We start from the raw sequence: 72,089 nt of genomic DNA, 5'->3' as shown, positions 1-72,089 counted from the left end.
TGCTTCGTGGGAGAAATTAGATTTAAAATATATAAACTGCCACTTAATGCACTAGAACAGATAATCACTTTATTTCTCTTTATAACTACATTGTTATTAAAGGAAACAGAATATCCATCCAAATACAGTTTAGAAACTGAAATTAAATTCTTTCTAAAACTGAGTACATAAAGACAATTTCTTAAAACCAATTTTCTATTCCTATCAAAAGATAAGTAGATGTCTCCCACTGCAACAGCCGTCACCTTAGTAGCATTGCCCATGTAGACGGTTATTTCTCCTTCATATAGTCGTCGGGTTTCCTAGAACCTTTGCAAAGAATTACAGACATGATCAGTGGCTCCCGTATCTATACACCAGGTGCTGGTAGATAACACCGCTAAACATGTTTCAACAACTAGAGCATGAGATATACCTTTGTTGTTTTGATTCCTACGAGGACAATCGCCTTCCAATGCCCTGACTGCTTGCAGATGAAGCACTTGCCCTTTGGCTTCTTCACTCCAGCATTAGGTCCTGTACTCTGAGATTTATTCACCTTCTTTGCTGAGCTAACTTGTTTCTTCTTCTTTCTTTTCGGTTTAGAAATAGAACCATTTTCAACATAGTGAATATGAGAATTGTGACGAAACAAACCTTCTACTGCCTGAAGTTCTGTCAGTAGTTCCGCCAATGAATATACCCTTTTATTCATATTATAATTCAGGCGGAATTGCTCAAAACTTCTAAGTAGCGTTTGGAGGATCATATCGATCTGGGTTTCCCCATCAATTTCTCCTCCAAGGATTTGTATTTCATTTAGATAAGCCATCATCTTTAGGATATGATCCCTCACAGGAGTACCCTCTTGCATGGTGGCCGTCATTAACTTTCTCATGGCTTCTTGCCTAGAGGCCTGATCCTGGTGACCAAAGAGTTCCTTGAGATTGTTCATAATATCATAAGTTGTTGGTAAATCTTGATGCTGATGTTGCAATACATTTGACATTGAAGCCAAAATGTAACACTGCGCCATCTCATCTGCTTTTACCCATTTCTTATGATACTCAATCTCCTCTTGGGTAGATTCACCATTGGGTGCATCAGGGCAAGGTTCAGTCAGTACAAACTTATAGCTTTCAGCAGTAAGAACAATGTTCAGGTTCCTTTTCCAATCTATGTAGTTAGGCCCAGTAAGTCTGTTCTCTTTTAGTATGATGGCCAGTGGGTTGAAAGTCATCCTAAGAATCACAAAAAACTTTAGTCAGGACTCTAAATTTAGAACAATATTGATTCCTCAAACAATACTATTTTAAATTAACCAACACCTCAAAACACCGTGAATTTTGTATGCCACGATATTGTGGACGTATACAAATTCAACATTTGTAAAAGAAGGGTGTAACCCATTAATTTTATTATCTGGTCAACCTAACTTTTTGACAAATAAAATTAATAGTTGGTTTTCTTTGGTCACACGAATAACAGCAGTGACTCCGATGGGGAGGATACTGTTAGACGTGCCTAAGTGTATACCATTACTTGACACTAAGTCCATTAATAAGATTGTGCCCCTTCCGATGGGGAAGATCACACGCTCTTAATTAATTTCCTATAGTCATCCAAAATGGAAGTTTGATCTAGTGATCCACAAACAAACTCATCCGATATGGAGGAAGGCACTCAGAGCCAACGCGCAAGTTTGTTTGCATCACTTACAAACCAGTAATGGAGACCGTGGAATTTATTTAAAATCCCTCTCACACTTAGTTATTTAAAGTGAGGAATTTTGACTATGCTAGCCTACTTAACATGCATACTAACAAGCACACACAGCACAACATAAAAGCAATAAATAGAAAAATTAATTTTCAACTATTATGGCTTTTATCTATTGTTGTCCTCCGTGTGTTGCCATCCCTAGCTGCTGCCATTTTTGGCCACCGCCACCGGGTCTAGTTGTCGTATTCATCTTGCTCCTTGTTCCGCTGCGCCTCTGGTCCTCAAAATGTTCCACGCCTTGCAAGATTCGATCCGCGACATAAATAGAATTTTATATTTTTCGATCCCTATATTCCTCAAAGGAATGTACATGTATCTAGATCAAAAAAATAAAATCCTAATAAAACTAAATACAGCTCCTGTTGTATTTTATAATACAATCATGCACACACAATAAAATGCCCTTGACATGTCCAAGGGTCCAATCACACACACAATACCTATAAGCCATAATAGTTGGATCATGCATCCACAAAGTTAGCACATCCTACTATTATCCTGCCTAAATTATGTATGACATGTGCATAATTAAACTAATACCAAATACACAGAGGCAAAACCCTAGCTCTGATATCAATTGTTGATTGCTACTCGGAAAACCTAATGGTTCCACTGTACAAAAATTTTGTACAAAGGTCTGAACCTTTTCCTAGCTACCATGTGTTCTTTTAAATTAAACTTGGATCGCCTGCGGAACTTAACACGTTTGATCCTAAGTTTAATTTATTTGTTCTTTTAGGTTTAGACTTGGATCTCCTGCGGAACTTAACACGTTCGATCCAAATCACCTAGGTCACGAAGACAATTAAATATCTATTTCCAAAATCGACTTCCAGTACTGCATAACGAGGCACTAGGCCTTTTTGGATATGGGAGCAACCACCACCGACTAGACAAAGCCTTTTAAGGAAATTAAATATTTAACCTTCCCATAGTAACCCTAGGTTAACCGCTAAGAACAATCAAATCACAAGGAAAAGAAAAAAAATAAAAGAACATAACTTCGAAAACTAATTCGAAAAACTAGAATCACATGCCTCTTGTATTTGGTATTTTTACAAAGAAACAAAACTAACATAATGCGGAAAACAATTATTAGTTATACCTTTCTTTGTGAATAATGACCTCTTGATCTTCTACCATATTCCTCTTCTAATCTCGGACATTGTGTGGGCAACAATCTTCTGAAACGAGAACCACCTAGCACCTTCTTCTCCTTCCTTCAAGTTTCGGCCAAGCACAAAAACTTCCAAAGGATGAAGAACTTTTTCCATCAACCAAGCTCCAAGGGATGCAAGCTTTCTCTCCTACTTCTCCAAGCTAAGATCCGGCCACCACTTAATCTCCAAGAAAGATGAGAGGTTTGGCCACACCAAGGAGAGGAGAGAATTTGAAGAAGCCGGCCACACCAAGGAAGAAAAGAGGGAGAAAATAGAATAGAGGTTGTGTCTCTTGAAGGCACCCAAACCCCCTCTTTTATAATCCTTAGCCTTGGCAAATAAGGAAAATTTAATAAAACCTTCCTTAATTCTTTTGCCATTGAAAAGGAAAATTTTAATTAATTAAAATTAAAATCCTTTTCTTAATGCATATGGCCGGCCACATCAAACAAGCAAACTAGGAAATTTTTCCCTAGACAAATTAAAGCTTCCTAATTTGCTTCCGGAAAAATTTTAAAATAAAATTTCTCTTTAATAATCCCTTCATGATTGATGCTATAAAAGGAAATTTCTATAATTTTAAAATTTATCTTTTCAACATGATGATGATTTATAAACAAGGAAAGTTTTTACCAAAATTAAAATCAACCTTTTAATCTACAAATAAGGAAAGAGATTTAACTCCTCTCTTAATCTTTTGTAGAATCTTATAAAAGGAAATATTTTAATTTTTAAACTCTCTTTTAAATCATGTATTCCACATAAGAAAAAATTTAAAATTAAAATTCCTTTTCTATTTTTAATGGCCTACCACACATAGGTTGAACCCATGCTTGGGCCGACCACAATTAATCCCATCTAAACATGGTTTGGCCGACCCCTTTTAGATGGGTGTGAAGGTGGGTATAGTACTCTATAATTAAGAGGCTACGATAGGGACCGAGAGGAGGAATTGGTTTTGGTCTCCCGATAAAATTAAGCATCCCGTGTTCGCCCCGAATACACAACTTAATTTTATCAATAATAATTCATTCCACTAGAGAATTATTATTGAACTACCGCACCAATCCCAAATTATATTTTTGGGCTCCTTATTATGAGTATGTTAGTCTCTCTGTGTTTAAGATAATGAATGTCCACTAATTAAATGAGTTACTGACAACTCAATTAATATCTCAGTCCAAGAGTAGTATCACTCAACCTTATCATCATGTCGGACTAAGTCCACCTGCAGGGTTTAACATGACAATCCTTATGAGCTCCTCTTGGGGGCATTCTCAACCTAGATTTCTAGGACATAGTTTTCTTTTATAATCAACAACACACACTATAAGTGATATCATTTCCCAACTTATCGGGCTTATTGATTTATCAAACTAAATCTCACTCATTGATAAATTAAAGAAATAAATATCAAATATATGTGCTTGTTATTATATTAGGATTAAGAGCACACACTTCCATAATAACTGAGGTCTTTGTTCCTTTATAAAGTCAGTATAAAAGAAACGACCTCTAATGGTCCTACTCAATACACTCTAAGTGTACTAGTGTAATTATATAGTTAAGATAAACTAATACCTAATTACACTACGACCTTCCAATGGTTTGTTCCTTTCCATCTTGATCATGAGCTACTGTTTATAATCTATAAGGTACTAATAACATTATCTTCTGTATGTGACACCACATACTATGTTATCTATAATATAAATTAATTGAACAACTACAAATAAATATAGATAATTTGACCAAATGTGATTCTTTATTCAAAATAAATGTCTACAAAAGCTTAGGCTTTCAGTATACACTCTAACACTTAGGGCATTGAAGGAGGTTACTGTTTTGATTGATATACTCTTAGTCTTTGCCTCCAAGCTTCCAAAGCCTACACTCTTCTTCCCACACCTAATTCCCAATCTTGTAAAGAAGAAGAGTTTCTTTGTGGAAGGTTTTGCTCCACCGAGAAGGAGCTCATTTAGCCGGAGATTGTTGGGGACTAATCCACTGAAAGATTAAGGGTTCATCCACCTCAAGGATAAGCCGTGGAGTAGAAGCAAGTAATCTCTGAACAACGTAAAAGGAAATGTGTTAGCATTTGTATTCTTATTACTTTCATTGTCTTAGTATTTGTATTTCTACTTGCACAACTAACTACTTGTAGAGAAGTAAAAAATTTGGGGTAACCTAGCTATTCAACGCCCCTTCTAGCCGGCCACCAATCCTCACACACTCCACATTACTGAAGTGTTGAAGAAATAGTGGGGTGGTAGTTGCATGCTATTGCAAATTAACTTCGTCGCCTTGGTTTGAGAGTCCTAGAATCAGTGAAACATCTTTCCTTATGAAGCTAATCTCCTTATTATGAAAGATGAAACATTTGGCTTCAACGTCCCAATTGTCAAACATATTTTGTATAAGGCTTCGAATATTTGCAATTTCAGACATGACTACGACCCAAGCAAATGAGTCTCCATTTATCTGTTGGAATGAATACTAAAATCCTAGCTTTTCGTATAAACATTTATTTAGAAATAAGGATCACATTAGTCAAATATCTATATTTATGCTAAGTGTACTTGTCCATTTAATTTATATTGTAGATAACATGATGTGAGGAGATACACAGAAGTTCATGTTATCAGTTCCTTATAAATTATAAACAGTTGCTCACGACCAAGATGGAATGGGACAAACCATTGGAGTGGTTGTAGTGTAATTAGGTATTAATTTATCTTGACTAATAAATTACACTAGTACACTATGAGTGTATTGAGCATGACCATTTGAGGTAGTATCTTTTTATACTGACTATATAAAAGAAAAATACCTCTGTTATTATGGAAGTGTATACTCTTAATCGTGATATAATAACAAACACATATACCTAATATTTATTTCTTTAATTTATCAAAGGGTGTGATTTAGCTCATTAAATCAATAGGCCCGATAAGTTGGGAAATGATATTATTTATATGGTGTGTTGTTGATTATAGAATGAAACTGTATCCTAGTAATCTAGGTTGATGATGTCCCCTTAAGGAGCTCATAAGGATTGTCATGTAAACTTTACAAGTGGACTTAGTCCGATATGATGATAAGGTTGAGTGGTACTACTCTTAGAGCTAGATATTAATTAAGTGAGTTGTCAGTAACTCATTTAATTAGTGGACATTCAATATCTTAAACGCAGGGAGACTAACACACTCATGATAAAAAGGAGCTCATATAGTAATATGAGATTGGTATGGTAGTGCAATAATAACTCTTTAGTGGAATGAGATATTATTGATAAACTTGAGTTGGGTGTTCGGGGCGAACACGGGAAGCTCAAGCTCATCGGGAGACCAAAACAAATTCTCCCTCTCGGTCCCTATTGTAGCATCTTATTTATAAAGTCTTATATCCACCAAAAACCCAACTTCTTACCCACTTCTTGGTGGTCAGCCAAGCCTAGCTTAGAGCCCAAGCTAGGGTCGGCCAAACCAAACCAAGTTGTGAGCCAAGTTGTGGTCGGCCCTAGCTTGGAGCCCAAGCAAGGGTGGCCGGTCACATATAGATTAAAAGGAGATTTTAAATTTTAAATCTTTCCTTATGTGGAAGTCATGGTTTAAAAGAGAGTTTTAAAATTTTTAAATCTTTCCTTTTATAGCCTTCTACAAAGGATTAAGAGAAATGTTTGATATCTTTCCTTATTTGTAGTTAAAAGGAAGATTTTAATTTTTAATAAAACTTTCCTTTTTAGCAATCATCCACATGTTTTAAAAGAAAGATTTTAATTTATATAATTTTCCTTTTACAACCAACAAGGGATTTAAAGAAAGAAATTTTTTAATTAAAATTTTTTACCGAAAACAAATAAGGAAGTTTTAATTTCATGTTTAAAACTTTCCTCGTTTGGAATTAAAGGAGTGGCTGGCCATGACAAGAAGAAAAGGAAGTTTTAATTTTTTATTTTAAAATTTTCCTTTTTAGTCATTGGCAAGGAATATAAGGAAGTTTTAATTATATTTAAAACTTTCCTTATTTGCCAAGACCAAGGAATATAAAAGATAAGGAGGGGGTGCCTCACCCAATAACACATCTATTATTCTTCCTCTCTTATTCCTTGTGGCCTCGGCCCTTCTTATTCTCCTTTTCTTCCTCTTTGGTGGCCGGCGGCATCATCTCTTGGAGCTTGGTGGTTGGCCGGATTTTGCTTGAAGGAGGAGTAGAGAAAAGAGACATTGTTTCCTAGCATCCCTTGGAGATTGGTTGGTGGCCGAAACTCATCATCCTTTGGAGGTTGTTGGTGGCCGAAACTTGGAAGCAAGAAGAGAAGGCTTGGGTGGATTTCATCTTGGTAGATTGTCGCCCACACGACGTCCAAGAGAAGGAGAGGAATACAATAGAAGATCAAGAGGTTTATAAACTACAAAAGGTATAACTAGTTATTAGTTTCCACATCATAACTAGTTCATCTTTTGTATAGATCTTGAAAAAACAAACACAAGAGGTTATCGGTTTTAAGTTATCATTTTTGTTATCGATTTTATTTTTCGATTTCATGTTTCGATAATGTGTTTCTATTGAGGTATCTATAGTTAAACCTAGTTTACTGTAAGAAGTTAAATATCCAATTTCTCTGTGAGGCTTTGTCTAGGAAGTGGTGGATGATCTCATACCCAAGAAGTCCTAGTACCTCGCCATGTTTAACCTGAAAGCCGATCTTAGAAATAAATATTTGATAGCTTCTGTAATATGATTTAATTTAGGAAGATCACATCGGTTGAACTTGGAGTAAGAATATTAAGTTTCGTTCCCAATCCAAGTTTAACTTCTAAAGGAAAAAATTTGGATTAATAATGTTAAGCATCGTTTGCAATCCAAATTTAACTTTAGTAGAGCACATGGGTAGCTAGGATAGTTCTATGCTGTACAAATTTTTATACAGGGGAACTTGGAGGGTATTCCGAGTAGCAACCAACAATTGGTATTAGAGCTAGGTTTTAACCTCTATGTGTTTGGTTTTAGTTTAATTATGCACATGTCATACATATTTTAGGTAGGATAATAGTAGGATATGCAAATAAATTAACTCTGTGGTTGCAGACTCTAACTATTATGGCCTATTGTGATTGTGTGTGATTGGAACCTTGGACATGTCGAGGTATTTTATGTGTGTGCATGATTGTATGTATTAAATACAGCATGAGCTATATTAGTTTTAGGATTGTACATTATTGTTCGATCTAGACTCTATGTGCATTCCTTTGTGGAATATAGGATCGATATATATAAAATTTTATTTTTATCGCGGATCGTATCCTTGCGAGGCGTGGTACTATTTGAGAACCAGAGGCGCAACTAGACCCGATTGCAGTAGCTAAAGATGGCAGCAGCTAGGGTTGGCATCACACAGAGGACAGTGATGGAAAAATGTCATAATAGTTGGAAAATTGTTTTCCCATATTTATTGCTTTTATTTGCTGTGATGTGTGTGTGTGCATGATAAAATCCTCATCTTAAATAACTAAGTGGGAGAGAGATTTATAAATAAATTTCATTGTCTCCATTACTGGTTTGTAAGTGATGCAACAAACTTGTGCGTTGGCTCTGAGTGCCTCCCTCCACATCGGATGAGTTTGTTTGCGGATCACTAGATCAAACTTCCTTAATGGATGATTATAGGAAATTATTTAGGATGTGTGTGATCTTCTCCAACTGAAGGGGCACAATTCTATTTAGTGGACTTAGTATCAAGTAATGGTATACACTTAGGCACATTTAATAGTAACCTCCTCATCGGAGTCACTGCTATTATCTACGTGACTGAAGAAAAACCAACTATTAATTTGTCATAAAGCTAGGTAAACCCCCCCTCTTACAAATGTTTGAATTTGTATACATCCACACTATCGTGGCATATAAAAATTCATGGTGTTTGATGTAATTTTATTTTTCATAAAGTTAGGTTGACAAAATAAAATTAATGGGGAAAACTTCCTCTTACAAGTAATTGAATTTGTATATGTCCACACTATCGTGACATACAAAATTCATGGTGTTTGAGGTAATTTAAGATTGACAAGGTAATTAATGGGTAAGACCCTCCTCTTACAAATGTTTGAATTTGTATACGTCCACACTAACGTGGCATACAAAATTCACGGTGTTTAAGGTGTTAGTGGATTTAAATGATATTGTTTTGAGGAATCAATATTATTTTAAATTCTAAAGTTTTGACCAAATATTTGATCGAAGATAGACCAAATATTAATTTTATTTGTCATAAAGATAGGTTGACAAGATAATAAAATTAATGGATAAAATCTCCTCTTACAAATGTTTGAATTTGTATACGTGGCATACAAAATTCACGGGGATTTTGAGGTGTTGGTCTTGACCAAATATTTTTGTAATTCTTAGGATTTCAAATATTTTTGAATCCCTTAGATATTAGAGAATACACTTACTAGTCCCAATTATAATGATTGGAAGCAAAACTTGGACACTAAGGTGGACTGTCCTCTCAGAAATGAGAATAATAAAAGTGTATTTTATTCATTAGTTGTTGAAACATGTTTAGTGGTGTTATCTGTTGGATCGAAAAGAATTTAGATATCTCCACAATAGCATGATATTGTCCACTTTGGGCCTAAGCCCTCATGGTTTTGCTCTTGGGCTCTACCCAAAAGGCCTCATGCCAATGGAGATATCTTTTTTCTTATAAACCCATGATCTTTTCCATGTGTTTTCAATATGGGACTATGTTTGCAACCTTGCAACCCCATGATCAAAGGACCATCCGGCTTCCATGTCAGATCCTCGACCCACGGTCTTCCGCCTCGGTCTACTCGACCTACTAGGACTTCCTTGCCTTGTCGCAACTCCTGCCCTCGGTCCACCCGACCTACTAGGACTTCCGCACTGGTGTCCGGTCCTCTTGATCCGAACATAGGCCCCACTTTCTTTGTTCGAGGTCGATATTGTAACATGGTTCAATCGGACCATAGCTCTTGTGCGGTCGGCGGTTAAACCTTGGCGGTCAAGGACTCACGATACCAATTGTTGGATCGAAAAGAATTTAGATATCTCCACAATAGCATGATATTGTCCACTTTGGGCCTAAGCCCTCATGGTTTTGCTCTTGGGCTCTACCCAAAAGGCCTCATGCCAATGGAGATATCTTTTTTCTTATAAACCCATGATCTTTTCCATGTGTTTTCAATATGGGACTATGTTTGCAACCTTGCAACCCCAACATTATCTACCGGTACCTGGTGTGTAGATACGGGAGCCACTGATCATGTCTGCAATTCATTGCAGGGGTTCCAGGAAACCCGACAACTATATGAAGGGAAAAACACCGTCTACATGGGCACTGCTACAAAAGTAGTAGTTTTGCAGTGGGAGATGTTTATCTTCTGATAGAAAACATGGATTTTGAGAAATTGTCTTTACGTACCAAGTTTTAGAAAGAACTTGATTTCAGTTTCTAAACTATACAAAGATAGATATTCTGTCTATTTTGATAACAAAGGTGTTATCAAGGTAAATAGGAAAGTTATCTGTTCTGGTACATTGGTTGGCAATTTATATACTCTAAATCCAATAACTCCCACGATGCAACAAGTAACACATCTTCTAATTCTAATAAGAGAAAGCAACCTTTAGAAATGAACCAATCATATATTTGACATCTAAGGCTAGGTCATATTAACTTGAGTAGGATTCAAAGGATAATAGTCAATGGACTTTTGGGTTCATTGGTGGTGGAAAACTTTCCAACCTGCGAGACTTACTTAGAAGGAAAAATGACCAAGAAACCTTTTAAGACTGGGGTATAGAGCCAAAGATGTGTTCAAATTAGTCTGATTTGTGTGGACCTATTACTATCCAGGCAAGAGGTAGTTTCGAATATTTCATCTCTTTTATAGATGACTATTTGAGATATGGATACATATACTTGATGCACCGCAAGTCTGAGTACTTTGATAAGTTCAAAGAGTACAAGGTTGATGTGGAGAAATGTCATGGTAAAAGTATCAAGACACTACGGTATGATCGTAGTGGCGAGTACCTCTTAGGAGAGTTTAGGAGTTACTTATCAGAAGTTGGGATTCAATCCCAATTGTCTGCACATGGTACACTCCAACAGAATGGTGTGGCAAAACGAAGGTATAGGACTCTTATCAATGATGAGTTATTCAGAATTACCAAATTCGTTTTGGGGATATACTCTGAAGACGACAATGAACATAGTACCTTCTAAAGTCAGAACCCTCTACTCCCATAGAATTGTAGAATGGGCGTAAGCCTAGTCTGAAGCATATTCGGATTTGGGGTAGTCCAACATATGTGCTGAATGGAGACACTGATAAGTTGGATAGAAGTTCACTTGTTTGTGGGTTATCCTAGAGAAACGAAAGGAGGTTTATAGTCCTAAAAATCATAAGGTCATTGTTAGTACCAATGCCCGATTTTTAGAAGAGGACTATGTTATGAACCACAAGCTCATGAGTAAAATTATTCTTAAGGAAATAATAAAGGGCACGTCTAATCTAGTACCAACAGTACAAGATGAGATACCACAAAAAAGGTAGATCCGCTACCTTAGCGGCCCCCTAGTGCTGGCCCCACGGATATGGAGGGAGGTTCATGCAGGTACACAGGTCATAGGCACATGGCGGGGTAAACCCCAGGTTGTCAGTTCCTGAGAATCGACCCCTGGCTATTATGCCAGAGATACCATGCGCCCACCGTCTGTGCTACGCCCTGGGGGCAAGATGAGATACCACAAGAAACTGCAACACGTGCCACAAATGATACACAATTATAGATAGTACCTCGTTGTAGTGGGAGGGTTGTTAGGCAACCTGAAAGATTCATGTTTTGGGAGAGTCTTTGGACTTGATTCCTTGTGAACATGAACCTGATCCCCGGACATATGACGAAGCACTTCAAGATAAAGATGCAGCATCTTGGCAAAGAGCAATGAATACAGAAATAGAATCCATGTAGTCTGAGAGCTTGTAGAACCACCAAATGGTGTAAAAGACATTGGGTGTGAATAGGTCTACAAAAGAAAAGAGGGACAGACGGGAAGGTGGAAACCTTCAAAGCAAGGTTTGTTGCGAAGGGGTATACTCAGAAAGAGGGAATCGATTATGAGGAAACTTTTTCACCGGTAGCTATGCTTAAGTCTATCCGGATACTTTTATCTATTGTTGCTCATATGGATTATGAGGTTTAGCAAATGGATGTCAAGATAGCTTTCCTTAATGGAAGTCTTGAAGAAAGCATCCATATGAAGCAACCAGAGGGTTCATTGCAAAGGGCAAAGAGCATCTTGTATGTAAGCTCAATAAGTCTATTTATGGACTGAAGCAAGCTTCAAGATCTTGGAAGATCCAGTTTAATGAAGTAATTCAGTCTTATGGATTTATTCAATATTCGGATGAGTCTTGTGTATACAAGAAATGTGACGGAAACATGGTGGTATTTCTTGTACTAAATGTAGATAATATTTTGATAATTGGCGACAATATCAAAGTGTTGTCAGAAGTAAGGGTACGGTTGTTCAAGCAATTCGATATGAAGGACTTGGGAGAATGCAGACATATTCTTGGGATCAAAGTAATAAGGAATTGTAAGAAAAGAATGTTGTGTTTATCCCAAGATTTATATATCGATACTATCCTAGCTTGTTTTAGCATGCAAGACTCCATGAAAGGTTTTCTACCTTTTGGGCATGGAGTATCTTTGTCTAAAGAGATGTCTCTGAATACATCAAAAGAGATAGAGGAAATGAAGGCGGTTCCTTATGTTTCAGCTGTAGGAAGTCTAATGTATGCAATGTTATGCACGAGACCGGAAACTTATTTTACCGTGGGCATGGTTAGCAGATATCAAAATAATCCAGGACAGGGACATTGGATTGTCGTAAAGAATATATTAAAGTACTTGAGAAGGACTAGAGATTATATGTTCGTTTACCAAGCAGATAACTTGCTCCCTGTGGGTTACACGGATTCAGATTTCCAATCAAATAGGGAAAATAGTAAGTCAACCTTGGGGTTTTGTGTTTACTTTAGGAAGTGAAGACAGAACAGTGGAGGAGTGTTAAGCAGAAATATGTTTCAGACTCCATTATGGAAGCTGAGTATATGACAACCTTTGAGGCAGCCATAGAAGTTGTATGGCTCAGTAACTTCATGATGGACTTAGATGTGACTCCTGGTTTGCCCAAAATTATTACAATTTATTATAATGATAAATGGTGCAGTAGCAAACTCGAAGAAACCATGAGCTCATAAGTCAAGTAAACACATAGAGCGCAAGTACCACCCAATACGAAAATCGTATAACAAGGAAAAGTTGTTGTTGCCTAGATTGCATCAGATGATAACCTGGAAGATCCTTTCACTAAGGCCCTAAAGGCAAGAGTTTTTTATGGGCATGTTGAGGGGTTGGTGATCCGGCGGTAAGAATGGGGGACCCACTTCGTGAAGGGTCCCAGCCTGAGGACGGATGGAGGGTTGACTAAGCGGGTAATGACCGCGTCAAGCAGTTGAGCAGGTCCGAGCGGAGCCAGAGATAACCCAGCCAGACTTGGGTTTCCGACGCCAAGGCGGGAGGACTGAATGGCCGAGCGGGTGGTCCGTTCGGCCAGGATAAGGGCGAGGATACAAAGGTTAGTCGAGCGGCCTATTCGTTCGGCTCGGGATATGGGATGTCAACAAAGGCATGTCTGATGATTATGCCGTACACAAGATTTCACGATAGAGGGTCTTGCCGTCACATCATGGAGAGGTTGATACAGTAGCGGTATGGCCTTATGGATGCCCTTCTGACAAACCCATACCTGGGCATGGTCGAAAGCAGGTGATTGCTTTGATTGGCGCGCCCAGGCTCCTTCGAGAGGTCTATATAAGGTCTCCATTTCTTCACCGGAGGTACGCTGGTCTGAATCTCTGAAGCCACCTCTTTGTTATTCCTCGCCTGACTTGAGCGTCGGAGGGCCGTCGCCGGGACACCCCTCCCGGCTCGGTTTTGTTGCAGGTTCGCCGGAGCACTCGAGGATCCAGCAGGGAGCGCCACATCCCCAGCGTCCGTTGACCCCTGGTTCGGACAGGATCAGTTGGGAATTAGATATATGGCAGGGTATATGGCATCATAGTCTTTTAGTATAAGTGGAAGATTGTTGGAATGTATACTAAAAGCCTAACTTTTTGTATAAACATTTATTTAGAAATAAGGATCACATTAGTCAAATGTCTACATTTATGCTAAGTATAGTTATTCGTTTAATTTATATTATAGATAACATGGTGTGAGGAGACACACAGAAATTCATATTATCAGTTCCTTATACATTATAAACAGTTGCTCACGAATAAGATGAAATGAGACAAACCATTGGAGTGGTTGTAGTGTAATTAGGTATTAGTTTATCTTAATTAATAAATTGCACTAGTACACTGTGAGTGTATTGAGTAGGGTCATTTGAGGTAGTATCTTTTTATACTGACTATATAAAAGAACAATACCTCTGTTATTATGGAAGTGTATACTCTTAATCGTAATATAATAACAAGCACATATACTTAATATTTATTCCTTTAATTTATCAAAGGGTGTGATTTAGCTCGTTAAATCAATAGGCCCGATAAGTTGGGAAATGATATTATTTATATGGTGTGTTGTTGATTATAGAATGAAACTGTGTCCTAGTAATCTAGGTTGATGATGTCCCCTTGAGGAACTCATAAGGATTATCATGTAAACCCTGCAGGTGGACTTAGTCCGACATGATGATAAGGTTGAGTGGTACTACTCTTAGAGCTAGATATTAATTAAGTGAGTTATTAGTAACTCATTTAATTAGTGGACATTCAATATCTTAAACACAGGGAGACTAACACACTCATGATAAGAAGGAGCTCATATAGTAGTTTGGGATTGGTGGTGTAGTGCAATAATAACTCTTTAGTGGAATGAGATATTATTGATAAACTTGAGTTAGGTGTTCGGGACGAACACGGGAAGCTCAAGCTCATCAGGAGACCAAAACCAATTCCTCCTATCGATCCCTATTATAGCCTCTTATTTATAAAGTCTTATATCCACCAAAAATCCAACTTCTTACCCACTTCTTGGTGGCCAGCCAAGCCTAACTTGGAGCCCAAGCTAGGGTCGGCCAAACCAAACCAAGTTGTGAGCCAAGTTGTGGTCGGCCCTAGCTTGGAGCCCAAGCAAGGGTGGTCGGCCACATATAGATTAAAAGGAGATTTTAAATTTTAAATCTTTCCTTATATGGAAGCCATGGTTTTAAAAGAGAATTTTAAAAATTTTAAATCTTTCCTTTTATAGTCTTCTACAAAGGATTAAGAGAAAGGTTTGATATCTTTCCTTATTTGTAGTTAAAAGGAAGATTTTAATTTTTGATAAAACTTTCCTTTTTAGTAACCATCCACATGTTTTAAAAGAAAGATATTAATTTATATAAATTTTCTTTTAAAGCCAACAAGGGATTTAAAGAAAGGAAATTTTTAATTAGAATTTCTTACCGGAAACAAATAAGGAAGTTTTAATTTCATTTTTAAAACTTTCCTTGTTTGGAATTAAAGGGGTGGTCGGCCATGACAAGAAGAAAAGGAAGTTTTAATTTTTTTTTTAACTTTCCTTTTTAGTCATTGGCAAACAATATAAGAAAGTTTTAATTATGTTTAAAACTTTCCTTATTTGTCAAGACCAAGGAATATAAAAGAGAAGGAGGGGGTGCCTCACCCAATAACACATCTATTATTCTTCCTCTCTTATTCCTTATGGTCGGCCCTTCTTATTCTCCTTCTCTTCCTCTTTGGTGGCCGGCGGCATCATCTCTTGGAGCTTGGTGGTTGGCCAGATTTTGCTTGAAGGAGGAATAGAGAAAGGAGACATTGTTTCCTAGCATCCCTTGGAGATTGGTTGGTGGCCGAAACTTATCATCCTTTGGAGGTTGTTGGTGGCCGAAACTTGGAAGCAAGAAGAGAAGGCTTGGGTGGATTTCATCTTGATAGATCGTTGCCCACACGACATCCAAGAGAAGGAGAGGAATACAATAAAATATCAAGAGGTCTATAAGCTACAAAAGGTAAAACTAGTTATTAGTTTCCGCATCATAACTAGTTCATCTTTTGTATAAATCTTGAAAAACCAAACACAAGAGGTTATCGGTTTTAAGTTATCATTTTTATTATCGATTTTATTTTTTGATTTCATTTTTCGATAATGTGTTTTATTGAGATCTCTATAGTTAAACCTAGTTTACTGTAAGATGTTAAATATCTAATTTCTCTATGATACTTTGTTTAGGAAGTGATGGATGATCCCATACCCAAGAAGGTCTAGTACCTCGCCATGTTTAACCTGGAAGTCGGTCTTAGAAATAGATATTTGATAACTTCTATAATATGGTTTAACTTAGGAAGATCACATCAGTTGAACTTGGAGTAAGAATGTTAAGTTTCGTTCTTAATCCAAGTTTAACTTCTAAAAGGGAAATTTGGATTAATAATGTTAAGCATCGTTTGCAATCCAAATTTAACTTTAGTAGAGCACATGGGTAGCTAGAATAGTTCTATACTTGTATAAATTTTTGTACAGGGGAACTAGGATGGTATTCCAAGTAACAACCAACATTATCAACTTCATTCGCCAGTCATTTATGTCTAGTGATAATAAAAAAGCCTTAAAGTGAGGGTAATTACTTTTCCAATGCACTTTCTTACGATATACAAGGGAAGCAGAAGTTCTCTAGCTCGCTATTTAATTCTATCAAACAAATACATCATATCTTAGTGATAATTATTTGGCTTAATTACAATGTTGTTAGTTTTCAACCATAATATAATACATTATAATGTTATTTTTTAACTATAATATGATACATTACAATGTCTATAATTTCTCCTAGCTGCTACAATGTAATTAGTAGCTACTACAACATGCTATAGATTATGTTATAGCAGTTGTGATTCAGTAGCTGCTATAATAATGAGAAGCCAGTAGGGACTATAGGGTTTAACCATGTTGTAGCAATCATTCGGGTTTAACTATATTGTAGCACCTATTGTCGAGTAGCTGCTACAACGTTATAACTTTTTTTGTTAAAACCTCTATTCCCTGAAAGTAAATTTTCAATCCAAAGACCTATAATCATTCAATATCATTGTAGCAGCTAAGAGAAAAATCAAAACTCTAAACAAGAGTAGAAGAATCAAAATACTAAAACCTAACGAAATACTTACGACGGAGGCAAAGCGTCGAAGGAGAAATGAGTCGTTGTAGTGAGGTTAATTGACAAAGACACCATGGATGACAGATCTACTTTCAATGACAATCTTTTGAAATATTTGTCGCATGCCCAATTTAGGGTTTAAAACTTTAGTCGGATCCATGAGGGCAAAATGGTAATTATATAATATAATTTAGCTTTCACGCCGTGCATGATAATATATCTTAGGATTGGAGGGAATTACAAAAATTAAAAAGACTTACCATCGAATAACTTGTGAGAAATAATATTTAACAAGTTTCCTGCAAATTATATAACCAAACAATGGTAAGAAAAGATTGTTTGAAGTGTCAAAGTAGCTGCTACAATATATAGCAGCTAGCTGTCAAAGTTGCTACTACAACGTTGTATTAGTTAACCATCCAATTAGCTGCTACAACAGTATAGCAGCTAACTGTCCAAGTAGTTGCTATAAGTTGTAGCAGCTAGTGCAAGGATTTTACACGGTAGCATAAATCCTTATAATATATTAGGATTAGAGGGAATTACAACTTAAATTGAAATGACTTACCATCGAATGAAATGTGAAAAATTGGAGCTCCTCAAATTGTCAAGTTTGCTACAAATTATATAACTAAAAAAAAATAAATTTTAGCAAAAAAAAAATTATTAACATTGTAAGATAGTACGTTGTAGGCTTCAAAAGCTCTTATTGCATTCTGTTTACTCTTAAAGGACGGGTGTATAGTACCATTAAAGTGATTAACTTGTGTAGATGCTTCTGACATCCAATAAAGACAAAATATATTTTTCCTTATATTAAATAAATAGATCATTTAGAATCACATATAAAGAATATATTAGAATTAGAGATAATTATAACTTAAAATAAAATGACTTACCAAGTAGCTGCTATAATGTATAGCAGCTACTTGGACAGTTAGCTGCTATATGTTGAATTACAATTTAAAATGAAATGATTTATCATTAGTTATGAAATGTGGGAAATTTCTATTTGGCAAGTTTCCTACAAATTATATAATCAAAAATTGGTAAGAAAATATTGCTGCTACACGCTCGTGAACTAGGGCTTGTACGTTGTAGGATATATCAGAGCTAAAAAATATCATACAGAGTTGAAAAACAAAAAGTATAGTGGAAAGACTTACGATTGAGAATGAAGAGGAGTGTTATGTAAAGTAGCTTTAGCTATGTTTTCAATGGTAGTTGGGGAGCTTCCAGCCAATTCAACAACAAGCAAGCAATTGTAAATTATACTTAGCTTGTAACGCCTTTACTTTACTTGCTGACAGGAACGAGCTGCGACGGAAGACAACGGTGAAGAAAGGAGAGAGAGAACAAAGGAAATTTAGATTTGAAAAAAATCTCACCGCCATTTTTAATAAAAGGCCAAAAAAGAAAAAGAATAAAAGAAATATTTTTTAAAAAGAAATCAAACTAACAATATCATATATATGTGTTGCTCAGGTCACATATGAAGTGTTGGACAATATATCATTGATATATATATATATATACTCAATATTGATATAATAAAATGATAAAATAAGATTAATAATTTCCAAGTATGAGATTGTTTAAAAGGCGCATCCAGATTTTAAAAAGTTCAAAAGGTGCCCTTCTTTACCGCTTTACCCTTATGTTAAAGTTACTTTTTTTCATAGTTTTTTCTTGTCTTTTCTCTCTTATTAACCTACCACATTTTTTCTCTCTTTGCCCCCGGACTTACACAGATGATAAATATTTGCTTATAGTTGTTAGAGTCAAGTCCCAGAAAATACATCACCTGTGTTCATTTTGTCATGTACTTAACACTTGTGTTTCTGATGAACATTTTTTCATCGAGCATGGGGACTGTTAACATGGCAGTTCCATTTTTTTCTCTCTTATCTTTTCTCTTTGAGACCGGCACAATTAATTCATAAAGAATATTACTGTCAATAGGTTCAGAGACAATTTCCAATAGATATGAAATATTTCGTTAGTTACATAAATCCCTCTTTATATATGCTGTTATTGCTGGGTGAAATTCTCAAAAGTTACTTCCATTTCCGACAATGGAGAGCCACCTTAAAGGAGTTGCCGAGAGATGATTTCATCGATTTACTATCAACAATTTTTCCTTTACTCTTTTCTCTCAAATTAAATTAAATTAAACTTTAATAGATAATTCTTTTTTTTTAATTTTAAAACTTTAATAAAAAATTAAAAAAAGATTAAAAAAGATTTTATTATCTAATTATAAAAGAATAAATAAAATTAAATTAATAATGAGAATTGATGTTATTAATAAAAAATAATAAATGAAATAGAAAATAATTTTGGTGCTGATTTTTAAAAACTAAGACAAAAGCTTAAATACCAATATTGTTATAGTACTTATTTTTAAACGTCAATACCACTGTAGTGTTGGTGTTTAAAAATTAGTGTTAACTCAAACACCAACATTTTGTAGTGTTGTTTTTAAAAAATAGTAAAGAATGGTATATCTGTACTCTATAACACTGTAGAAATTTACAGGAGTTTGAATGAGTCCAATCAGAGCTTTTTAAGTCCATTAATGAGTTTTGACGGAAACTGATTAATAGACCTAGAGGATTTGGATTTTTTTAAAAGTTAGCATATAATGAAAGAGAGTAGTACAATCAATATATTTATAGTGTTCATGTCTAGTTTTAACATCTCTATGATAAATTATATATATGTGTTAATTGTCTTAAAGTCATAAACTTTAAAAACCATCTAATCACTACTGTTAATGACTTTAAGTTGATATCTCTAAGCACATATAAACTCTAGAGCACTTCATAAACCTATAGCACTTGGAATGGGTCTGATCATAGCTCTCTAGATCCATCAATCTATTTTAATTAAAACTCATTAATAAACTCAAAAAAAAACTTTAAATGATATTTTTTGGACTTGAAACTGGGTTGTTACTAGTTTCACTCATAACAAATGTAAATCTCTGACCGAACTTCGATATAGTCCTTAGAATGTCCCTTTCTAATATTTGAATCAAAAGCTATGATATCAGGAAATAAGCAATTGACATGTACATATAATTTATCATAAGGATGTTAGAATCAAACACCCTAAATATTTCACTTCACATTCTCTTTTATTATATGTCAACTTTTTTATAAATCCAAAACTCTTAGATCCATCAATGAATTTTGGTCAAAATTCATTGATGGATCTAAAGAATTATAATCGGACTCATTTCAAGTGATACATGTTTCTAAAGTATCCTAGAGTATATATGTGTCCAAAGATATCAACTTGAAGTTATTAGCAACAGTGATCAACAGATTTTCAAAGTTTATGACTTTAAGACAATTGATATATACACATAACTTATCGTAGAGATTTCAGAATCATGCATATTAATACATTCATTGCATTATCTTCTTCAATCACATGTCACATTTTTTAAAATTTAAATCTCCTAGGTTTATCAATAAATTTCAACCAAAATCTATTAATAGATATAAAGAGTTCTGATTAGATATATTCTAACTCTTGTGAATTTCTATAATATTTAAGAGTCTAAATTTATCATTCTTTATTATTTTAAAAAATCAATATCACGACGACGATGATATCTAAGTTGCGGTGCTAGTTTTTAAATATAACATCAACAACAATGATAATGTGCTAAGTTGTGGTGCTGGCATAAAAATTAGCATTACCGTGATTATAAATTTCATTTTAATTAATTTAGTTAATAAAATGATTTCTTGTTATTAATTTAATTTTCTTATAATTAGATATCAGTTTAAAAAATAGATTTTTAAAATTAATTTTCTTTTATATTTTTTAATTTGTTATTAAAGTTTTAAAATTAAAAATTAAAAAATTTAGAGGAAAGTTTAATTTAATTTAAGAGAAAAAAAAAAGAATAGAAAAATAGAAAAGATGGAAGATATTAGAAAAAATAGAAAAATAAAAGAGGAAAGAAATGCGTTGGATTATCTTAAATCTTAAATTATTCATGAATAATTAAAAGAGTTAAATGATATTAATAAATTTAATAAGTTATTGATAGAATAATTTATAATTAAGGATGATAATGGGACGGGGTGGGGCGAGTTTGACATCTCCATCCTCATCCCGTCCTATTTTTTCGGGTTCGGGGATTCTCCGAACTTGAATCCACGGAGATCAAATCCTCATCCCCGTCCCCATCCTTGCCTCATCCCCAAATATAATTTATATTATTATTATTTTATCATTATTAATAATATTATTAATAATAATATTTTTAAAAATTTTAATATTAATATTCATACTATTATTAATATTTTTTTAAAAAATTATTATTATTATTTAATAATAATAATAATAATAATAATAATATTCGGGGTGGGTTCGGAGATGAGGATAGTATTCCCATACCCGTCCCGAATCTGTCTCATCCCGGAAAACATCGAGGATCTCTATCCTCATTTTGAATTTTTCCCACGGAATCTCGAATCCGTCGGGAAAATTATCATCCCTATTTATAATTCAATATAAATAAATTATAAAATTAATTTTAATAGAAGGATGGAATACTCTCGTATAAGTAATTTAAGATAAATAAATTATAAAATTATTTTTAATAGAACTGTATTAAAAGATTAAGACAATTAAAAAAATTAACTTTAATAAAATAATAAAATAGATCATTAATATCACTAAACCATTATAAATATTTTTAAATAAATATTATAATTCGATGGCCCGTATTATAGTCAGATAAGGGGTTTGTAAAAATTTAATTAAACGGGATAAATCGTTTGAACTGACTGATTTTTTTAATTTGGTTAATTTAGAATTTTAATTAATTCAGTTTTAAAAAAATATGTTATTTCGATTTTAAAATTGTTATTCGGTTAAACGGCCTAAATAAACCCTAAAATCCTAATCTCTCCGCTCTCGATAATCTCCTCAGTCCGCCCTCGCCGCTCCCTCCCGGCTACCGTTCTTGATGTTGTCCTGATCAGCCGTCTCTCCTCCCGTCGCCGTCTCGCCGAACCTGCTCAGCCCTCCCTCCTCTTGTTGCCGAGCGACTCAACATCTCCGCCGGACTTCCTTCCCTGTTTAGCCGTCCTCCTCCCGTCGCTGAGCATCTCCTCGGTCCTTCCTGCTCCTGCTCAACCCTTCCTCCTTCCGTCGCTCTCTCCGTCGTTCCTCGCTCTCTCTCTGCGTTCCTCCCTCCTCACTGCTCAGCCCTTCCTTTTCCTGTCACTCTCACCATCGGCACATTCCTCCCGAGCCCCCTCATACTCACGCCACAGTAGCCAGCAACTGCCCTACAGTGTGGGTAAGTATGAAATTATGATACCTACTTATAACTTACTCAATATTTTGAAATTAGTAATCATTGATTTTTTGTATGGCATATGAATTCTTTGTTGAACTCAAGTATTTAACCGTGGCTAGATATCCTTAATCCTGATAATAAGTATCATTATGCTTGGCCATAAGTTGAGTTTCATATTTGTCTTTCAGTTTTTGTCATTTATATTTTAAACATTGTTATCATACCTTGCAATATTTTAAATAGTGTTTGTGCATCATCTGTGATCAGTATTTGTCTGATATCAATGCAAGGAGATTTATCAAATATGGATGTTAATAATAGTTGTTTAATACCACAATCTGAAATTGGTTCTTTTGTGGGAACAAAAACTGCTGTAGATTTCAAAAGAAAGGTAACCAAAAGAAAAGCAATAAAACCAAGAAGTGAAGTATGGGATCATTTCTTGAGAATGTTTTTAGTTATTTTTTTAGACAAATAGTTTGAGTGACCTTTTAGTGGAATGTTAAATTTAAAAACTTAGTAGAATATCATGCTAATTAAGATTGAATGATTGAATGGTTGAATGGTTGAATGGTTCAATAGCATCTAAATGAATTTAGCTCAAGTCTATTTGGCAAAGCTGAGGTGTTGGATTGGCACCAAGGCTATGTGCATTTGATCTGGTCCATTAGATCAGGAATAAAAGCTAATAAGTAACAAATAAAAGCTTATAAAAAATAGACTGTAAACAAACACAATTTGGTGGCAAAGCGAGCTCTTTTTGGCAATTCGGTGGTTTTTGAATTTTAATTCACATGTAAACAAACACAATACACAAAATCAAATTGGGGTCAAAATTATTCGGACTATTTGGTTAATTCGGTCAAAAACCGAATTAACCGATTTGTAATCGGTTCAGTTTGTTCGAGTATTAATGAGGAATTCGGTTGGTCGATTCAGTTATTTTTAAAAAAATCGGTTTATTTAGGTTTGGTTTATTCATTTCGGTTTATTCGTTTCGGTGCGGTTTGATTTTAATCGGATACTCACCCCTACAACCAAGGTAGGATTTAGGTCACCTATTTAAATACAGATCGAACCAAAATGATTTTATATCTAGCTCTGATTCGGTTAGAGTCCATTTAATTGGGTTTGACCTAAACCTGCCTTTACCTTTAGCCGTGACCCATTGCAGCATCACTGTCGGCTCTCGCTCCAGCGCCGGCCAGGGATGTGACCTAAATCTGCCTCTAGCCGTCGCCCATCACAGCAGCGCTGCCGCTTCTCTCTCCAGCGCCGGCCGGGGACATTAGCAACACTCTACAAATAGCGCCGACCCTCCCCTTTGTCTTTTGCAACGTGAGTAGAGGAGTTTCTCCTCTCCTCTACGAGCAGAAACCCTACTCTCGTGTTTTGGCTATTTATTTTGTGTTACCGCTATCATTATTCTTCATTCTTGTGGCTACCAAGTGCGCGAGGATCATTGTATAGACGTGAAGGAATTTTTTTTCTTCCTCCCGCAATGACTTGTTGGCGTGCATTTGGTGAATTGCAAAGCGTGTTGGTAGGTTCCTTTCTTGTTTTCCTTGAATCGGGTGGCACCGTAGGTCATTGAAGGAAAAAGAAGTTCTTGGCTTTTAGGATGTATTTGGATTGTAGTGAGAGATTCAGGCAGTCGATTTACTAGAAGCAATGACATTGTGGTTATAACTCTATTTGTATAGTAGAGAAGTTTAGCCAATTTGGTATCCTTGTTTTTCTTGTAGGTTGTCAAATGGTGGGATACCCGATGAAGGAGGATGATCACCGGGAACCATCGTTGTTGCTCTGAGAGTTATGAGTGGGCATGTTATTTGGATAGAAAAAAAAAAAGTAAAAAAGTGGAAAATAAAAAGGAGTCTGTGATGGATGGAATGGTAGTCAACATGGCTCAGTGTGTTGTTGAGACGGAGAGAGTGGTTAGTTTAGCGGTTGTATATAGGAATAGAGTTCTGGTGTTTGGATTTTGGTTATGGGTAGTAGATTTGTGTTTAGAATTATGTTTGGTATGCTGATTCTTGCATAGAATTTACCTTATGTTGATTGTATATGCTATGATTTGTTTGTGATATTCGTATGCAGCTCAATAGGATAATATAATTATTCTTGGTGCATAGCTCGTAGTAATTCTATGTTGCATTTGGTGTTGATTCACATTAAGAATGACAGATGGATAGTTTCCTTACCTTGAGTTAGGGTATAGTAAACATAAGACATAATATAATGTAACATTTGGATAATGAGTTACTCACCGAGGACAGAGGAAATAAATTAAAATAAACCGAGGAAAATCCAAAATGTCTCAGAACCATTTGAAGCAAGTCCTCATCTGAAGGAACGTGAAAGTCTTTTAGTAGAGCAGTGCATTTTTTAAATTGCTTTGGTTAATTTGTTTCTGAATATCATTTAGTTCAACATTGTCATAAATCGACAGCCTAATTTGTTAAAACTCATTTGGCTTTGCTTTGCTCCAGTTGCCCCTCACATTAACAAGGAGGCAGCAATGACCACTATGCTGCGAGAACTGCGACTATCATTGAATCAAACTCAAAGGGTTCGTCTTCAGTCTGCGCTCCAATCCTTACAGGAGATGTCTTCTCTTGCCTCTACCATCACTGTCGTTGCTGACACAATACCTGTCAATCATGAAGATAGCATCCTCAAGTAAGTGGAATATATATCCCTCTTCTCACTCTACTTTCTGTTCCCTATAAATCTTTTTTTTTTCTCTTGTTTGTAGTGTCAGATTATTTGAATTCCCCCTTATTTTCACTTATTGCTGCTAAATTATTATGATGATCAGAGGCCATGGTACATCAGATCTCAACGGCGAAGTGGTGGCTACACTTTGTGGTGTTGTGGAGCGAATAAACAAACTGGTCTATGTCCGTGCCCAAAGGGCCAGGTACACTTCCTCTTTCCAATTTTGCAATTACTTCTCTCTTGACATCACAGCTTATGATATTTTTTCAAGTAATTATTTACTTGGTAAAAGGTTAAGACTTGGCATGAGTTATTCTTAGCTTATAAGTATATAAGTTCAATCTCCATATTTTGTAACAGTATCATCATTATAGTCGGATTGAGAAGTGCCTCATATAAGTAATTTCTATGTTTTGTTGATGTATTGCTTTTCAACTGAATTGGCTTTCATTACCACTATGTCTGTTAAGACAATCCTTCAAGCGCCCTAAATGCTGAGGGAAACTGTCCTCCTTCAATGTGATATTTTTTGACTTTTTATCAGCATAATTTGACATATTTAATAAAAAGAAATGTTTTCGCAGGTACAAACCGGAGGTTGGAGATATTATTGTTGGCCGGGTCATTGAGGTTTGATCACTATGATAAGTTTATCTATATTTGTTCCCTTTTCTACTTGAACATACCATATATTTTCTATATCTTTTTAGTTTGATGAACAGATATGCTTAATTAAATGTGAAAAGCATGAAAGATGTTTATCAGTTTGAAATTTTTTACTATATACTATCATACTAGACAATTAAGCTGTAAATCTTTTGCGATCGACCATGGCAGTTCTTTCTTCTTTGTTGACTGCTTTCCATGTGTTGCAGATTGCTCCAAAACGATGGAGGTTAGAGATAAATTTTAGTCAAGATGCTGTGTTGATGCTCTCATCAATGAATCTTCCAGATGGTATTCAGGTTAAAACAATTTCTTGTTTCCTATTCAAAAGGCTGTAGCTTCAAACTTAAGCAGCTTTGATACTCTGTCATTGAACATAGTTATCGAGCTAATAATTTTAGAGTAGCTTCAAATATATTTGAATGCACATTGGAAGAACAGTTTAGTACTCTACTGGATGGTTTATTGCTAAAGGTTCATTTCATACCATCAGTAGTACTGCAAAGTTAGCAATATAAGTTTGGAAATCCCTATTACATTAATGGTTCATCATAGTAAAACCATAATCTTCCTTAATCAGCAATGTATATTTAGGTCTTAGGACAATTAGACATTAGGGATGCTTCTATGTTACCTGTTTGTTTTTTTCCCCGTAGAGATGCTATATTTATATGATTCTAATTACTATCATCATCATCAAGCTGTGTTAGTTCCTTAGGTGTCAGCTTTATTAACATAATTGCTATTGCTTAGTTTATTATTAACTACTGGATATCTTTTTCAGTAATTTTCAACATGTGTCTTCCTTACTTCTTGGACCTTAACACTTTATCCTTGCTATTTTTTATGATATGTTGATATTGGTCGAAGACATCAGTCAAAACATCCTATTAATTTTCTGACAGAAAATCAACACATACTGAAAGTACGATTATGTGTAGAAACGATATAAAATTCTAGCTATCTTGCTAAAATAACTTTATGGTAAACACCAAGACTTCTTGGTAACTTACTAGCTACAAGATTGTATTTTTATCCACTCTAGCAGATGGCTTATATAATGCAAAACTTCATAGAGATTATAATAGGTAGAGTGATGATTGATACTTTAGATCTACTACTCACAGAATTTGGTGATTCTTTTGTAAATTAACTTTGTTGAAGTTAGGATGCTCTATGCCTATTAGTCTTGTATGGATAAGTATGAGGGTTCATTATCTCTTGAAGGATACATAACTCAAATGACTAGTCATTTTGATTGGAACGGACTTCAACCTAATTCAACTGGCTACAACAACCATTTATGTTTTAAGAAGTTGTACATGTTAATTCAACTATTAGAGATGACTTCTTAGCTCGGAACAAAATATTTGTCGCATTATCTAATTAAAGGCTATTGGACAATCGCAATTCTTTGTAAACTCCATGGATAAAGCTAAAAACAACAATAGATAAACTAGCAGTGTGTTGTATATCAGTTACTTGGCATTTCAAGTGTTTAATTAAACCAATTGTTTTTGGGCTGCAGTTTCATTTAATTTTCTTATTCAGTAATTTGTTTCCCTTAGTTTATTGTCTTTCCTGAAGCTTGTTTCTAGTTTCTTGCTTGCTAATGAAAGCTTTGTTTAGTTGAGCTAATTCACCTTTTCTGTTGACAGCGGCGGAGAACTGCTGTAGATGAACTCAATATGCGCAGCATTTTTGAAGAAAATGATGTAATCTGCGTAAGTAGTATGCCTGTTTCTACTCTGGAATTGAGATAAATGATTTGAGCTGAATGGTAGAATGTACGTGAATGAGTCGTTGAATGCATATGCTGAATGATGGCTACCTAATTGTTATTTATTTTTAACTAAAGGCTGAAGTCCGTGGTTTTCAGCATGATGGGAGTCTGCATCTGCAAGCAAGAAGCCAGAAATATGGAAAGGTTAATCATATTTTGTTGTCTTATATTTATTACTACATAAATAAATCTTTATAGCTTTATATGTGAATTTTCTTGACAATAAAATTACGGGAAAAAATAAAAATTTATGGACCTAAATTTACGCACCATTTGACTAGTTGGAACTGATCTTCTCCTCTTAAAGACAAAGATTTATTTACTTGATGGATAAAGATCCATATGGTATTTATTCTTCACATATTGTAGTGCAGCATTTTGTTATCATTTTCATGTCCTTCTTCGGCTTGCTCTTTACTAAAATCTGTAGGGTTTATGATAGATTTAACCTTTAACTTCTTCCAAAAAAAAAAAGGGTGACGGTAATCATTGTAAAGTTCAATAATTCATTTTTGTTTTAAAAAACACAATCATGCTTCCAAAAATGGAAACAACCATGATAATGGAAACTTTGGGTCTTCATTTTGGAGGGTAGAGCTAGGAAGACAATCTGAGAGATGTCCTGATTTGATATGTACTTTCTGAAGAAGTAATATAACTTTTCTCAGTTATGTCCCTATCTTCTTGAATAAATTCAGTTCAATCGTTTTTCATTTGCTATTAAAATAGTTGAGTTGTGCCCATTTGCTCTGTATAACTTTAATGCTGGGCATTGCAGCTTGAGAGAGGTATGCTACTTACAGTCCCAGCATACCTGGTGAAGCGCCGGAAACAGCATCTTCATCATCTACAACAATACGGCATTGACTTGATTCTTGGATGTAATGGATTCATCTGGGTGGGAGAACATGTAAATTCCCATGGTGAAAATGACAGCGCAGCAAACCGAGAGAACAGAGAAGATGCTGTCAACAAAACTGGTGAACTGCAAGTGATCCAAGAAGTGCAAGAGCCAGAGCGAACAACACCACTAGAAGTCAGGCAGCATATATGTCGGGTGGCTAATTCCGTGCGCTTGCTGTCTGCTTTGGGCTTCAACCTGACTGTTGAATTTATCATTGACACGGTCGAGGCCAGCATCTCATCTAACACCGACATAAAAGACATGCTTGCCGCTGAGTTTTATGTTCAAACTGCCGAAAGGGAGGTACAGCGCAGGGTTTCTCTGAGCAGGAAGCACTAGTATTGGTTCTTTAGATGTCTCAACTTCAACTCTACCATCTGAGCAGGAAGCACTCGATTTGGTCCCTCAAATGTCTCAGCTTTCACTGTACCACCTGTTGTTTTATGGACTGGATAATTTTTGAAGCTCTAAATGATTTTAAAGTGCAATTTAAGTGCAATTCAGAGGATGATGGCCATATTAGCGATTCCTACAAGATTGATTAGATTTCCTCCAGAAATCCACATGAGCAATCCATCTTTCTAAATCAGCAAAAACACAAGAATCTAATGAAGTTCCATATTCAAATACCAGAATTGTTGAGTAGAAAATTTGATGGTACAAGACCACATGTAAGTAGGAATTTGCGTTATTAATTTATCATAATATGAAAAGAGAACTTATTCTCAAAGAAGGATATTTTATTTTAAGTTTTACATTGCATACTAGGAATACACCCACTAATATGCATGCTAGGAAAGGACCAAAAAAACAATGGTTAAAAACTCAGTTGGTGGAACAGTCTCCCTAAAGTCATAAAACCTCATAGAGTGCACAGGTAGCTTCATTTCTTAACTTGCTTTAGAAAGGAACCAAGTAGAAATTTCTAACTGCCTACAAATAGGAAAAACATCTATAGGAAGACAAGCTAGGGGATGCAATATGGGCATTAAGTTCGAATTGTCGAACATACATCAATACTGGATCAGAAGTCCAGAACAAAAAAGGATGTCATTACAATCCAAATAAATTTTCATACAGCATGTTAGAATAATAGAAATAACATGTTCATTTAGAGAGGAAATGCTACTCATGAGTTGGCAAACAAAAGAGAAAATATCATATCACTTGCAGCAACAAGGCGAAACCCTCGCCCCCGGGTCCCCACTGACCGGATCCACGATCATTGTGAGGGAGGTAAATCGCAGTACCCGAGCTAACATGGGACGGACCGGATGGGATACAGGGATAAGGGATTTATTCCCCCGTTGTCACTGAGTTTCAACCCGGCGGCCTCCTTGCAGCAACTTCCGTTCCATGCCATCTCGGATGACCCACGGGGTCTGAAAAAGAAAATGTCATATCACTGTGCAAAAGACGGGTCCCGCCGCCCAGCGGCCCCCTAGGCCTGGCCCCACAGGGATCCTAGGAGGAAGTAAATCAGCGGTGAATGCTGACCGGGTAAAGCGAAGAAAATGTCATATCACACAGATATATCAAGAGGAGTATCAAAGAGAATCCCCACATAATTGTGAAGGCCAAAACAAACTGCATATTGGCATATAAGATATAAAGATAATAGCAATAAGACTGTCAAGACAAATCCCTGGATATTTCAGATAACAAAAAGAACAGAGGAAAAGGTGGCTGCGTAGCAAGGTTATTACATCTGCTGCTCTAAGTTTTTTTTTTTTTTTTTTTTGGTTTGCTTCCAACTCTATCATGAAAGCTCTTTGAAACTTGCATATTCCGAACCTAATTAAATGTTTCAACTAGAAAATGAAGGAAAATTCCACCAACTTTTCAGTGATCTATGAAAAAGCTATCCCAGCAAGATCACTCCAACTATTTCTAAGTTTGAAAATGCATCTAAATCAGAATTTCAGAACTAACTTTCTTCTGTTGGTACATATCACCTAAACAAAATTCTAAGAAGAAAAGGGCAAGCTTACTCTGATGAGCTTACCTTCTTGGCAAGAGAACAAGGCTTGTCTGGCGAATTCAAAATCTCGTCCTAGAACAGACCGAGAAATTTAGGGCCAAACCTAGCCGAATCGGGTGTGTCAGTGGTGATTCTGCCAAAGCAACGTCCAGTCATAGCCAATTTCAATCAAGAAAACCAATTCACTTAACCTATCTAGAAATAACATGGCAGCATCTACACTGATAAAACGATTACGGGTGATTAAAAAACAGCAAAAATAGTTTACAATGTGAGCTGATCTTCCAGTCAAACAATAAGTTCAGATTAGATGGTAGTAAAATCAAATAGATCGCGGAAAGGCACAAGAAGAATCTAAACCTGGGTGTCCTTGTAGGCTGAGAAGGTGTTCTCAGCGGCGTCCTTGCGCTCAGGTCCAGTAGCCTCGGAGGAGACGATCCTCCAGGAATCATGTCGGACGCCGCTGATGTTCTTGTAAGCGACAGAGAGGAGGTTGCGATCCTACACCGTGAGCTCCTCCCCCTCCGCCGCCGCCGCCGCACCGAAGACCTTCTCTATGTAATCCACCATCTCCTCGTATCTCTCCGCCTGTTCCGCCAACTTCTCCAGATAAAAACATTCTCCTCCCTCGCCGCCGCCATCACCTCACCAGTCACCGGAAAAAATGCTACCCTTTTTGCAGGAGTAAGAAAAAACCGGCAGCGGAAGAAGAAACGAGGAATCGATTGCTTTCAGATCTCAAAGCAACCCACTTGTTTACTAGTTCACTATGGGATGTGTTAGCCCCTTAGACTCGACGGTATGGCTGGGCGCAAGGATTGACTCGTTACTCTTTGGATCCAGTATAGTGAGCATGTGTACAAGACATGCCAAGCAGCGGGTGGACATATGACAGTGCGCGGGCACTGTCCGAGCACAAGTCGAGCGGGAGGTCGACTTGACGGTGGCAAACAGATGCGAAGAAGCGGACACGCGGAATTAGAGCATTTGGCCAAGCATGGCTCGGAGAAATCGTGAGCCATGGTATGCAACGGGGTACATACAATGCAGCATACGGAAGGATGCAGTAAAAAGGGCTACTTCGGTCCAAGCCCATGATGCAGAACCATGGACAGCACAGGGGTGCAGGCTGGCTTTGACATGGCGTCAAGGCAGCAACGAGGTGGCTGGCGGTTTGGACATGTGGCATGGCATTTGAGCTAACTGCCATGCAACTACTTGTAAACTGCCAAACCAACCCTACCTATGCATTATAAATAGGCAAGGGGGTGGCAAAGGCAAGGCACAAGAGAGATTGTATGAGCATTCTACCAAGAGAGTCACTTGTAATCCTTTGTTTGTGAATACAAAAGGTTGGGAGTTTTCCTGTACGTTGGCTTGTCTTCTTTGTGCGTGGCTTGTGCATTCTCTAGCACATTGGTGATGCAACTCGGAGGCTGAATCAAGTGCGGAACTTGACTGCCGCGCAGGAGTTTTCAAAGGTGAAAATTTACCCTTGTGACAATTGGTATCAGAGCCCAGATTCATGGCTGGTGGTAGCCACGAACTAAGGGAAAGGCTTTCTCCTGTGGAAGCCTTGCTTGGTGCGGTACCGAATGGAGAGGATGTTTGCGATCTGGTCGCAAGGGTCCTCACCTTAGAAGCAAGTCTAAAGCATATCCAAGAATCTCTTTTGGAAGAAATGGCGCAAATACGAAAGAACAACGAGGATCTTCGCTACGAAATTATTGTTCTACGAAGAGCAATGGCTTCTAATTCCGATGCGGTGCCTCAACGCCCATTGGTGAGAGTTCCTGAACCAAAGTCTTTCGGAGGCACGCAGAGTGCCAAGGAACTCGAGAACTTTCTGTGGGACATGGAGCAGTACTTTGTTGCTGCCAAAGTGCCTGAAACCGAGAAGGTAACAATCTCTAGCATGTACCTTATTGGCGATGCGAAACTCTGGTGGCGAACTCGCATGGTAGATGATGCAAATGCGGGCCAATAGAAGATTGATACGTGAGATCGGTTGAAGAAGGAAATGAAGGACCAATTCCTTCATGGCAATACTTCTTGGATTGCGCGCGACGGCTTGAAGCGTCTCAAACAGAGCGGTTCTGTGCGAGACTATGTCAAAGAATTCAGTTCTTTGATGTTGGACATTCAGAATATGTCCGAGGAGGACAAACTGTATAATTTCTTGTATGGCTTACAACCTTGGGCGCAGGTTGAACTTCATAGGCAAAACGTGAGGGATTTGCCTAGTCCAATTTTGTTCCAAGTCCAATTGCCTAGTGAAATTGCTGCTGTTGATGCCTTGGTGGACCTTCGCATGAGCAAGGAAAATCTGAACATGTCTTCATCTTCCAAGTCCAATTTTGTTCGCAAGGACAAGAAAGGAGATTGGAAGAAGGAAGGCAAGAAGGATGCTAAAAAGAAGGATTCGGGGAACAACCATGGCAAAGGAAAAGTAGAACATTCGATGGTTCGAGGGAAAGATAACTTGAAGAATCATGGTTGTTTCCTATGCAACGGCCCCCATTTTGCCAAGGATTGTCCGAAACGCGAGAAGTTAAACGCCCTCCTGTTGGGTGATAAAGGGGAAGACTATGAACAGGAAGTTGCTACACTTGTCAACCCTTTACAATTACTCAATACAATTGTTGATTATGAGTCCTGTGAATTGCTAACCAATATGTCAGAGGACATTGTGCGAGCTCATTCTTTTCTCCTGCACATCTCTGTGATGCTAAACGGAAGATGTGCATATGCTATGGTGGATACAGGGGCTACTCATACCTTTGTATCTGCCAAACTGGTGCAAGACTATTGGCTATCAGTAAGCAAATGCCCAAAATACATCAAGTCGGTGAATGCCAAGGCGCAAGCAGTTGTTGGTATGGCTTTCAACGTACCTTTAACTGTTGGCACTTGGGTGGGGAAAGCAAACATGATGGTGATTCCACTTGAAGATTTCCAAATCATACTTGGTATGGATTTCTTACGGAAGATGAAGGCGGTACCCTTTTTGCAGAGTAAGAAAAAACCCGCAACGGAAGAAGAAACGAGGAATCGATTGCTTTCATATCTCAAAGCAACCCACTTGTTTACCAGTTCACTATTGGATTCAAGGAGGATCACCAGTGACTAGTGCCTTATCTGTGAGGTAAAGAGTTGAGGTACACATTGATTTCTCACAATTGATTCCGTGCTTTTCGTTCTCGTTTTTGAGCCCACCTATCACCTCTTAGAACATGTATCCGTACTATTTCAAAGGTTAATAGTTGTCCATGATTTATCTCATCCGTGTTGGCCCTGAGACGAATTGACGGGGACGTTGGGGGCGAACGTATTCACATTTTTGCCATAATGTATCCGTATTATAACATTAATCATCTCATCGAAAATCATAAGATTTACATATTCATTATAATAATTTATCTGTTTCAGTTATATTCCTTTTAACATTAATACTCATTATTTATAAATCCCACGATCCATTTAAAATTATATCATATTAAATAAATATATTTTAAAATATTAAAATTATTATTATTATTTTATTTTTTAAATAATAACAGTAAACTTACAAATTTTGTGTTTTTTAAATTTAATTTAAATTAAATAAAAAAATTGGACATAAAATAATACAAAATACAAACCCAAACCCTTGGAAAAAATAAATAAAAAATGGAATTATTATCATTTTAAAAAAATAAATAATATTGTTATTAAAAAAATATTTTTGCTATTTATTATTTGCCCATTTTATTTAATTTTTAATTTTAAAATTTATATTTTTTAATAAATAAATTTTTTTAAAAAATACAACCCCAACATGTTCAATACTAACATGTTATAACACTCATTCACATTGACTTTAACATCCATGGGGTATTATAATACCCCATTAACGATGCAATGGGATGCTCTTAGAGCATTCACGAATATTAATGTTTATAATTTCAGTTAACATTACCAATTAAATATCTCATTATATTTATAATTTCATATTAACATTATCAATTAAATATTTGACTCATCTATTAAAGACTCTACTATTAAATATTCAAAATTCTACAATTATATCAAGAAAGAGAAATTATCTAGCATGTACCCGATTATTTCAAATTTCCTCCATAATACTCTCTGCCAATAAGAGATATTTACTTATTGTATGCTCTTACCAAAAAAGAAAAATTAATGAAGTCCATCAGAAGATGTTAAATTTCTAGATTCATCATCATCACCACGTGTACTTTCTTATTTATTGGACAAAATCACTTTCAAAATAATCAATAAAATTAATTAGAATTATTAATTCCATCAAAAACAAAGAATTACATTAACAGATGAGACTGATAGATATGGACTGTTTTCTGATTTAAAATTTTCATGGGATAATTTTTGAGGATTAAAAATTATGTCTCATAGTAATAATAATAATAATAATAATAATAATAATAATTATTATTATTATTATTATTATTATTATTAGTAGTAGTAGGTTTACATATTCTCTTTACCTTGGTGATTATTGGACAACACAAATACCCACATTTCTAAAATTATATTTAGCCTCTAGGATTTTCAAATAATTAAATATATATAATTTTCAAAAAATTTAGAAACTAAATCTAGACTTACCGTATTGTGACAAAATTGAATTCTCAAAGATGGTAATTATTATTTTTAATTTAGCATTCCTTAACCTTTTAGTTTCTACTTTTATAATTTATATTTTTAAAATATAACAATTTTAACTTTTTTTTTGCAAAACAATTTTAACTTAAAATGCTCCAACATACTTAAAATTTCTAACTATAGTAAAAACAACTCAAATATTAATTAACAGTAATTTTGATTAATTTTTTTAAAAAATTATTGTACACTGGAGCAAGGTCAAAGCTATTATTCTAATCGGAGCAGTTAGCTATAACAACTTTAGACAAAAATATTTTTAAAATATGAAATATTCTTTTAATATATTTCTTCTCTTAAATTTTTGCCTAATTTTCGATCACCTCCGACTAATGTTCTCCTAATCTTCTTCCTAATACCAAAATTTACAATTTTATAATTCATTCAAAACTATAACACTTCTATTGATTAGGTAAACAACTAATACATGATTAATTTACTCATCAATTTATGGTAACTATAGGCAAAGATGGAAAGTATAAATAAAAGCTTATTTCTAAGCATATGTGTTTCTTTTTTGTTTAATTTCTATTTTACATACCTTATTTTTTTTGCGTTCTCCTTTTAAAAGGGATCTGTGAAGTTCTTCTGTTCATGCAGTAATAATGGCTCAAAGAGGAGCTCATGCTCTCCTTCTGTTGGCTCTCTGTGCTCTTCTGTATCAATCAGCAGGAGCTTCATCAGATGCATGGGATATAACTGAAGCAGAAGAGAGGGAGTTGGAGAGACAACTCAAAACCCTCAACAAGCCTTATGTCAAATCCTTCAAGGCAATTCACTCAATTTCACTTCCAAGTCAAATGATTTTCCATTGTTTTTTGTTTTTGTTTTCATTCGTTCGAAATACAGGATGAGTATGGGATCACGTTTGACTGTGTTGATTTCTACAAGCAACCAGCTTTTGATCACCCTTTGCTCAAAAATCTCTCTCTTGAGGTGATCATCGATCTTATCACACAAGCATGTTCAACTTGCGTCTCCAACGTGTTTCACCTTAGTCATATGTAATTTTATACAGTTCAAACCTACATCAACTCGAGATGGCATGGACAAGAAGCCATCATCATCAGAAACCCTAAAGTCGCCTAAAAGATGTCCTGAAGGCACTGTTCTTATCAGAAGAATAAAAAGGGAGGATTTGATAAGAGCAAAGCGTTACACACAACAAGTCCAAGCCATACGACCACAAGATACCAACACTGATGAACACGTAAATATTAAGAATACATAATCTTGCAAGGAATACATCTATTTTGATTTTATGATCCATGTGCAGTCCGCTGGAGTGAGATTCACAAGTGGAGGTGGACCAATGTACTACGGTGCAGAGGCTTCCTTGGACGTTTTCCAACTCAAAGGCCTTTTGAACAACCAAGCGAGTGCCAGCCAAATCATTCTGACCAAAGGCGAAAAAGGGCCTAGAAACTCCTTGAATGCGGTCCATGTCGGGTACCATGTAAGTCTTAATGTTGTGAGCATTTGGGAGCATGTCCTTACTTTCGATCCCTAATTGCAGGTTGATTTCACCGTGGAGGGGGACAACTTGACTCACTTCTTCACATACTGGACTGTGAGTATACTATCGAAAACCCAATGAAGAATCGGTATCGCGATCATGACTGTATATTTGTTTTTTGTGTGTGGTTAGTCGAATGGGTACCTAGGTACTGGTTGCTATAACATGCTCTGCTCCGGGTTTCTCCAAGCAAGTAGAGAATTGGCTCCAGGGCAGGTCTACACAGGAAATAGCTTGACACTCAAGATTTATAAGGTAACTCAAGATTGAGATGGCTCTTTCCTTTTGTTTCCGGAGAGACTGAGACTGAGACTGATTTTATTTGTTGATGTTTTAGGATCGTCTTGGCAACTGGAACCTGGACAGGGATAGTGAAAGGATCGGGTTTTGGCCGAAGGCGATCTTCAGCAACATGGGGGATGCTTCTATGGTGGAAATGGGTGGAAATGTTCGCTCGCCCATGGGCTTGGCGAGTCCGGCTATGGGCAGTGGAAAAGCGGTTAAAGCAGTCATGAGGGACATCAACATGGTGGATGGACAAGGCAATCTGTATCGAGCAGACTCGAGCAAATTGAAGCTGATAAATGATCTTGGCCCGCCCTACTACATTGCTAATTATGACTCGTTTAACTTGTATTATGGTGGCCCTGGAGGATGGAAGAAAGCTTGAATCATGCAGTAGTGGGGTGCTATATCTTCAGCTCAAATACAGGAATGCTTCGAAAGAAAAAATTGTCCTCGGAATGAATCCATAAACTATCACTTTTTATGTTCTAGACGATCAACTTGGCTATTATGTTTCTAAACAAGACAGGAAAATAATGCGTTGCCCCAAAGAAAATCGTCTGGCTACCAATTTAGTTAACAGTATGCAATAACTAGACCAGAATACGCGAGATGTATAACATAAAGCTCGCAAAAACAGTCGGTCTTCAATGGCAAGAGTAAGATAGCATAGCAAATAGATGAAGAATGAATCAAATGCTAGTAGTCCAATTTACGCATGAATTGAGAGAATTAAATATGGACTAAACCTATTAAACATGAAGCTATTCTCTAACACTACCAAGAAACTGTTACCACTCAGAGTGAAGCAGGAGCATGCGTGTGTGCGCGTGCGCAGGTGAATCCAACCTATTCAATAAACAGGAAGACTAACGCACACATTTCACAATGATGAAAATGACTAATAATACTACTAAAGCAACTGAGAAACTTGAAGATGCAAGTTCTGGATTGAAGGTTGGACTATAGTTGATGAGGATCAATTATCTACTTCAAGGAGATAAAATGTTGGAAGCAGATTGACTTGTTGTCCACTTTACTCCAAGGAAAAAGAGATGCTAGAAACGGCATGTAATAAGTAATCTCATTGAAATTACAACCAATGGAAACAAGTGTGTTAAAAACACAAGTGAAATTAAGGTTCTAATTGTCTACTATGAGAGCTAAGAAATGCCTACAAAAGTGTAAAGAAATTAAATTGCAGATCATTTTACTTCGAGAGTAGAGTTTAATCTGTAACGAAGTTAGTTGTTTAATCCACCTTCCCTTCCTCGGTAACAAAGAGATGAAGGAATCATTGCCATAGAGATCAATGTAGGTTCCTTTGCGGTCAATCAACATGACCTTGAAAGAATCTTTCACTATAGTTGGGAACTCACTTTTCCATCCTGATCCTATAATTTTTTTCTCTGGTCAACATAGTTATACTGACAACCTCAATTTAAAATTTTAAATAGGTACTTAGAAAAATAACAACGGATTATGAAGGGAAAGTAAAAAAAAAATCCTTGAAGTAGCAAACCATTTGACATACAGTGGAACAACATCAAGTGCTAATTTTAACAATGCCATGAAGAAGTGCCCATACTCGATCAATTTTCTCTCTGCCTAACGCTAATAAACTCTTCAAGTGATGAACCACTAAAGTTTATCTAATGTTCATATCCAAATTCTCATAAGCCATTGGCTGTGGAGCTATGTTATGTCTGAATTTGGAACCGAAAGGAAAAGAAGTGATAAAGTACTCAATCAACACATTATGCTACTAACTTCACACGTTTAGAGAAAGATGGAGCTGAAACATTATACATTATGCAGAAAACTGCAGGCGCCCGAGAACCAAATAAAAGTGATTGTCAAGTGCTTAGACTATACAAAAGCAATAATGTAGTGAAAGTTAAAGGATAGGAGATCTTCAGAGGTTACCAGGATAAAGGGTGATCAATACAAAGATGAGAATTCAAGCTTAGGAAAAACATTACACACCTTCATGGTATGTGGCATAGCGGTATTAAAGCAGGGACTTTAGATGTTCACGTTCCATGTCATCAAAATCCTCCATCAAACCTTTAAAAAATTCAGGATCAAAACCCTCTCCAGCATTATCGGCAACTCCAGATACTTCCACTTCTTCTTCATCCTCTTCCAATATCACATCTTCTTTCTTCAGTTCATCCTTCACGCCCACTTCAACCACAGGCATGTGCCCATCGAACAAGGCGACATGGCCAAAAAGCTTATCCTTTCTCGAAAAAGTTGTACCACATGAGCACCGCCACCTGCTCTCTCCGCAATGCTTGAGGTGGCTCTTGAGGTCGGCCACCACCGAGAAACTCTTCTTGTTGCATCGGTAGCAAGAATACATCTTGGGGCAATGGCTTCTCTTGAAGTGATTTTTCACGCACGCCACCGATTTCAGAGGCCGAAACTTCTTGTGCGCACGGTTTCTGTTGCACCCAGAATGCGGGCAAGAGAACAGAATCCTCCTCCCTGTAGTAGCCTCACGGCCACTGGAAACACAAAATTCCGGGTCCGGCTTCGATAGAGCTTCTAGGGTCTTGTAGCGGTCCCCATGAGCCCTCATGTGCATTCGAAGGTTGGCGTCGCGCTTAAAACCTTTGCCGCATATCTCGCACAAATGGGCATGCTCCGCAAGTATCTCCGCCGTGTCAATCTCTACTATGTCGCAGTCCTCCCCATCCTCCGCTGCCTGATCAGAGGATGGCGGATCGGAACAGCCGACGGGCACGGACGACCGAGGATTACCTGATCTAGTGTGGGGAAAACGAGGCGTCGGCACAGGTTGAGAGGACCTATCGACCATATCGGCGTCACGGACGGTGGAGGAGGGATTGCACGGTTGGGAGGCGCCAGTTGAAAGGGAGGGATTGAGTACTTGAGAGGAAGCGACGAGAGCGGCACCGTTGACAATGATCTCCTGGACGGCAGAGGCAATCGTCGAGGAAACCATACGAATTTGATCATCGTCGATCGAATCTCGCCGATCGATGGAGTCGGAGAGGAAACGGCTGAGGGCGTTCATCTTCTGGCCAAGGGCCGACAGGTTGAGGAGGGGCAGGCGATCGGCGAGTCTATTCATCGTCTCTTCCCTGATTTTGCCTTCACGTTGACAAGGAAGATCGCTTGCCTTGTCGGAGTTCCGGCCATCGGAGTCGATCATCGCGTGCGAAGAAGACCTAAAAGCAACTAAAGCAAAAACTGGTGAGACTTCTTGTTCTCAGAATCCACTTCAACCAAATCGCAGGTCAAACACTACCAACAAATTTCCCAAGTGCGTCCATTTTTTCTTTTATTTTATTTTATTTTCACTTTCCGCCCCACCTTCTACCGAACCTATGAGATGTATTCAATTTATTTTATAGATGAAGTGGTTAGAGGCAAGTGGCTAAAAATTGATCGGTGTTTTTTCTAAGGGTACGTATAATCGTAAATCTTTTAAACTTGCCATATCATTGTTATAGTAAAAGTTAAAAAAAATTCACTGCTTGCAAAATATATCTTTTGTAATCTCTCCAACGACTTTACCCAGTTAATTTACCTATTTTTATTTATATTTTCACTTATCTTTATTTATAATTTAATTACTGTATATAATATTAATTTATATTTTAATTTAATTTTTAGAATTATATTGATATTTTAAATTTTTTATACATTTATTTATGTAAAAATAATATTATGATAAAAATAAATAAATGTTTTAAAAAAATATTAAAAAAACATTAAATAGGCCTGCGGACCTTACTAATAGGGTTGTAACCAAGCCGAGCCAAGCCGAGCGAGCCGATATTTGGGGTGTTCAAGCTTGTTTGATAAAGTAATCAAGCCGAGCCGAGCCGAACTTAAAATAAACCAAACTTTTGAAATGAGTGTTCAAGCTTGACTTGATTTATTTTTTATGAGCTTGAGCTTCTTTGAAGCTTGGCTTGAGTTTGGTTCGTTTAATTGTTATCAAGCTCTCAATTCAAGCTTGGCTTGAGCTTGGTTCGAGCTTGGCTTGAGCTTGGTTCGAGCTTGGCTTGAGCTTGGTTCGTTTAATTGTTATCAAACTCTCAATTCAAGCTTGGCTTGAGCTTGGTTCGAGCTTGGCTTGAGTTTGGTTCGAGCTTGATTCGTTTAGATGTTATCAAGTTCTAAATTCAAGTTTGTTTGATTGTTTGAAATTTTTAATTGTTTGATTGGTTATTGAGTTTGATAATTTAAATTTATTTTATTTTATTTTATTTTATTTTATTGTTTATTTAACATATTGAAAAATGTTTTATTAATAAATATAGTTTGTGAGCATTGTTCATGAACGTTTTTCACGAACGTTAACTAACTGAACACATATGTGTTCAAGCTTGTTTGTTTAGCTTAATGAACTGTTCAACCTTGTTTGTTTAATTAACCTTATGTATATTGAACGAACATAAACAAGCTTTCTTATCAAGTCGAATATCAAACTTATTCACGAACGCTTAGTTCATTTACAGCCCTATTTAGTAATTACTATCTGTTGCCCGCTCTAAGAGGGAGTGCATAAATTTTGTTTATAATTTTTTTTAAAGTATAAATCGTTCCTAAAATTTTAAAATCAATTTATAAAAAAATTATGAACCCTACTCGTAGAAAATTGTAAGCCCCACCTATACAGTAGAGGTAGAGTTTATAATGGGATTTATAGCATAAACTCATGCTACAAACTCCTCATTGCAAAATACCCTAATTAATTAAGGATATAAACGAGTCAAATCGAGCTCAAGTCAACTTTAGCTCGACTCATTTTATGTTAGCTCGGCTCAAGTTTGAGCTCAATTGAATTGATAAATTTGAACTCAAATTCAGCTCGATAATCCAAAGCCCAAGCTCGACTTAAAAGTCTGAATTAAAATCAAGCTTTTGAACTCAAGCTTGGACTCGAGCCAGAGTCAACTAGAGCGAGCATGAAAAATAATATACTATATATATAGTTGAGCTTGAAAAAACTCAATAAATCATCGAGCCAATATTACAGGTGCTCGAATTTGATTTGAATATTAAATAAATGGGCTCGAGCTTGACTCGAACTTAGTTAAAATTAAGCTCAAGTTGAGTTTTAACCGAGCAATTCTTGAGTGACTCATTGATGACATCAAGTGGGATCCTTTGTTCTATAATTTGTGGATCAAAGGATGATTCACTGTCTTTGATTGATTGATCATAGTGGACCTTATTTATTTAACAGAAAAGTCCATCAAAATAGACCAATCTATATAGTGGATCATCCTTAATCCGTAAATTATAGTTCATATCCTTTATCTCGAAATCATATATATCCATATTTTCTTATCGATCAGAAGATATGTGTAACATATTTGAGATATAATCTGATCGATGAGCCGGACAGAGGAGATACAGAATTTCAAGACACAAGATTTGACTCCATAATTTGAAGGTCCTTTGGACTGCTTTTTATGATTTAGAAGATGATCCATTAATATAAATTGATGAAATGAATAATCCCCATTCATAAAATAAATAGAGACTATTCATCTCCACCAATCCATATAATCATAAATAACGGCTGTCGGATGACATGCGTACACCGGAATTGAAAAAACCAGATGTTGCGTTATTAAGAAAAATTGCTACCTAATTTAACATTTTAGTGGAGGCTATCGGATCAAACCAACCGACCGGCCAGCTCACAGAAGGCCATGGCGAATAGAGGCGAAAAGCTGCCGCTTCCTCTCAGCGAGTTTGATCCGCCGAAAGGACAGGCGTAAGTTCCCCCCTCCGTTTCTCCGTCAAATCACAGATTCCAACTTTGATTATAGGGTTTTGATCGATTCTGGGTTGGGCGATGATCACAGGCAGAGGCAGGTTAAATTTCCGAAGGGCAAGAAGGCGAAGCGTGTGGACGCCGACGGAATCCAGGACGGGAACGGTGAGAAAAAGAGATGGATGGACCCCAGTCTCGCTGCCAAGGAGCGTTCCAAGCGCCGCAACAAGATGCGAGAAAGCGAAGTTTTGGGTCGGCCTTTCCGGCGAAGTGCAGTACGAGGTAAAGATACCTTTATTGTCATTTAACTAGCCGAAACGGGTTCGAGGGTAAAAAGGTGTATTTTCCATGCATTCTTCTCTTTTCCTATTGGTTTTGGTGGTAGCAACTTGTAATGTTTGGCATGCTTTCCTGTATATCTATTGTTACCGACGGAAACAATTAGCTCCCGACTTTATTTTGCTGAAAAAAAATATTTCTTTGGCATAAATAAGGTTCAATTTTTATATGAAAGTGCCGTTCCTGTGCAAGGATCACTCAACTAAGAAGCAGGTGGAATTTGGATCGATGCTATTGGATGGAATGCTCAAGCATTCATACATTTAGGACGCATATGGTCGAAGGACATATAACTGGCTTCAACTTATACTGTTCTGTTTGTAAATTATCTGGGATAGCGAAGATAATTGGTTGTGATATAACCAAGATGAGTTATTTTTTGGATTTATAATATAAACACAAGACAAGTATGAGAATTGTATTCTCTATAAACTGATCAAATGCTAAAAGTTTATGTGCATTCTCTGACTATTAGTTTCTCTCTCAACTTTGTAAACAATTTAGCATTTGGTTTAGATGACTTATTCCCTTCTTACAACTGAATTGTTTAAAATCTTTTTCCCATCAATTGGTCAAGGTAGGAGATTGTGCCTCATTTAAACAGGAAACTTTTACTCTGGTTTTATCATAATTAACTAGAATTTAGAAGGGCATTTATAGGAACTCCTAGTAATCCTAGTTAAATGTTTTTGTAAGCTTGGACTTTGAAAATCTATGTTCTATTGATCTGAAGTCTTACCTAACTCTACATTTAACATCATTCAAAGGGTGCGAATTATCTTTTTTACACCTGAAAGACACATCAAACATCTTTTTTTATGTACCTCAATATTGAATTTTATCTTATATATAAGTTACTCGTAATTGAGAGTTTTAAGTATCTAGGTTCGTTTTCGCAAAAGGATGGAAGGGTCGATAGAGATATGTTACATAGGATACAAGTAGGACAATAAAAATGGAGAATGGGTCATGTGTTCTTTGTGATCATAAGGTACCTCTAAAGCTTAAAGGAAAGTTTTGCAAAACGTTTGTTATATTCTATGTTATTTAAAGTTGAATGCTGGGCTATGAATCGAACATATGAGTGAAAGATGAGAGTCACAAAGATGAGGATGTTAAGGTGCATGTGCGGAGATATGAGCATGGAGGGGATAATAAATGAAACCGTTAGAGAGAAGTCAGAGTGACACCTATTGAAAAAAAACTTCAAGAGATGTGTTTAAGATGGTATGTTATGTATTTAGGAACCAATAAATATCCCGATGATATAAGATCATGACAAATACACACATTAATCGAGAAAGAGGAAAACCAAAGAAAACATTGTTAGCAACGATAAAATAGGATAAAATTCATTTAAATATAGATATTGATAAAAGAAAGGATCAGACCCAATGACGTAGGAGGATCCATATAGCTGACCCATTTAGTGACATAAAGGATTGGTTGTTGTTATTGTTTGCATATGCCATCTTCTTTGCCTTCCATTTGGTGTTTTCTATTACCATTTTAATTCTAATGCTATCTACGTTGTTAGAAAGGAATCTTATTATAGTAATGCTTTTGCTACTAGATATATTTATGTTTTTGATATTTTCATGATTCATGAGGCATACTAAGTATTTTCGTATAAATATAGTTCTAAGCTGGCATGGCTATATTTATATATTTGAAAATGTGTTACAAGCTAAGATTAAAATTTCATTTTGTGTTGACTGAAATGATTGACGCTTATCATCCTGGCCAAAAGTCATAGAACCCTCAAGATAATGATTCTAACTCTGTGGAATAGTGCCAAAACTTCTTCCATGAAAGGTTTGTGTGCTGAAATTATTTTCATATAATAATTAGATCATCAATGAAGAGCCTTGCTGCAACTTTGATTCATTTCCACTTGAATGACAAGTGTCCGAGTCACTTATTGTCCTCTTGCCTCCTATGCTCCTAGTGAGAATATAATATTTCTTTGTTTTATTATTGATGGTAATCGGGTTTACCTCGAAGGGTGTATTGGATTCTCGCGAGCAATATAGTTGAATTTCCTTCATGGAGGATGGATGAATACAGTCGGGCAATGTCCTCGAAGCTTGTAGGGGGCAATATTACTTAGAGTTCGAAGAGCAATCTTATGAGGTTCGCCAAACAACATCCTCAAAATATGTAGGGCAATATTACTTAGAGTTAGCAGAGCCATTTTATGAAGGATCGCCAATCAATAACTTTGCGTTCCGTAGAGCAATCCTACAAAGGATCGCCGAGCAATAACTCTACGTTCCGCAGAGCAATCCTACAAAGGATCACCGGTTTCGTAGAGCAATATTACGAAGGATTGCCGAACAATAACTCTACGTTCTGCAAAGCAATACTATGAAGGATTGCCAAGCAATAACTCTGCGTTTCATAGAGCGATCTTAAGGGATGCACCGAGCAATAACTCTGCGTTTCAATCTTAAGGGATGTGCCGAGCTGTTCCGCAAAGCAATCTTATGAAGGATCACCAATCAATATTATTAGATTGGTTAGGCTAAGAACTCACAGGGCAATAACATAGGGTCCATAGAGCAATATGACTAAGCAAGTACTTCATCATCAAGTTTTTGATTATCAATACGTGGCGATAATTGAATAAAGAGATGTCAGACACGGTTCCCTTGATTCCTTCTTCATAATATGTGGCAATTAGTGAATGGTGGACCAACATTGGTTGTCAAACATGGTCTCCTCAAAACCCCCTGACCTTATGTGGCAGTTATGGATTGGGCGCACGATAATGAACCATCAGAACTGCGTCTTCACTGACTTATGCGGGAAAAAGTGGAAAGGGGCGAAGACGGGTGACATGGAGATTCCTTTTCTGACAGTTATATAAATACCTCGAACGGTAACTCCTAGGTACATTTCTTCTTTTAACTAGCAGAGACAACTCTTTCTTCTTCAAGGCCTTCTGCCTTTATTGCTTTCTCTCCTCTTTTTTGATTGATTAATGACTTGAACGTCGGAGGGGCCGTGCCGGAGGAGCCAGCCCGACTCAGACCTGTGTTACCATCGCAGATCCATTCATCCATACAACAAAGGAAGACTTGCGGAGAAGGAGGAGACCGAGCGAGTAAAAAGGGAGCCATCAATTATCAATCCTATCTTTTCTAAAAATGCACTTGTGTATATTACCTGTTTAAAATTTTGGCCTTTGATCTTCTCATAATGATTCAATATATGCAATCTTATGTATGGTTTTGTTACTCCCTGATATTTTTCAGTACTATCAATTAATTTCATACTTTGTAAATGTGATTTATCTATGGCAGGATAATACTAACTTTGAGGATGATGGTATTCAAATAGAACCATTCAATTTGAAGCAAGAGAGGGAGGAAGGCTATTTTGATGCAAATGGAAATTTTGTTGAGTATGCTAAACAAAATGAAATCAAGGTGAGACTGCCACTGTTCTCTTTCTTTCTTTTTCCTATTTTTACCTTCCCCCTGATACTTTGACTCCTTTGTGTCTGAAATATTGGTTGTTTGAGATGTTAGCTTGATTTTTGTTTGTTATTCATTTAGGATGCATGGCTAGATAGTGTTGTAGTTGATACCAAGTTGGCAGGAAAGTTTAAGCCAAAAGCATCTGCAGAGGAGGCATATGATGATCTGTCTTCAGATGATGTTGGAAAAATAAAAAGGAGAATAGCAAATGCACTTCAACCTGGAGAAACAGTAAGTTCTTTACTAAAATACTTCCGTTATTTGGTTTTATTTTACTGAAGCTCACTGTGATGAATAAGTTGTAAACCTACTGATAGCTTTTCCATCCAAGTCTTAAGTTTATGTGTAACTGAACATGCTCATTCCTTTTTTTTGTGAGCTGTGTGAACTCTATATGCTAAATGTGCATGCAAGGTTTGGTTGTCATTTTGAATGATCAGTCTGTGTTCGGTAGGAAGTCCAGAAGGTAAACTCTGTCATGTTGTTGATTTACGTATGTCAGTTGTTAATTACAATTAATATATAATTTCTTATATACTAGTAGCTTATGCAATCTGGGTTTACACTTGGTCATGTCTTTAGATTTAAAGTCGCCTTTTGTTAAAGTCTCCTTCTCCCATTTACTTTTCAGTTCTCTTTTGCTTAATATTTTAGGAAACTCCTGCTATTATGCTATAATCAATTGCTTTTCGCTGATGAATGAGTTGTGATTCCTCAATGCTTACTCTCTTATATGGTTCAACGTTTCGAGCTATCTTTTGTAAATCTGTTTGCTTGAATTAATACACAGTAATTCTATGCTGTATGTATTATTGGAGAGATTGCTTCTAATGAAACACTGTCTCTCACTTGTTCTTCTGAAGTCCTAAAGGTGAGTGCTTAGCAAATGTGATACTTTGGGACATTGGTTCCATGGAAGTTAGTTAAGGTATCTGAATGTGGTTAGCTTGTGTCCACTATAGGAAATAGGGACAAATCATGTTGGCAAAATACCTTCTAGATTCTTATAAATTTCAGTATAGCAACTAGTTAATCCTCAGAATCAGTTTATTGCACTATCTTTTATTCAAAATCTATTACTGCTGCACTGTTTTGTAGAATAACTAGTTAAACACTCGTTTATTTTATGTTAATTTATACTTCCTATGGCAGATAATTCAAGCTCTAAAAAGGCTGAAAGGCCCTTCAACGGATAAGAAAGCAAAGTTGCTAGAGACTTCAAAATGGATTTTTGATCAACTCACTGAAGATGCTATGAAACTGATGGAGAATGGAGAGTACAGTTGAGTGCAAAAAATTATATATTTTTCTGGTGTACAGCTTAAGCTCAATAGTAGTTGTAGTTTTGTAGCATGGCTTGTGCTGCATCGTTACATACTATGATGATCCGCATGGTGACATGATGGCTAGTCATTTACTACATCTGCTATGCATTGACTTGGTGCATGTTGTTACTCTTTTTATATTATAGATTTCTACATTTACTGATGGTCCTCTAGTTAGATTTTGTTTTGCTAATATGCACCAAGCATGGTTTTTGTTACCTTTTAAGAGTATATTTTATGTAAATAAATGTTATTAATAATTTAGATAAATAGTTGACCACGTAGACAACTTAAAATTCTTGTGTTATTGTTTAAATTCAATTATTTCCTTTTTCTTTTGAGAGTTTCTTGACTGGAAGTCTGATTACTTGTATTATTTAATAAGATAGTCAGATGTTCTGCCATGTATATATTAATATTAATCTAATTTGTTGATTTGTGCTTTAGATGTTTACTATGAAGATCATGAGACTTTTGTTCGGGAGGCAGGTTAGTGTGCTGCTTATATCAATATTCAAATCTAACCTTGCATATTTACTATGCTATTCCTTGATATCATATAGATATGTTATTGAGATCTCTGATCTCTTTGTTTCTCTGGATGTGTGTTCCATTCAGGACAAATAAAAAATAACTTTGTTTCACAAATGAAGTAATTGTCAGTTGCATTGTAAACATTTCTTACAACTTTTTGCAGAAGGATATGAGCGTTTAGCTCATGCAAAGGCAAACAAATCAAATAGCACAACACCTGCCGAACCGACTGATGGAGAAGATATATTTTCTGATGATGTTCAGCATAGAGAACAAGTATCATCTATATGGGGCATTCGTCCTGGAACTTCAGTACTTGCAGATTCTGCTCGACAAGCATCACCAGGTGATGGTGGTGATCAGTTTGACATGTTTGGGGATGATGACGATACTACCAATGTGAATCCACCCACCCCAAGTGCTGTCAGCTCTGCTTCAGATTTTCGACAAGATAATCAACCTACATCAAAAACCTTAAGTTCTTCCAAAGACTTGGACTCTGGAGGTACTTCTTTTTATTCTTTTAGTTGAAATGAATCAAAAGAATCTTGTACCTTTATTAGCTAGCCATGTTCCCAAAATATTATATACAAATACAACAACAACCAAGCCATATCCCACTAGGTGGGGTCGGCTACAAAATATTATATGCAAATGATTCTCTTTATTCATCACCTTGCAGATGTCAGTCATGGAAGGGCTGAAAATGATTATGTATATGATGAATCATCAGGGTAAGGAATCCAACCATTTTTCCATGAAACATGGAGTTTTCACATCTTAATCTACAATCCATAATAGCTAACTCATCCATTGAAGTTGTTGAGATCTTTGGTCCATACTTGGATCATTGAGTTACTAGTTCTGTCTCATTTAGACATTATAATTATCATGTTTTCTCTCATCTTTTATTATATATAATAAAATAATGCAAATGTTTTATTAAGCTGATCATACTCTTTCTTGTCCAGTTCTCACCCTTCTCGTTACTTCTCTTCCTCTTCTTTCTGCTCCCTCAAACCATCCTGGCTCTGCTTTTCTACCTCCTGTTTCCTTATATTCCTACTTCCTGGCTTTCTGCTTGAAGAGGAATTGCTCTTTTGTTAAAAAATTCAAATTAACTTATTGCATTGCTTCTTGCTTATTCTCTTTCTTTCATGATAAACTTGATTTTCCCTTGGTAACCAATGATCTGAACTTTAGACACAATTGTTACTCTATGAACTTTGCACCAAAGATGTCCTTTCTTGCTAATAATGGTGTTTACTGTCTACTTTGATATATTTTCATGCTTATTTGTTGAAAAGCTTCATTGTCTTTCATGCTCATTGTCCTGTTTATGGCTTCCGCACAAATGAGGCTTTGACTTGAAGTTTTAAACAAGCTAGGCTATGGATTATGTTAATCTTTAAGCGTAGGGCTTGAAATAGGTTTAATTTGGTCAATATAAACAAGTTGAAGTTGCTTTTCAATTTCGTTTATTTTGGTTGAAATAAAAAATATTATTTAATAGACCAAATATGAATCATGCATTTCTTATTGGTGTCAATATATACAATTGTAGTAGGTAAAATTGCAATTTTGTTCTCCGCTTTCAAATTTGGTGACTATATTGGTCATGGTTGAGAATTATTTTGATGACTATATTTAATCTCCATTGACTTGATTTGTCCATGCTTAATTCTGTTCTCCACTTCTGAAGTCTGACTGATTATATTGGTCATAGTTGAGAAGATTTTGATGACTATATTTAATCTCCATTGACCTGATTTTAGCATGTCTATTTCTATATTGAATGTTACAAGAATATATTCCACCACATTTTTTTTACTTTTGATTCCGTTTCATTACCTTCATTAGTTCATTCCTCTAATATTCAACCTTGACATTCTGATATCTTTGTTACTTTGAAGTGGGCTTGTTTCAGTATGCATATACTTTGGTGAGAATCTTATTTTACAACTTTTAATTTGCTTGTTTCTTTGCAGTGACTTCTACAGTAGACATATACTTATGTGAGACTCTTGTTTTACAACTTTATTTTCTTGTTTCCTTGCAGTTACTACTACAATAACAGTTTTGGTTATTATTATGACTCAACCTCGGGAATGTACTGTTCTGCTACAACAGGGACATGGTAACTTTACCTCTTTCATGTGATGCAGTAAATCATTTTGGTCTTCTGAGTTTCTTGTGATAGTATTAGTTGTATCCAAGAATGAACTTGTCACAAAAAAATCTGATGGTTATCTGCTCATCCCCTGATAGTAAAAATGAACTGGGGTTTCAACTGAATCCAATCTGAATCTGATTTGTGCCTGGCTCTAGCCTACAGCGACATTAAATTGATTTCTACCTATCCGTGATTTCAAGTAGCAAACTAAACACCTGACTATACCCAAAATTAAAATAACACCAATAGTTCTTAAAACACTTGTTTCAGCCAGAAAAATATCCAATTTAATTCCAGTAAATTAAAATCTAATAATCCCTAAATATATCTTAGTGAATGTTATGAGTATAACAAAGAGTCTACTTAAAGTTGAACTGCATGGTTTGAGAACAGCAAGCACAGGTTCCAAACTGTGGGGAGCTTCAGGGTATGTTGAGAATCCCTTCTTGCACATTGGTGATTGGCATCACAGGAGGAAAGTGAGGGAGACGTCAACGTGGCAAGTAGTGGAGAGGATGGTGGCATCGCTAGGGTTTTCTCCAGCTCTTGAGACAACAAAGAGGAGAGGTGCAATACCAAACAGAAGAGGGGAGGAGCAGGAGATCCCGCAGTCACTGGCACTGGAGGAGCAGCAGCCATGCAATGATGATGGGCTGCAGAAGGCGGGCTTTCTGTATGTGATAAAGGTAGGAGATGCTGCACTGCAGAGAAATCTTGTTCTAGAGGAAGACAATTGTTTGTTGTTGATGTCAGTGTGCAGATGGAATTGTGGCTTGGATTAGAGCATTATTCTATGTCAGTCAATATGGGTGAAACTTCTCATTTTACTCGCCCGTCAGCATATGGAACAGCTTTGAGATGATGCCTAAAGTTTGACTTCTTGTGGCCATGGAGATGGCCTTCGTGCAGAATTGTGACCTTAGGTGAGACCAGTGATCTTTGCATGAGACGGTGAGGACTTCTATGAGGTCCCAAGATAGTGATGGACTTCAATCGTGGTTCATGATGATGACAAAAATGCTGACCTCAGGCAAAATCAATGACCTTTGCACAAGATTCATGAGACTGATTATAGTTTCCACTGGTCCCGATACTGAGATGGCTTTGCTCACAGTTTGCAATGACAGCAAAGGCTTCGCTCATTCCCAGGATGATGACAAAGGCTTTGCTCGTGGTCCGTGATAACAACCCAACTTTGGTGGTGTATGTGATGCCTCTGCAAGGTCAACAATCATGGTTCTCTTCTTCCTTCTTTGCTCTTTCCCTCTTCTCCTTTTTTCGTCCATTTGGCACATCAATTGACATTGACACCCACCACGTTTAACACACTTGATGTGTTTTGTGTTTTCAGAGCTGCTCGGCTCATTTAGCTTTAGTTTGTGATGTTGCACGCATGTGAAGAAGACTAAGGGAGAGTGGACAAGAATAATGGAAACTAGCAAATTAACCATCTGTTCGTGGCCACAAATTCTTCATTGTTGTTGCATTAGGGAGAGTTGCTTGCATATGGGGAAGAACACATGAAGGAGATTCGTAACTTGCAATCGCTGCATGAGATGGAGGGTCACTTGTGTGACTGAGGATGAGCACCATAATGGAGGTGATGCTCCATGTGCTTTGTGTGGATGGGAGAGGTCGGAGAAGGATCAATGAGGAGAGGCCAACCAATAGCGATGGTCTCCCCCTAAGAAGAGAGTCTTTTTTGGAAGATCCTTAACCTGATATAGACCCTATAAGAGGACTAGATCCTTAACCTGATATAGACCCTATAAGGGGACTCTAATATCATTAATTTAGAAATAGGAAAAAATTGTATTTAATTAATGAGATAACCATTGCTTAGGTGTGTATATATAATGGTGATGAAACCTTAATCTTGACTAGATCAACTACCCCTAATACCTAATAGCTATATTTTTAATAAGGACCATTGAGCTAGAAAGCCTTGCGTAATATTGTTGTCGCATAGCCTTATACAATGACTAACTGCATGAATTTGCTTGAAGTTGTATAAGGGTTATGCATGCTAAACAAGCCTCTAGCTTTTTTAAATTTTGATTTGTACTGTTATTCTTAGTTGCGATTTCCAATTAGATAATAGTTGTCAAGTTTGAGTGCACTTCCCATATTGCATAAGTATTTGCACAGAAAATGACGCGGATAGTTTATTTCCATAGCTACTTAATTGTGTATATCTTCTTTCCCTGCTACACTTTAATTTTATTGAGTTGGTGAACAGAATTGATGTAGTCTCAACCGCCAGTTGGAAAGTTAAATAAACACTTGATTTTAATAGGATTTTACAACTGATCTGTACTATTGTGCAAATGCTTTCATTCATGGGGCTAAATATAGTTTGAGATGTGGCTGTTTCTACATCCCCATCATCTTTTCATAGATACTTTTCTCGCAATGAAATTAACAAAAGATGTAATCTTATTTTGCTTCCTATGAAATATTGAACATATTCTAATAGTTTGTCATTTTTTCTCCTGAGTCATTATCACTAACTTGATCAAGTAATTTGTGGAGCATGCTGTCATAGGCCATAACAAGAAATGATTTCTTGAGTAGCTGGTTGACAGGAATCAAGATTTTGAAGTTGTTTTTAAGTTAGTCCTAGTCTTTTTTTTTTTTTTTTTTGTGACTAGTTCTTTGCAATGATTCCCAAGTTAACGCTTACTGAGGGTTATTTTCCCCTCAGCATCCTTGTTTTGATCCTTGAGTCAGTGTTCTTGTTCGCCAAAAATTATTCTAGCATAGTAGTTAATCACTTTGCACCAAAATCTTGATTTTTTTTATCATGTACTTTTTATTTGATTTTGACTTACTCAACTTGTCCAGGTACACATATGACGAGCAAAATGATACCTACACAGAAATACAGAGCTCAACAACAGGAAGCTGAAGACGTCCCATCCTTAGATGGATCAAAAGGGTGTAAATCTAACTGCCTAAGCCTTGCTTACAGAACTTCAACTGTGGTTAATCCACTGTATACATTCTAGAGCATGGACAAAGAAAAAGGTTCTTACAACGTCTCATGTTTTCATCATTATTTGTTCTAGATCAGAGAAATTACAACTACTTCTAAGAGCTTCCTTTGCTCATCGGAAACCTTATGTGGGATCAGACCGGTCATCCTAGACTCAATGATATTCAGTCTGATTAATCATTTTTTTTCCCTTTGCTCGTCAATTACCACCGGGGTCATGGTATCGCGATAGGATATTCAGGTTATCACCGAGGCATTCGCGGTTCGAACCCCAGTTATAGTGTATTTGTAGGAATTTTTTCTCCAAATAGGAGGTGTAATCAAAGGATGCTGGGCTTCTGGATTGGTCGCCATGTGCGTTTCCCGATTTACTCTAGTGATCGGTGGGAAAATTTCATGGGACTGAGTCGGTCATCTCAGAGATAGTCAATGAAATTAATTGGGGTTATCATTTTTTTTTCTTTGCTAGTCAATTTACCACTGCTTTTTGTATGTTGATTCATCTAAGGACATAGGAGCATTGCTTTCCAGAAATAGTGACATCTAAAATTAAGTCAATTTTTTTCAAAAAGATTGTGAAATTGTGCAAACAATAGTTGGTTTGAGATGACTCTAACAACACCAACACTTGAAGAATTAATTTAAAGAAGAAAGATGGCTAAAGATATCATCTATACGGTTATATCAATTGCAACCCCTTTGAATTATACTGTTTTATTAATTAGCATCGTATGTTCATCATTCATGTATCTAAAACTATCATCATGATCTTACAAATATTTAAAGAACCATTGCAAATTACAGTTATGTTGTTGATATTGCTGCATAAGTCATAGAGAAAAAAAGATGAACAATACTTTAGATTTTGCCGTGTGCTGTTGTTTATCTGCTTGTGCAATATTATATAAGAAAATAAATATACAACAACAATCAAACCTTTTCCCACTAAGTGAGGTCGGTTGTACGAATCTTTTTTTTTATTATTATTTTTATTATTTTTTTTATACACTAAAAAAAAAAGATTTTAGGGATGAATATTCTAAAAAATTTTGTCGCAAAATTTTGTGACAAAAATATATTCATCCCAAATCAGTCGTTGCTAAATTCTGCAACGAAAAAAAATAATTCGTCCCAAATTTTACGATAAATTATAATTTGTCGCAAATTTTGTTGCAAATATACACCATATAGTGTCTTTAAATTTGGGACTAAAATAGTTTTTCGTCCCAAATTAGGGATAAATTCTGGTTCGTCCCAAATTTGTGACGAATTTTGGTTTGTCCCAAAATTCGGGTTTACCTGAATTTCCAAGGTTCGTCCCGAATTTGGGGCGAATCAGGTTCGCCCCGAAAATTTGTCCCTAATTTATGACGAACTTTGGGAATTGAAGGTAAACTTGAATTTTGGGACGAATCCAAATTCGTCCCAAATTGGAGACGAACCAAATTCGTCCCAAATTGTAGACAATTTTTGGTTTGTCCCAAATTTGGGACGAATCAATTCGTCCCTAATTTGAGATGAACATGGGTAATTCGATGTGGGATTTTGGGACAAATCCAAATTAATCCCAAAATTCGTCCCAAATTCGGGATGAACCTGAATTCGTCCCTAATTAGGGACGAATCCAAATTCATCGTAAATTTGAGACGAACCCTAGTTCGCCCCAAATTTTGGCCTAAAATAAAAAAAAAATCAAAAATTCTCTATATTTTTATTTTCTTTATCCTATTTACATATCAAATATATTATTACATAATCTGATCTATAAATCTCTTATCATTCAAATTTAAAATATATTAGTCAAACTTCAACACACATCATATTTATACACATCCAAAAAACAACAAAAACTACACATTCCATATCAACATTCAAATATGTCAACTCAACACACATCATATTTACACATCAAAACAAGAACTAATTTGATTCAACGACTCATAATTCAAATAACAAATACCTTAAAGCATCTAAAGCATAAAATAAAATGTTAATCGTCATGCTTCGGGAGCTTCGTGCACCTTCTTCCGTTCTTCATTCTTATTTTCCTGTGTCAAATTACAAATGAATAATAACTAATATTTATAACAAAAAAAAAATATTTGAAACATATCGATGTTATCATATTGAAATAAGACATCTAAAACTTATGCAACTAATTTTTTAATGTCATGTCTCCTTGCCTTTATCTTTGCATTTCTCATTCTTTAAATTTCCTTGTGGTTCCTAGGGGTGTAATCGAGCCGAGCCGAGCCGAATTCTTGAATATTTGAGCTTGGCTTGTTTATAATCGAGTCAAGCTCGGGCTTTATTTAACGAATATATTCATGGCTCACGAGCTTATTCGAGCTTTTATCGAGTCTAAACGAGCTTAATAAATATAAATTATAAATTTAAATATTCATTAAAAACTAAATTATATATTTAGAGAAAATTATAATATTATTATTAAAATTTATAATTTTATTCTAATAAATAAATTTAATATATTTGTCTATATTTTTCATAAGTAGAGTGTAAAATCTATAAATTCAATATCACAACTATTTTTTTTTATTTAAAAGTTGCTTAATGAGCTTAACGAACGTGTTCACGAGCTAACGAGCCGAATATTGCGAAGCTTGAGCTTGACTTGTTTATCTTAACGAGTCTCATTAAACGAGCTCAAACGAGCTTTTATCGAATCGAGCTTCGAATAGCTCGCGAGTGGCTTGGTTCATTTACACCCCTACTGGTTCCTAAAGGCTACAAGGAAATCTTGGTCGTTCTCTTAAAGATCAGAGAGGGGTAAACAAATCAATCAAAGTGAGAAATAAGTTTGCTTCAATTATTCCAATTCCTTTTTTTTTCATCTCTTCAAGGTGAGCTTCAACTTTGCACAAAACCCACTAACCATTAGAAGATCAAAGTGAACTTCAACATAAATAGTGGAGTTTCATAACTAGAAGCAAGAAATCCAAGAAAGATTAACCAAATAAATATAGAGGAAGTAAAATAGTTTGACTGCAGAATTTTAACATAAAATGATTTTTACACCGTTAATACAGTAATATCATCAGTTCATGCCAACAAGAATAAGAAAATTCATTATTATAATCCGAAGATTTTTTTTCTTATATACCTATATATTCTTTTGTTAAACGTCTTGTCTAAATCAACTGTGTCCTCATCCTGTCACCATGCTATGTTGTACTTTTAAAATTATTCATCCAATTGATCATTTGATATGAACTGTATTATATCCTTCATGTTGGAACAAGTGAGTCGTTCCAGATCTCTATATGCATTGTCTTGAATCATAGTAGAATCCTGAAATGGATCTTCTAATACAAATATTCTTCTTATTTGGGAGATAATATTTTGCGTGTAGATATTCTCTTAACTAAGGATTTCAATAATGAATGCATATGATTCTACTATCTAGTTTTTGTGGCACACTATAAGAATTATCAATATCTAGATATGATGTGTCCTAATACATAGATTAGTACTAGACAAATCAAAAATATAAAACATGGCATAACATGCAAGTATTAAGGTAAAATAAAAATATAAAAGAAACTATAACAATACATGCTAAAAAAATTCTAATATAAAACTTACCATAAATTAACTAAGATTCATCACCATCGCCATCATCATGATCACCATCATCACCGTCACCGGGAGGATTCTAACTTGGAGCAGAAATTAACTGAAAATGTCGCAAAATCAGTTCCTGATTTAGGTGCATTTGTCTCATTTCTTCATCCCTTTCATTTAAATCTCCTTCAACTGTGAAACCTCTTCAGTCAAGTGATTCATCTGCTTGGTCTGTGAGGAGGAAGAAGATATACGACCAACTCTATGGATTCTGCTCAAAGAACCAATTCCAAATATCTTTCCTCCTTTTTTTTTGACCCTCCACTCGCTTGTAGCCATAAATTTAATTCAGTACCAACAGATAGCTCAGACCTCTCCATATCTGTACTAGCATAACCAGAACATCTATGTGTTGCCTCTAATTCATCATATTTCTCTTGTATTGTAATAAAAAATAAAATATAATTATAATAACATTAATTTAGGAACCTAAGACTATAAAGTTATAGTGGGTGCATTAATAATAGAAGATAAATTATAAATTTAGATTCAAAATTTATTCAAACCTTGATTGCTCTAGCTCTGCCCCCGCTCCAAGTCTTATCTTTTTTCTGAAAGGTACAGGTAAAAGTTTCTATAAATGTAGGCTCCTTTCCTAGTTCTTTGGACTAAAAAAAGATGATTAAAGATAATTAAATAGTGTCAAATAGATTAAGAAAATAATGAGGGTGTTAAAAAATTATCAATCTACGTCTATACTCATAAATATTGATAGATCCTCTCGCATATGTAGCAGACATGTCTCCAGAATTAAAAGATTGATTTGTTTTATTCTGGTGACTTCTTGTTTTAAACTTCTCAGTTTTCCGATAATTGGTAATCTTTATCCAGTTTTCCTCAGTGATGAATGGTGGTTTTTCCCCTTTGACTTCGCATGATTGAGTACATGGCGAATGTCATCGCCATATTTTTCATGAAAATCCTTCTTATTTCCATCTCATCACTCATGTCCTACGTGAATGATCGCTGTAATAAAAAAAAATAATTATTTATATATTTACTTTCATTTAAGATATAAAACAAATGAGATATACCCTAAATTCACTCCACCATAACTCTCTAGTCGGTGTTGGAGTGTTAGTATAACTCATCAAGTCTCCTCTCCAATGGTTATTCATGATTCGATTAACCTCATGAATAACATGGACAGAATTACCGAACCTATTATAATTTACAAAAAAAACATGTTAAATAATTATGAAAGTTGAAAAAAATAAAATATTTTAAATTTACTTATGAATCTCCACAAGGGGCTATAGACTCTCGAGTGTCTGACCTCTCAGCAATCGAATGTCGGGAAGGAATGGAAGAGGCTACTGGGGACTCGATTAGTGAAGGTACAACCGAAGGGGAAGGGGAAGGTGATGGTGCACAGGAAGGTATTGTTGAAGGTGTATGCGATGATCCTGTAGTATCTGCTTGATTAGGTGGGGGCATAGATACAGTATCTGTAGGCGTTGAATGTTGAGCTCTCCGTCTGCGACCACCTCGTCGAAAGAGATTCTGAAAATTCAAACATAGGAAAAATTTAATACAAATTTGTTGCATAATAAATAATATGAAACAAAAAAAGTTACCATATTTCCTAGAAAAAAGTGAATCCACGAATATCTGAGAAGACGATAAGATATAACTTCTAATTATCTATAAAAAAAATACAAATATTAACAAATAAGATATATAAATTTAAAAATGAAATAGTTTTGTATATAATTGAGACAAATAAACTAATTGAGTTATGAATTTTGGGAATTACAAATTGAAAATATCATAAATTTATTATATTAAGATAACAAAACTTACTCATTATAAAAACTCAAAGTCTTCCTCCTCCTCGTCATCATCATCATCAATTTCAGTTGTATCCACGTTTATCACTATTCCGATGGGATCTTGTAACGTTGGAATAATATATTCTTCTATATGTAATGTATTGGTAACTTTCTCTTGTTGATAAGCAATGCCCTCCCAATGTTCCTCAATTTTTTTCCATGCCTTTGTTTTACAAACAGCCCACCAATCAATTTTGTCACGTTTCAAATTAGGATATGCAACATAGAATACTTAAATTGCTTGTCATGCCAACACAAATGGTTCATATTTTTTATACAATCTCTTATGATTTATTTCAACCAAATTATATCGTGGATGTACCTTCATCCTTCTGATAGGGTCAAACCTGCGACACATGAATAGAATAACTCATATTTCTAGGCTAGGGTATGCTACCTCTATAATTTCATCTAGTAAGTCATAAAAATCATTTCTTGTATCTCCATCATTGGATGACTTAACACAAACTCCATTATTCATCGTAGCCTTTCCCATTCCATATTTTTGAATATGAAAATTATATCCATTTATGAAATATGCTGGTCATGTGCGTACCAATGCTTTCGAACCCCATGCTAGATGGATGAGCAATTCTTGCTCAATCTGAGTTTGATTATCATGAACCTAAATTCAAATTTGACAATTATTACAAACATTCATATTTGAAATTCAAATTTAAATTGACTACTTACAAATGATTTGAACCATGGTACAAATTCTTCTTCGCATAAGCGATCAAACTTTTGTGGTGATAAGCCAGAATATAAGTTTTCAAAAATCCTATGATAAAAAATTTAAATTATAACACTAAAAGTTACGATATAAGAAGTATAAAAGATTAAAAATATTTACTAACTCATAATAGGGCGATTCTTCTAGACAATTCAGTAAAGTATATGTATGAGCTGCCCGCCAATCTTGATCAGTTAAGTATCTCTCCTTACATAGTCCACTTGATCAACCAAAATAGTTAAAAATTGAGAATGAATTTATATTGGGATCAATTGGACCTTCATCATTTCTTCTTGGTCTCTGTCGTTTGCTTTGAATATGAGGCTTTAAATAATATGATATAAAAGTTGTTACCTCCTCCACAATATATGCATTAACAATAGATACTTCAACATGTGCCTTATTTTTGATTTTTTTCTTATAAGAATCTAATTGCAATAAAATAAATTATATTAGATTAATTATATAATAAAATGAGTATATTTTTATGCATTCAATTTGTCAAAATATAGTAGATGAAAATTTTACCTTTCAAATGAATATATCTATCGGAAATGGGCAGGTCCTCCAACTTTGGCCTTGTATGACAAGTGAATGAAAAGATGTTTTATGGAATCAAAAAATGAGAGTGGAAATATCCTTTCCAAATTACACAAAATAATTGGAATGCCTCTCTCTAACGTCTCTATGTGTGAGTGTCTCAAAACAGTTGAACAAATATCATGTAGAAAAATACTTAATTATGTAATTGTACCCCATACAAAATTTGGTAATAGTTCCTTAAAAGCAATACGAATAAGCCTTTGCATAAATAGATGACAACCATGACTTTTCATACTAATCAATTTGTATTATGTCATATCGACACTTCTTCCAAGATTAGAAACAAAACCATATGGAAATTTCATTGATTTCAACCATTCACAAACAACACGTCTCTGATTCTTATTCAATGTATAAACTGCCTATGGCTTTGGTCCTCTATTATTTTCATCGACATCAAGAATGAGTCTTTTACAAAGGAGTCGCATATCTTTTCTTGCATTAAGATTATCTTTGGTTTTCCCATTGATATCCATCACTGTATTTATCACATTATCAAAAATATTCTTCTCAATATGCATTACATCGAGATTATGATGTATTAAATAACTAAACCAATATGGCAAATCCCAAAAAATACTCCGTTTTGTTTATTTATATGTACTTCCATAATCATATGTTGTACCATGTGGGTCTTCAATAACAGATGAAAAGTGTAGCACTTTGTACCAAATATCTTAACCTGTCAATCTTAATGGAGGAGGTATTCTTTCAATTCTATTCTTAGTGAATGCATCTTTATTTCTCTAAAATTATGATTTAGTGGTAAAAATTATCTATGACAATCAAAATAATTTGACTTCTTCCCATGTTTCAATCTGATTGATTTTGATCTTTCCATACATATTGGGCATCCTAAGATCCCAGCAGTACTCCAACCTGATAGCATACCATAAGCTGGAAAGTCATTTATGGTTTAAAGAAGAGCAGTTTTCATTACAAACATCTGATTTGTATGAACATCGTATGTAGGAAAACCTTTATCCCATAATTATTTCAATTCTGCAATCAAAGGTTGCAAATAAACATCTATTAACTTCTTCGAATTTTGCGGCCCAGGCACAACCAATGTTAAAAACATATAAGGTGTTTTCAAGCACATCCCAGGTGGAAGATTATACGGAGTTAAAATAACTGGTCAACATGAATAATTTTTCCCTAATTTGTCAAACGGAGCAAATCCATCAGCACAGAGACCTAATCTAATATTTCGAGTCTCCTTTACAAATTCCGGATATGTTCTATCAAAATTTTTCCACGCCTCTGCATCTGATGGATGACACGCTAGTCCATCTTCTGTTTGATGATTTGCATGTCACGTCATATGTTCAGCAGTTGTCTTTGATGCATAAAGTCTTTGTAACCTAGGAGTGAAACGTAAATAAAACAACTGACTATATGATTTACGTCGTTGTTGACTTCTTCTTATGATCTTGTACCTATTTTGATTACAAAATTTACAAACATCTGCATCTGCATCATCTTCCCAATATAGCATACAACCATCTCTGCATACATCAATTCTTTCCACTGGAAGACCTAATTCTTTAATAAGTTTTTCCATATTGTAAAAATTATTTGGCAATATATTATCACGCGGGAACGCCTCTTCAAAAGTTTGCACAAACTTATTAAAACAATCTTCCGACACATTAAACTCAGCCTTGACATTCAACAGTCTTGTCATGACCTAAACACCTAAGAATAACACGAAACGAGTTTCTATGCGTTTGTATTGACCTCCTAATTGTAATGATGGTCTCAAACATTTTTTTCACTCAATATTTTGAGGTTCATAAATTTTTTTATCAACAATTCAAATTTTCATTTCCGAAAATTTAAAAACCTCAAAATATTAGGTGAAAAAATTATTTCATGGCATCATTGTGATCAGAAGATTGATACGAGCGCAAAGAAATTTGTTCCATGTCATTCCGAGCTCTATAGGTCTAGTTTTTATTTTTTTGAAAGATTTTATTTAGAATTTTTAAAGATTTTAATTTTGGGACGAACTTTTTAGTTCATCCCAGATCTGGGACGAAAGTTCGTCCCAAATCTCTATTTTTTTTTAAATTGAGAAATAAAGTGATAAAAATACGGATGCATAACCTAAACACCTCAGAATGACACGAAATGAGTTTCTATGTGTTCGTATCGATCTCCTGATCGCAATGATGACCTCAAACATTTTTTTCACTCAATATTTTGAGGTTCATAAATTTTTTTATTAACAATTAAAATTTTTATTTCCGAAAATTTAAAAAACTCAAAATATTAGGTGAAAAAATTATTTCATGTTATCATTGTGGTCTTGAGATCGATACGAGCGCATAGAAATTTGTTCCATGTCAGTCCGAGCTCTATAGGTCTAGTTTTAATTTTTTTGAAAGATTTTATTTAGAATTTTTAAAGATTTTAATTTTGGGACAAACTTTTTAGTTCGTCCCAAGTCTCTATTTTTTTAATTGAGAAATAAAGCGATAAAAATACGGATGTATGACCTAAACACCTCGGAATGACACGAAATGAGCTCCTATGTGTTCGTATCGATCTCCTGATCGCAATGATGACCTCAAACATTTTTTCACTCAATATTTTGAGGTTAATAAATTTTTTTATCAACAATTAAAATTTTCATTTTTGAAAATTTAAAAACCTCAAAATATTAGATGAAAAAATTATTTCATGTCATCATTGTGATCAGAATATCGATACAAATGCATAGAAACTCGTTTCGTGTGATTCCGAGGTCTTTAGCTCATGCAACCACATTTTTATCACATTTTTTCTAATTAAATAAAATAGAAATTTAGGACGAACTATGAAATTCGTCCATAATCTAGGACGAACTATGAAGTTCGTCCCAGATCTAGGATGAACTTTGAAGTTCGTCCCAAAACTTAATTTCCTTAAAAATTTAAAATAAATTCTTTCGAAAATTAAAAACTAGCCCTAGAGAGCTCGAAATGACATAGAACAAAGTTTCATGTGCTCGTATCGATTTCATGACCATATTAGTGGTCTCAAACATTTTTCCCTTTTAATAAAATTAGATCCGTGATTTTCGAATATCAAAATGAATTTAACATTTTCAAATCAACTCTTATTTTCACTAAGTCATAGGTTCTATCAATTTGATCTTTTCAATGTAATTATCGCAAACTAAATTGGGTCTTTGAGTTCACTAATGTGGTCATGAGATTGATACGAGCGCATAGAAATTTGTTTCATGTCATTCCGAGCTCTATAGGTCTAGTTTTTATTTTTTGAAAGATTTTATTTAAAAATTTTAAAGATTGTAATTTTGGGACGAACTTCAAAGTTCGTCCCAAATCTCTATTTTTTTTAATTGAGGAATAAAGCGATAAAAATACGGATGCATGACCTAAACATCTTGGAATGACACGAAGCGAGTTCCTATGCGTTCGTATCGATCTCCTGATCGCAATGATGGTCTCAAACATTTTTTTTACTCAATATTTTGAGGTTCATAAATTTTTTTATCAACACTTAAAATTTTTATTTCCAAAAATTTAAAAACCTCAAAATATTAGGTGAAAAAAATTATTTCATGTCATCATTGTGATCAGAAGATCGATACGAACATATAGGAACTTGTTTCGTGTGATTCCGAGGTCTTTAGCTCATGCATCTACATTTTTATCACATTTTTTCTGATTTAAAAAAAATAGAAATTTGAGATGAACTATGAAATTCGTCTCTAATCTGGGACGAACTGTGAAGTTTGTCCCAGATCGGGGACGAACTTTGAAGTTCGTCCCAAAATTTAATTTCCTTAAAAATTCAAAATAAATTTTTTCAAAAATTAAAAATTAACCCTAGAGAGTCCAGAATGACATGAAACAAATTTTCATGTGCTCGTATCGATCTCATGACCACATTAGTGGCCTCAAGCATTTTTCCCTCCTAATAAAATTAGATCCGTAGTTTTTTAATATCAAAATGACTTTAACATTTTCAAATCAACTCTTATTTTTACTAAGTCATAGGTTCTATCAATTTGATCTTTTCAATTTAATTATCGCAAACTATATTGGGTCATTGAGTTCACTAATGTGATCATGAGATCGATACGAGCGCATATAAATTTATTCCATGTCATTCCGAGCTCTATAGGTCTAGTTTTTATTTTTTGAAAGATTTTATTTAGAATTTTTAAAGATTTTAATTTTGGGACGGACTTTTTAGTTCGTACTAGATCTGGGACGAACTTCAAAGTTCGTCCCAAATCTCTATTTTTTTTAATTGAGGAATAAAGCGATAAAAATATGGATACATGACTTAAACACCTCGGAATAACACGAAACAAGTTTCTATGCGTTCGTATCGATCTCCTGATCGTAATGATGACCTCAAACATTTTTTCACTCAATATTTTGAGGTTCATAAATTTTTTTATCAACAATTAAAATTTTCATTTCCGAAAATTTAAAAATCTAAAAATATTAGGTGAAAAAATTATTTCATGTCATCATTATGATCAGAAGATCGATACGAACACATAGAAACTCGTTTCGTGTGATTCCAAGGTTTTTAGCTCATGCATCCATATTTTTATCATATTTTTTTCTAATTTAAAAAAAAAAATAGAAATTTACGACGAAGTATGAAATTCGTCCCTAATCTGGGACGAACTGCAGATCTGATTTTCCTTAAATTGGGATAAAAAAATTTACTCTATGTTTGTGACAAAAATATTTTTTTATCGCAAACATCGTAAAATTTTCAACGAATTTCATATTTCGACCTAAATTTGTAATAAAATTTATGATGAAAGAATGTTTGTTGTTATTTTTCCATAATTATTTTTTCATTGCTATTTTCGTTGCTAATTAGTAAGGATTTAGTTATTCGTTATTAAATTTATGATAAATTTACGATGAAAATTATTTATTGTAAATTTTGATCCCTAAAAAACTTTTTTTTTTTTTTAATAGCCAACGAACAGTCCTCCCATCCTTGCACTAGTTGACGAGGACAGATCCTCTGGACTGCAAAAAGTGGTTCAGGGGATAGTCCCTTGATTTGGATTGGTTCAAGGGATGGTTCCCATTCATAAAATAGATAGGGATCATTTATCCCCATCAATCCAGATCAAAAGACCATCCCCTAAACCACTTTTTACGATCCAGAGGATCTGTCCTCCTAGTTGACCTATAAATACTTGTTTATTCAATTATTGCAATATCATCAACTGTCATAATGCTCGCAATTATTGAAAAAAAAAATCAACTTGTAATGCTGCAAATTGGACGGCTTTCCTGTCATTGACCTCCTGTAAATGGTATATCGCGTAGATTCCAATTTCTAACAGATGTCACATCATTCGAGACCTTCACTTCTTCATATAATCTGATAATCTGACGATGATGATGGATTATGAGTGGTGCCTAGATGAGTGTTGTTACATTTTATCATCATAATATATTTGATTAGTTGGTATAAGTCTCAAATGAAGGATGATTCTATTTGAAATCAGTGGAGATAGCGCGTTGGATAGATAATGTTTATGTCGATTGTGAGAAGACTATGAGGTGGAGGAAAAATGACATTGGGTACTCATTTTTGCACACATTAGAGAGAGCGAATGAGACATTAGAGCAAGAACCAGGGAAGGAGTCCCTAGTGCAGACATTCCAACGCTCAAGTTAGAATGTCTGGTGTCAACATATGTTGAGCAATGAAATATGTATAGTAAACCCTTCGAGGAAAGTTTCGTTACAAATATATGAACCGTCTTTCATAACCTCCATATTAATGAGACAGCTAAGAATGTTTGATGTCAGAATATGTCAAGTAACGTCAAGCAATGAGAGTTGTATGACCACGTTTAGAAGAAGGTTCCATTACATGTATATGCTATGATGGCGGAATATTTCTTGACGAATAGTTGTTATTCTCTGACAGATTATTGTGATTCTCTGGCAATGTTGTCTCTTGGAGGTAGTGTGACCAGCCTTGTGGCGGCCCGACTGTATGATGAAAGACTGACATATGAGAAGTGGGAAGCTTACCCTCATAAGCTCGCTCGACACTTTGGGCCAACCGAATACATGTGTGCCTCGACGTTGAAAAGTGGGGAGTTAAGCCCCGTAAGTCCGATCGGCTCTTTTGTCGATCGGTCATATGTGGGAGGTCGTGCTCCTGAGAAGTGAGGACTTGCACTTTGGAAGGTTCAGTCGGTACTTTGGGCTGACCAGCCATATGTTGTGATTCTCTGACAATGTTGTCTCTTGGAGACAGCCCGACTGAACTTGTAGTCGACTGACTGTAAGATGGGAGACTAACATATGAGAAGTGGGGAGCTTAGCCCCATAGGTCCGCCCGACACTTTGGGTCGATCGGATACATGCTATATGTCTCGGCGTTGAAAAGTGAGGAGTTGAGCCCTGTAAGTCCGATCGACTCTTGGGCTGATCGGCTATATCCTGAGAGCTGTATTGTAGAAGCGGGGAGTTGTGCCTCGTATGCCCAACCGGTACTTGAGTCGACCGAGTTTATTCTGTGTATCTTGGCACTCGGTAGTAGGGCGCTAAGTCCCTTAAGTCCGACTGGCTCTAAGATCGATCGACCGTATGCTGAGAGACTTGTGCTTGAAGAATGGGGAGTTGGGTCTTGTAATTCTGATCGACTTTTAGATCGCTCGACCATATGCAGGAAGTCATGCTCCTGAGGAGTGAGGAGCTGAGTTTTGGAAGGTCTGGTCGGCGCTTTGGGCCAACGGTCATATGCTGAGTGATCCGGCAGTGAGGAGGGGGGACCCCCCTTTAAGCAGAGTCAACGCCACGTGGAGGTTGAAAGGTAAAAAGTCAATCAGGGGTTTGGCCGAGCGGATAAAGATTGGGGCGACCGGCCGAACGTTCCGAACGAAAGCAAAGACACCCCGGCGGGGAGTCAGGGTTTCGACACTCATGTTGAACAAGGTTGTATGGCCGAGCGGGTAGCTCGCTCGGCCGAAGGCATAAAGTAGTAATACTGCGAACAGTCTCCACAGAGCATACGACCGGGAATCTCCCGAGCGGACTAGCACATACGACCGGCCGGACGTGAGGGGACTGCCGACCGGCCGGACGCTCGGAATGGGGTAAGAAGAGACAAAAGGACAAGGGAACATCTTCTGACAGCGGGTATGTTCAACGACCAGGCCATACGCAGGATCTTACGACAGAGGGTTCTGCTGTCCCATCAGATATGTGCTCGGACTGTAGCAGTATGGTGTCAGGTAAGCTCTTCTGACAAGCCCATACTGAGGTATGGTTAGAGGACACGTATTCGCCTCAGTATGTGTGCGTGAGCCTCTTCACAGCTCTATATAAGGAGCCTCACACTTCGCCGGAGGTACGCATTCTCCCGTATTCAAAGCCACTTGCATTTCCTCTTGCCTGACTTGAGCGTCGGAGGGTCGTCGCCGGGAACCCCTTCCCGGTCCGACTTCTTTGCAGGTTCGTCGGAGGTCCATACGACCGGTCGGAGATCTACGTCAGCAATTCAGAGAGCACCACGTGCCTAGCGTCCGTTGATTCAGCGTTCGGACAGGATCAATTTGGCGCCGTCTGTGGGAACGCACCTGCATCCGAGCGGAAACAATGGACAAAGCTGGACGACCGCATACGGTGATGCTCTCCACAGAGGAGCTAGACGCTCTGGTCGAGGCAAGAGCAGCTAAGCTTGTGGAACAACAAAAACAGAAGACGCAAGCCGAGCGGATTGAGCAGCAAGCGACATCAGCATCAGGAGGCCGAGCGGAAGCACCACATGCTACGGTTGCATTTCATCGGGCCCTATTCCGCACGCCTCCTGAAGCCGCAGCAGTTAATCGTGACCGAGGATCTTCATCAGACGAAGTGCCAGTACGAGACAACAGAAAAGGCAAGGCCCCCCGAGCGGACGCTTCTCCTGAGCGGATCAATCGTCAGTTTTCGGAGGTCATCCTATGGGACCCTCTACCAAAGCACTATGTGCCCCCGGCGATCGGTGAGTACAATGGAACCACCGACCCGGATGATCATCTGGGTAAGTTCGACAACACAGCTACCCTTCATCAATACACAGATGGAGTAAAGTGTCAGGTGTTCCTTACCACCCTCTCGGGATCGGCGCAACGGTGGTTTCGGAGGCTGCCGGACGGATCCATTACAAGTTTCAAGGAGTTCCGCACGGTCTTCCTCCACCATTTCGCAAGCAGTCGGCGTTATCAGAAGACAAGCGTCAACATGTTTGCCATCAAGCAAGAGCCCAGAGAGCCGCTCAGAGCCTATATCCAACGATTTAACCAGGTGGCCATGGATATTCCAACGGCCACCTCAGAAACGATGATGAATGCGTTCACGCAAGGCCTCGTGGACGGTGACTTCTTCCATTCACTCATTCGGAAGCCGCCCCAAGACTACGATCATATGTTACACCGGGCCAATGAATACATCAACGTGGAGGAAGCCCAGGTGGCCCGAAGAAAAGAAGTCTCAACTGACCGGCTAGCCCCTGTCGAGCGAAAGCCTGTCACTCGCCAGGAGCCGCCTAGAGGACCGCAGGCCGAAGCAATCCGCTCTCACCATGCGAGGTCCCATGTCCAAGAGGTTGCTGCCGAGCGGCCCAAACCAAAGAAGAAGGTATGGACCCCCATGTTTTGCTCTTTCCATCGGACCGATATGCATAACACAAGAGATTGCCGAAGCCTTCCCTTGATCGCCCACCCCGTTCCCCGGAGTGGCCGTCGTCGATCGCCATCATCCGACAGGCGACAGCGACCTCGTGAAGTCGATCGTATGATATCCGACAGGCGACAGAGACAGACTCCCGAGCGGCATCATACTCCGAGGCGTGAGGACAATCCCCAGATGTCTAGGGAGCAGCCTAGGCCGTCCGCTCGAGAAGAAGAAAATAGAAGCAACACTTCCCGAGGCAAAATCAACATCATCGCTGGGGGGCCGACCGGAAGCGACTCCAATAGAGCAAGGAAGGCGAGCGTCAGACAGCTTCAGATCCATGCGGTCGGCTGCAGCCAAGAACGGGCGAGCGGTCCCGAAATCAGTTTCGGGCCCAGGGACTTGGAGGGAGTCGAAGTGCCACATGACGACGCTCTCCTCATCAAAGCGGTAATAGCTAACTATACTATTCACCGTGTTTTCATCGATACAGGAAGCTCGGTCAACATCATATTCAAAAAGGCCTTCGACCAACTACAAATTGATCGAGCCGACCTCCTACCCATGACCACCCCCCTCTACGGGTTTACGGGCAATGAAGTTATGTCGGTCGGACAGGTCCGACTGGCTATCTCGTTGGGAGAAGAGCCGCTCAGAAGGACGCGAACGGCAAACTTCATCGTGGTCGACTCTCCCTCAGCATACAACGTTATCTTGGGGCGATCGGTGCTCAGCGAATTCCGAGCGGTCGTCTCCACCTTCCACCAGAAAATCAAGTTCCCGGTGGAAGATAAAGTGGGAGAAGTACGAGGAGACTAGCTGGCAGCTCGGCGATGCTACGTCGAGATGGTCCGAGCTGAAGGCGCCAATTCCGCTCGGAAGGCGCCCCGGATCGAGGTAAACGCCATAACCGAAAAACCACCCTCTTTGGTGTATGAAGAAAAAGAGGAAGTGCAGATTCACCTGACTCGATCGGAGGCCACCACATTCATTGCGACCGATCTGGAGGCCAGCCAGAAAGAGGAAGTGATCAAATGTCTCCAGAGAAACTGTGATGTTTTCGTTTGGTCAACACATGAGCTGCCCGGAATTTCGCCAAGTATAGCGCAGCACGAGCTCCACGTCCGACCGGACGCTCGGCCGGTGAAGCAAAGGAAGAGGGACTTCAGCACCGAACAAAATGTCATCATCCGAGCGGAGGTCAAGAAGCTCCTGGAGGCCGGCCACATACTCGAGTTCCAGTTCCCAAGCTGGTTGGCGAACGTAGTACTAGTCTCCAAGCCGGGCAACAAGTGGAGAGTTTGCATCGATTTCCGGGATCTCAACAAAGCATGCCCAAAGGATTTTTATCCTCTACCCCGGATCGATCAACTGGTGGACTCCACAGCCGGCTGCGAGTTGATATGCATGCTTGACGCCTATCAGGGCTACCATCAAGTGTCGCGCGCCCGAGAAGATCAAGAGAAGGTTAGCTTCGTTACAGCCGACGGTACTTACTGCTATAATGTGATGCCGTTCGGACTGAAGAACGCTGGAGCAACTTACCAGCGCTTGATGAACAAAGTGTTCAAGGAGCAGATCGGGCGAAATTTGGAAGTGTACGTAGACGATATTCTCATCAAGTCCGTCCGATAGGCTGATCTTTTTAAAGACATGGAGGAGACTTTCCGAACGCTGAGGAAGTATGGAGTTAAGCTGAACCCTCAGAAGTGTCTGTTCGAGGCAAAAGGCGGGCGTTTCTTGGGCTATACAGTGACCGAGCGGGGCATCGAGGCAAATCCCAGCAAGGTGAAAGCACTACAAGATATGCCGCCCCAAGAAATCTGAGGGAAGTACAGTGCTTGACCGGTCGGATAATAGAATTGTCAAGATTCATCTCGAAGACAGCCGATCGGAGCCTTCCGTTTTTCAAAATCTTGCGCGAAGCCACTAAATTTCATTGGGATGAAGAATGCGATCGGGCGTTCGAAGAACTGAAGGCATATCTGAACTCTTTGCCCGTGCTAGCCAAGCCAGCTGTGGGTGAGCCGCTTTGTATCTATTTATCTTCAACTGAGCAAGCAGTAGGCTCGGCATTAGTGAGGGTGAGCCGAGAAGAACCCGTGTATTCCTTAAGCCATATTTTAAAAGACGCTGAATCTCGCTACACTGGACTCGAGATGGCTTTTGCTTTGGTCCTCGCCGCTCGAAGACTTCGCCCCTATTTCTTGGCACATACTATCATCGTCCGGACAAATAGCCCTTTGGGAAGAGTGCTGTTGAACCCAGAAGCGTCTGGACGGCTCATCAAATGGACAACAGAGTTGAGCGAATTTGACATTCAGTATCAACCCCGTTTGGTGATAAAGGCGCAGTCCTCGACAGATTTTGTCACAGAAGTGCAAAAGTCAGAGCCCGAAACTATGTGGAAAATATTTGTGGATGGATCGTCCACTCGGCTCGGGAGCGGGATTGGTGTATTAGTACTCTCTCCCCAAGAAGAAAAGATGCACCTGTCCGTCCGGCTGGATTACAGAGCCACAAATAATGAAGCAGAGTATGAGGCGCTCATAGCCGGCTTACAGGCCGCCCGGCATGTTGGGGCTGGTCGGGTGACGCTCCTTTCAGATTCTCAGCTGGTCGCTCAGCAACTCTCGGGTACTTTTGAGATTAACAACGCTCGGCTCAAACTCTACGCTGAAGCCTTCGAAAAGCTCAAGGCCAACTTCAGAGAAGTCATTATCCAGAAGATACCCCGAGCGGAAAACCAGGTAGCAGACGAGTTAGCCAAACTTGCAAGTTCAATATCACCGGTCGTCATCCAGCAGCCAATTGAACAAGTATCCTTGGTGGCGCATATTGACCAGATGGAGGGCCTCGCATGTCCGAGCGATTGGAGGACAGCAATCATAGAGTTTCTGCGCTCGAGTGCGACACCGTCCAATCGGGAAGCTGCCCAGCTGTTGAGGAGGAGAG

The 72,089-nt window shown here is 36.8% G+C and overlaps 4 protein-coding genes and 1 long non-coding RNA gene across 5 annotated transcripts; 3 read left to right on the top strand and 2 right to left on the bottom strand.

The window, feature by feature from the left end:
* The first annotated feature begins 22,085 nt into the window (after nucleotides 1-22,085).
* On the top strand, nucleotides 22,086-29,072 carry LOC121995526 (exosome complex component RRP4 homolog). The gene is made up of 8 exons (XM_042549249.1): nucleotides 22,086-22,510; nucleotides 25,003-25,192; nucleotides 25,332-25,433; nucleotides 25,816-25,861; nucleotides 26,107-26,196; nucleotides 27,556-27,621; nucleotides 27,756-27,824; nucleotides 28,459-29,072. Exons 2-8 carry the CDS (start codon nucleotides 25,032-25,034, stop codon nucleotides 28,921-28,923), a joined length of 999 nt encoding a protein of 332 aa, XP_042405183.1. The 5' UTR covers nucleotides 22,086-22,510; nucleotides 25,003-25,031; the 3' UTR covers nucleotides 28,924-29,072.
* A 484-nt stretch (nucleotides 29,073-29,556) lies between these two features.
* Nucleotides 29,557-31,303, bottom strand: LOC121995528. Its single transcript, XR_006115860.1, has 3 exons — nucleotides 30,926-31,303; nucleotides 30,590-30,698; nucleotides 29,557-29,966 (listed from the first exon to the last, which is right to left on the bottom strand). It is a non-coding gene; the product is annotated as an uncharacterized LOC121995528 (long non-coding RNA).
* A 4,456-nt stretch (nucleotides 31,304-35,759) lies between these two features.
* Nucleotides 35,760-38,083, top strand: LOC121993646. Its single transcript, XM_042548013.1, has 7 exons — nucleotides 35,760-36,015; nucleotides 36,095-36,181; nucleotides 36,264-36,455; nucleotides 36,522-36,701; nucleotides 36,762-36,815; nucleotides 36,894-37,016; nucleotides 37,099-38,083. The coding sequence occupies exons 1-7, from the start codon at nucleotides 35,851-35,853 to the stop codon at nucleotides 37,429-37,431; spliced, it is 1,134 nt and encodes a 377-aa protein (XP_042403947.1). The 5' UTR covers nucleotides 35,760-35,850; the 3' UTR covers nucleotides 37,432-38,083.
* Nucleotides 38,084-38,803: 720 nt separating this feature from the next.
* On the bottom strand, nucleotides 38,804-40,314 carry LOC121995525 (protein SENSITIVE TO PROTON RHIZOTOXICITY 1-like). Its single transcript, XM_042549248.1, has one exon. It carries the CDS (start codon nucleotides 40,225-40,227, stop codon nucleotides 39,058-39,060), a length of 1,170 nt encoding a protein of 389 aa, XP_042405182.1. The 5' UTR covers nucleotides 40,228-40,314; the 3' UTR covers nucleotides 38,804-39,057.
* Nucleotides 40,315-42,891: 2,577 nt separating this feature from the next.
* Nucleotides 42,892-54,003, top strand: LOC121993641 (angiogenic factor with G patch and FHA domains 1-like). Its single transcript, XM_042548009.1, has 9 exons — nucleotides 42,892-43,092; nucleotides 46,455-46,580; nucleotides 46,710-46,862; nucleotides 47,784-47,913; nucleotides 48,404-48,445; nucleotides 48,654-48,995; nucleotides 49,173-49,224; nucleotides 50,550-50,627; nucleotides 53,508-54,003. The coding sequence occupies exons 1-9, from the start codon at nucleotides 42,892-42,894 to the stop codon at nucleotides 53,569-53,571; spliced, it is 1,188 nt and encodes a 395-aa protein (XP_042403943.1). The 3' UTR covers nucleotides 53,572-54,003.
* The last annotated feature ends 18,086 nt before the right edge of the window (nucleotides 54,004-72,089 follow it).

The sequence above is a fragment of the Zingiber officinale genome, chromosome 6A, assembly GCF_018446385.1.
Source record: "Zingiber officinale cultivar Zhangliang chromosome 6A, Zo_v1.1, whole genome shotgun sequence".
NCBI classification, from domain to species: Eukaryota; Viridiplantae; Streptophyta; class Magnoliopsida; order Zingiberales; family Zingiberaceae; genus Zingiber; species Zingiber officinale.
This window is presented reverse-complemented; position numbering and strand designations above follow the sequence as displayed.

Excerpts from the sequence above, each read along its gene's own strand:
- LOC121995526 (XM_042549249.1), top strand. The coding sequence starts at position 25,032 with ATGACCACTATGCTGCGAGAACTGCGACTATCATTGAATCAAACTCAA. Across the intron at positions 25,862-26,106 it reads TTGTTGGCCGGGTCATTGAG|ATTGCTCCAAAACGATGGAG; the intron begins GTTTGATCACTA and ends CATGTGTTGCAG. Across the intron at positions 27,622-27,755 it reads AAGAAAATGATGTAATCTGC|GCTGAAGTCCGTGGTTTTCA; the intron begins GTAAGTAGTATG and ends TTTTAACTAAAG.
- LOC121993646 (XM_042548013.1), top strand. The coding sequence starts at position 35,851 with ATGGCTCAAAGAGGAGCTCATGCTCTCCTTCTGTTGGCTCTCTGTGCT. Across the intron at positions 36,702-36,761 it reads CGGTCCATGTCGGGTACCAT|GTTGATTTCACCGTGGAGGG; the intron begins GTAAGTCTTAAT and ends CCCTAATTGCAG. Across the intron at positions 36,816-36,893 it reads ACTTCTTCACATACTGGACT|TCGAATGGGTACCTAGGTAC; the intron begins GTGAGTATACTA and ends GTGTGTGGTTAG.
- LOC121995525 (XM_042549248.1), bottom strand. The coding sequence starts at position 40,227 with ATGATCGACTCCGATGGCCGGAACTCCGACAAGGCAAGCGATCTTCCT.
- LOC121993641 (XM_042548009.1), top strand. The coding sequence starts at position 42,892 with ATGATCACAGGCAGAGGCAGGTTAAATTTCCGAAGGGCAAGAAGGCGA. Across the intron at positions 43,093-46,454 it reads CCGGCGAAGTGCAGTACGAG|GATAATACTAACTTTGAGGA; the intron begins GTAAAGATACCT and ends TATCTATGGCAG. Across the intron at positions 46,581-46,709 it reads CTAAACAAAATGAAATCAAG|GATGCATGGCTAGATAGTGT; the intron begins GTGAGACTGCCA and ends TTATTCATTTAG.